Source organism: Solanum pennellii, chromosome 2, assembly GCF_001406875.1.
Source record: "Solanum pennellii chromosome 2, SPENNV200".
In the NCBI taxonomy this organism is placed as follows: domain Eukaryota; kingdom Viridiplantae; phylum Streptophyta; class Magnoliopsida; order Solanales; family Solanaceae; genus Solanum; species Solanum pennellii.
Window position 1 is genome coordinate 18,409,048 of NC_028638.1, and position 72,089 is coordinate 18,481,136.

Genomic DNA, 72,089 nt, shown 5'->3' on the forward strand with positions numbered 1-72,089 from the left:
CATTAAATGCCTGAGAAGTAAACTCACCAGCATTATCTAGACGGATTGTCTTTATTGTATAGTCTTGAAATTGTGCTTTCAATCTTATTATTTGAGCCAGCAATCTCGCAAAAGCCATGTTGCGAGTTGATAATAAACACACATGTGACCATCTTGTAGAAGCATCTATCAAGACCATATAATATTTAAAGGGTCCACATGCAGGTTGAATTGGTCCACATATATCACCCTGTATACGTTCCAGAAACGCAGGGGATTCAATTCCAACCTTAACTGTTGATGGTTTAATGATCAACTTTCCTTGAGAACAAGCAGCACAAGAGAATTCCTTTGATTGAAGGATATTTGGGCTCTTTAAGGTGTGCCCATGTGAATTCTCAATGATTTTGCGCATCATATTAAATCCGGGATGGCCCAACCGGTCATGCCAAATGATAAAATCATTAAAATTAGTAAACCTTTTGTTTACCACGGCATGTGATTCAACTGTACTTATACTTGTATAGTACAACCCATAAAGGAAAGTGCAGGTAATTTTTCATGCACAATTTTCTTCTCTACATTAAATGTAGTAATGTAAAGGTATTCAACCTTTCCTTCATTAGCCGTCTCAACATGATAGCCATTTTAGCGAATAACTTTGAAACTTAATAAGTTTCTTTGAGGCTTACTACAATATAATGCATTATCAATGCTTAATATTGTCCCTCCAGGTAGTAATAAGGTCGCTCTTCCAGAGCCCTCAATTAATTTTGTACTACCTGATATTGTGTTGACATATGCCATTTTCATAATCAAATTAGAAAAGTATTTCTTTTCTTTTAATATTGTATGCGTTGTAGCACTATCAAGAAGGCATACATCTCCATTACTCATCTTGAATCCAACTGACAACTGGGGATTTCTATTAATTTTTATTAAAATAAAATACATTAAAAGAAGGAAGAAACAAAATTAACAAGGGAAATTTAAATACTTCAACATGAATAACATAATAATTAAAAACACATAAGTAAAATATTAACAAACTTCATTCCCCAGCTAAAAGATCAAACATCAGTTTCGATCTCCAAAGAAGTCATCAACTTCCATATGAGTAATGTCACCAAGGCCATCAAAAACATCATCCTTTAAAGTCAAATTTGCTTCAACATCCTTATCATATTTCTGAGATGTTCCCAGCTTATTATCATCTTTAAGAGTCATATGTGACTCAGCTCGAGCATTGGAAGAGGAAGCACCACTTTTATTTCCTCTCTTTTTAAAGGAGTTTTGATAGAGCCTTACAAAATGCTCATGTGTGCGACATTCATTCTTCCAATGGTCTTTCATGACACAACGACGACTATTACTTTTTGAGGGGTTATTTTGAGAACTCATGTAGTTCTCCCTTTTATTATGACCACCACCTCGACGATTAGTGTATCGTATTTTATCTTTGTCACGTCCCCGTGCATTATTATAGCCCCGATGATCATCTCTTTTTACTTCAGATTGATCACGTGCTCCCACCACATTTGCCTCCGGTAATGGAGCAGCTCCAGTGGGACGAGCTTCATGATTTTTCATTAAAAGAGCATTATGTTGCTCAGCCACCAAAAGACATGAGATTAGTTCAGAATATTTCTGAAAACCCTTTTCACGATATTGTTGCTGCAATATCACATTTGAGGCATGGAAAGTAGTAAGTGTCTTTTCCAACATGTCCTCATCTTTTATAGTCTCCCCACAGAATTTCAACTGGGAGGTTATCCTGAATACAGCAGAGTTGTATTCAATTACGGTCTTAAAATCTTGAAACCGTAAATGCATCCACTCATAATGAGCTCTTGGCAACACTGTTGCCTTTAGATGGTCATATCTCCCCTTTAAATCAGTCCACAATTCAATTTAATCTTTTACCGTCAGATATTCAATCTTCAGGCCCTCATCAAGATGATGACGAAGGAAAATCATAGCCTTCGCCTTATCTTGACTCGATGCTTCATTTTCCTGAGTAATAGTGGCATCAAGACCTTTAGCAGCCAAGTGAATCTCAGCATCGAGTACCCATGAAAGATAATTCTTTCCAGAAATATCTAATGCCACAAACTCAAGTTTGGATAAATTCGACATAATGAAATTATGAGAGAATATGTGAATTAAATAAAAATATTTATATAAAACCTTTGCAAGTAGCAACTTCGTGCTGATAAGTTGTAAAGAAAGCTCAGAATGTAAGAAGAAAAGACAAGAAGTATAAGATAGAGGAGAGAATTTTCTTATTCAAGTGTATCATACAATGGTGAATGATATCTCTATTTATAGTGTTGAGATATCATAGTCAAAGGTCACCTTGGAATTATACATAGTTATCATCCAGGTTCATATCACCTTAAAATCTTATCACATTGGAAACACTACTACATGAATCCAATTAATTGTTGGATAACTCTAATAGATCATCCACATATACTATACAATGGATGTACAACATCATGGAAATATTAATAATTTTTTTGGAAGAACGTGAATTCTTTTTATACATAAATCATATTAAATAGCTTGACAGTTTTAAAATAACCTTTGACATTCCTAGAAAAGCTTTGTAATTAATTTATTGGTCATTGAAACATTTTGACTTTGTATTAATTTAATTTTATAAATATAAGTTATTAGATGTGTTGTAAAACTAAAGCAAAATAAGACAAGAAATATAAAAGATAATGCAATAGAAATAGGGAGACAAAAGATGAGAGTATTTCTTATTCTTCAAAGTATTCATCAAATCTTCAAGTGTATACAACATGAAGTCTATGCCTCTATTTATGGTGTAACATAGAGGCATACAAAAGATTAGTCATAAACATGACATTGACATGAATATAATGGGGAGGTTATGAAAGAGAAAGATTACAATAATAATGATTATAAGGGTGGAGGTTATAATAATCTTCATTATGGAGGAATGTAATGGAGTAACTTCTTGATGTAATAGACATCCATAATATATAATTTTATAACACTCCCCCTTGGATGTCCATAGATAATATGCATCATTAAAATCTTAGTAGGAAAAAAAATCGTGAAAAAAAAATTCTAGTGAAGAAAAACGAGTACACATAACTCTCAATACGCTTTGAATGTTGCCTCGTTAAAACCTTATCAGAAAATTCAATTGGATAAAATCATGCTTAAGAAAAATAGTACAACGTGTATTTATTTCCCCTGATAAAAACTTTACTTGATATCTTGGAAACTATGCATTCCAATCTTGTATCACAACTTCTAAAATATTGATGTTGATAATCTTTAGTGAATAAGTTTACAAGATTATCACTTGAATAGATCTTTGACGTCTATCTCATCATTTTATTAAAGATCGTGTGTGAAAAAGACTTTTGGTAAAATATGCTTTGTCCTATCTCCTTTGATTGTATCATTCCTTCAATATTATTTTCGTTTATGGTGTCTGGAATATACTTTGCAAAGAAAAATAACATATTTTCTGAATGTGATAGATTGTGATTCCAACCAAACACACTCCCGACTTATTTCATAGATCAATATTATTTCTGCATGAATTTGCAGAAGTGGTTACCAGTGTTTGATTCTTTGAACGCAAAGTATTGTTGTGCCTTCATATGTAAATAAATAGTCCATTTCTGATCAAGCTTTATGCGTTCAAATCTATATAATCAAGTCATTTTGTGACTCGGAGATTGATCTTTTCAATTTTATTGAAGCTCATCTTTTCTTCTCAAAAAAAATCACACATCTTTCACGTGTTAAGTCACTTGCTTTGTTAGTATCCTGTCATGACTTGAATGATAATATGACAATCCTTTCACAATACTTTCGTTATGTATATCAAATAATCTTCAACCATTTGTCTAACCAGCAATTTGTAAGTGCACCAATTGCACTAATACATGACATTTTTAATCATTTTCATGAGAATGAAAAGATTCTTTCTTTGTGTTAAGCAATCTCAGAACCATTGGGTACTTCATGGAATTTTTTTAAGACCTTTTAAATTCTTCAAAAAGTTTCATACAACATTCGTCTCGTTAGACATGATAATTAGTCATTATACATATTCAAGTATATCATTTATTGCCAGACTGAAATAAGTCTCATTGTATCCACAATTGGAGAACATATCTTCATTTAATAATGTCAAGACTTATTGAGAAAATCCTTTATACCCCAAGGCACGAATCGTACTTTATATCTTACAGTTATACTTTTGCACAATGATTAATTTGTATCCCCCCCTCCACTGACATATATTTTATCTATGAACTATATGTTCAAAAGCATCACTTTTCAAAGTGAAACAAAATATACTTGAATAGTGTCAATCATTTATCTATCCACACCACATGACATATTCGAATTTAAGATCCTCGTAATCATTTATAGCATTGAGTGCTAAATCATATCAAATACATTGTTGACGATCATTTTGATATCGATTCCAATACGACATAACTTATCGAGATCTCTTCATTTTTTAGGTACCAAAACCTTTGACAGGGTATTATGAAATGTTATGTCATAGTGCTCTTTCAAAGCACTTGTCTCATTAGCAATAACCATTTTGATAATTTGCTCCTCTCCTTTCTGAAGGATTTTTACATTTGAAATCGACTGGTTTATCACGCTTATCGCATACCATAGACTCTGTCCTTCAAGGACTATTTATTGGAGCATTTATAGCTTAATTAAAATATTGGATCAGCAAATAAATCTGGCAAATTACTTGCAACATTTTGGAAATGAATTATCTCTTAAACTTCAAGTTCACTTTTTTCTTTAATGAGGATCTAGATAATTCACCCCACACATAATTTTCAACTGCTACACATATCTCCCCCTAATATTAGAAAATCTAACATTCACCATCAACCTCATTTGGGGATCCATCTTGGTGCGTGGTGGAGCAATAAAATCATACGTGCGCACATCAAATTTTTAGATGGAAACTATTTGGTTCCTGACCCTGAACCAATTGTGTTGAGAGAACTTTGTTGGATTGATACATACATGTTAAATAAACTCATCTCATACCAAATTTTATTTGAGTGAACTATTCTCATAATCAATGGTCTAGCTATAATTAGAGGCATACAATTTCTGCTAAACCAACCAACATTATCAACATGACTTTAAAGTTTGGAACTGTGCTCTTAATTTAATAATTCGAGCAAATGACCTTACAAAAATCTATTTGTAAGTTGATACAAATGCACATATGACCATACCATAGATCCATCTATTAAATAATAATAGTAAACGGTCCACATGGCAGGTGAACGGGCCCATATTCAACTTTTTATATGTTTCAAATAATTTTAGGGGATACAATCCCAACCTTAACTGATACAATGATCATTTTATCATGATAACAAGCAACACGTGAGACTTCTTGAAGAATCTTTTCTTTCTTCAACATATAACCACATGAATTCTCAATTCTTTTGCATCAATTTAAATCGAAATGGTCAACCGATTATGCCAACTGATATTTTTCTAGTAAACTTCTAGTTTACTTTTGCATGTAATTTCATCGTCATGTACTTTTTTATATACAACAAACAAGAAAAAGGCGGGTAACCTTTTATGTAAATATTCATAACCCGTTTTGATTGTAGTAATCCAAAGATATTTAATCTTTCAATAATTTACAGTCTCAATACAATTTGTTTTTCGATTCCTCAAAAACTTACAAAATTTCTTTTGAGACTTACTACAACCTCAATATTATGAACTATTTTCATTTCTGTATAGTAACAACTTAGTTCTTCCAAACTCTTAATTAAGTTTGTGTACTATAACAAATTTCATAACACCATTCTTATGGTGGCCATCTACTTCGAGGAGAAAATTTTTATAATTATTACATTCAAGACTTATTTCTTGATAACTAATGACAAATTTGTGTTGCCACACAACAACATTTATTTTGGTCATGGCCACAAACTTTACATAAAAGACTTATTTCTTTCTTTTGTCCTCCAAAAGTTCATTATAAAACGTACCACAATATTTTTATAGTACTCAAAGTATATATATGACCAAAATGACAATTCATGTCAAAATATTTTCTTTCAATCTATCAAACCTTCCCTAGAGGTGAGATGTGACATTCATCCAACAATACATGAACACGTTCTTATCCATACGAACACAAGTCAGTTTTTTTATCAAGAAATGGACCATAACCATTTGAACACGCTCCATAAGTTTTTAGTAGAAATTGTCATGCTTTCACAATTATCAAATTTATGTGACTCGCCTCAACATCACTTTAAGATGTAAAATGTACCAAATGTACTACTACTTTGTATTCTTTTATTTGATGGAGGATTTATAAAACTTTTTAAATTTGGGTTGCACCAACAGCAATGCGTCCAATAACTTCTCATACCACTTTGATTGATAAAAATTACCTTCACATTTGAAGGACCATATTAAAAACTCATAATGTTCTTCCTTTTAATTGTCACAATGATGACCATATTCATATTCATACATTCAACCACTTGTTATTTTTCAGACATATTATGCACTGCTACACATTCACATATAAGAATGGAGCAAATTAATTGGGTAAACTTCGTGACTTTCAGTCAAAAATATAAATTTTATGTTAATCATCATCATATTATCACTATAGTGCATTGGGACTTAAACCCAATGTCTTACCCATATAAAGACAGCTTTGGTCATAAATCAATGGGACTTGAACCTGAAGGAATATTGATTGTATTAAAGTGTTAACCTAATAAGGGAATACATGGGAGATATATATAGGAGATATAGGAAGGAGTACTAATCCTAATAGGACTAGGATTAAGGAGTACTAATCCTAATAGGACTAGGATTAGTACACAGTAAATACTAATATTATTTAATACTATTTATTTAATACTATCTGTTATTATCCCCCCTCAAGCTGAGCTGAGCGGAAGCGAACGGAAGCTTGGAACTGAGGTAATCGTGCTGTCGGCTCGGGAGAGGCTTGGTGAGAATATCAGCCGGTTGTTCTTCAGTGGGTACATACTGCACAGTCATGGTGCCGGCCTGAACTTCATCGCGAACAAAGAGACAATCGGTATCAACATGCTTCATTCTGGTGTGTAGGACGGAATTCTTGGCCACACAGATGGTTGATTTGTTGTCACAATAGAGAGCAGGAACAGTGTGAGTGGCGCGGAGTTCGCGAAGAATATATGTGACCCACATGGTCTCAGCAGCAAGAAGAGCAAGGGCGCGGCATTCAGCTTCAGTCGAGGACCGAGAGACCTTGGGTTGTTTTTTTGTACACCAGGAGATCAGGTTCGGCCCCAAAAAAACGAGAAACCCCGATGTAGATTTTCTGTCATTTTTATCATTCGCCCAATCTGAATCTGAGAAACCCCGAAGCTCCAAGTCCCCGGGTCGAATGAGTAAACCACGACCAAGAGTGCCAAAAATGTACCTGAGAATGCGTTTTAGACAATGGTAATCATGTTCACTTGGTTGATGCATGCGCTGAGCAACTCGGTTGACAGCAAACTGGATGTCAGGACGGGTAATGGCCAGATACTGTAGAGCCCCAATGAGGCTGCGGAAGTGGGTGATATCGGCAAAGGGGGTGTCGGCTCCATTCGTAGACGAAGAGACTGCCATCGGTGTTGGTTGACTGGTGCATTTTTCCAGTCCAGCTTTCTGCAACAGATCTCGAGCATATTTTGACTGATGAAGAAACAAGCCGCTGCCTGTCCGAGAAACCTCCATTCCCAGAAAATAATGTAACGGGCCAAGGTCCTTCATTTTGAAGGTAGTATGCATAGCTCGAGTGACATCCTGAATGAGAGCTGCAGTAGAGCCTGTAATAATGATATCATCTACATAGACAAGAAGAATGACTGTACCGTGTGCTGAATGTCGAGTAAACAGACTCGTGTCGTGTACGCAACACGTGAAGCCGAGTCCCTGGAGGAACGTTTTCAGACGTGTGTACCAAGCACGGGGGGCTTGCTTGAGCCCATACAGAGACTTCTGGAGTTTGCAAACATGTTGAGGGAAGCGGGGATCAACATAGCCCGGTGGTTGCGTCATGTAGATAGTTTCATCAAGCATGCCATGAAGAAAAGCATTGGAAACATCCAACTGATTGATGAGCCAATTGTTGCGCACGGCGAGTGACAGTACCAGGCGAATGGTTTCCTGCCGAATAACAGGACTGAATGTCTCGGAGTAATCAAGCCCATACTCCTGATTGTAGCCTTTAGCAACCAAACGAGCCTTGTACCTGGAAATACTGCCATCCGCATTGTGTTTAATTTTGTACACCCATTTACAGCCCACTGGGTGCCGCCCATGGGGCTTAGGTACAAGAACCCAAGTTTTCTGATCAGTCAAAGCCTTAAACTCGTCATCCATAGCATGACGCCAATAAGCATTTTTTGAGGCAACAGAGTAGGTTGTTGGTTCACTATCGGGAAGGGGTGTATTTGGTAGTATGGTAGCCTGAAAGGTTTTGGGTTTAAAGATACCGGCTTTGCCACGGGTTAACATGGGATGAGTATTGGGGGGTGGCACGGGCGGTGGTGATTCGGGGGTGGCCGGGAAGGACCCAAAACGGATCGGGCTGGAGATGTTGTGGGTATGGGGTGGTTCGGGTTGGTTGTGAGTGTGGGTGGTGGTTGCGGGTGTATTGTGGGTGACGGTCGAAGGGGTGATGAGGGGTGGTTGGGTAGTGGGTGGAGGTGTGGGGGAAGGTGGTGAGGGACCCTGTGAGTATGTTGGAAAAAGGGGAAGGACGCCAATGAATGATGTATTTGTGGAGGAGGAAATAGACTCGTAGGGAAACTCATTTTCGACAAATTTGACATGACGAGATATGTAGACTTTATGAGTTTGTGGGTCAAGACAGCGATAACCCTTGGAGGTAGGATGATAGCCCAAAAAAATACAAGGACGGGATCGGGGTTGTAATTTGTGAGTAATATGAGGGCGTAGCCAAGGGTAGGCAAGACACCCAAAGACGCGGAGGTTGGTATAATTGGGAAGTTCTTGGTAAAGGAGTTGATAGGGTGATTTGTTGGAGAGAGTGTGACTGGGCATTCTGTTAATGAGGTAGTTTGCGGTGGCTAGAGCTTCTACCCAAAAGGAGACAGGGAGATGAGATTGATGTAGAAGAGTAACCACCGTTTCAATGAGATGGCGATGCTTACGCTCAGCCACCCCATTCTGTTCGGGAGTGTATGGACAGGAGGTTTGATGTATAATTCCCAGGGATTGCAGAAACTGGCCAAAGATGTTATTGACATATTCCTTTCCATTGTCACTTCGAAAAAGTTTAACATGAGAATTGAATTGTGTTTTGACCATTTTTTCAAAAGTGACAAAGGTGGTGTATGCCTGTGATTTGTGTTTTAGTGGGTACAACCAAGTGTATTTTGTAAAATCATCCACAAAACAAATATAATAGCGAAAACCAGCAAATGAAGGAACAGCAGTAGGACCCCATAGGTCAGAATGAATAAGTTGAAAAGGTGCAGTTGTACGCTTCTCAGATAAAGTAAAAGGTAATTTATGAGATTTAGCAATTGAACAGGAGTCACAATTGTTTACATGAATGGAAGAAAAACCTAATTGAGACATTAAAGAATTTATTATTTGAGTAGACGGGTGACCCAGACGACTGTGCCACAACAGACTGTGGCCATCAGCCGAAAGAGCCACCGGAGCCACAGGAACGCTTTCTGAAACTGGGTGGGCAGACGAACTTGTGCCAGGAAGAACGTACAGACCATGCTCACAGGGGCCCTGAAAAATCACCCTCTTGGTAGTATTGTCTAGGATCTGAAAATCATTAGAGGTGAACAAGAGTGAGCAATTATTGTCTTTTGTGAATTGGTGAACTGAAAGGAGATTGGATTTAATAGAAGGGACGTGGGTAAGGTTACCTAGGTGAAAGATAGCGGTGGGGGTTTTAATGGTACCCGTGCCAGTGTGAGAAATATTAAGGGACTCACCGTTGCCAACAGTAATACCATTGGAGCCATGATATGGATTTGGAGCGTTAAGCTTGGATAGATCAGAAGTAACGTGCATGTTGGCCCCAGTATCCAACAGCCATTCAGAGGAAGGGCCGGCTTGAGATGCATAATTGGCACGGTTATCACTATTTCGGCTCTCCTCATACCGAAACCAGCAACGAGCAGCGGTGTGTCCTGTTTTCTGACAGATTTGACAAGTTGGACGATCCCGCTCGTAAGTGCCCTGCCCGCCGCTGGAAGATGACTGCCCGCCGCTGCCGAAGGAGTGCAGGCTGTTGTTGCTGCCGTGCTGCTGACCGTCGTACGGCGGACGACTGCCCTGCCGACCGCCGCGCCCGCGGCCTCCGCTGTTTCTGCCGTAGCCGCCGCGGCTCCCCTGCCGGCCGCCACCACGCCCCCCGCGATAGTTCTGGCTTGCGGTGAGGGCGGTGGCCGGCTCCATAACAGCGGCTTCTCGGAGAAGAAGTTTGCTCTCCAGATCCACGTTGATTTCTTCACTTTTTAGCCACGAGGAGAGAGTAGCCAGGTCAACGGGCGTTGGACTGATGCGAACCGCCTGTTTAATGGAGGAGTAAGCTGATGGGAGCCCCCGAACGACGCACATGACGAGATCTTTTTCGGGAATGATTTCGTTCACGGTGTCGAGGGCTGTGATGATGGTGGAGACCTCGTCTAAATACTCCGCCATAGTTTTCGTGCCTTTGGTAATTGTGTGGAGACGATCACGCAATTGAAAAATATGAGAGTGGGAAATTGATGCATAGCGTGTTGCGAGGGCCGTCCACAGGGCTGAAGCAGTTGTGTAGGATCGGACGTGTTTCTGAACCGTGGGAGAGATGACCGCAATCAAACATGATCGGATCTGGCCATCCACGGCTTTCCAGGCGGCATGGGCCGGATTGGTTTTTTCTGATTTGTCCGTGGCGGTGATGACTGCCGGCGGCGGTTCTGTGCTTCCATCGACGTATTTGAGAAGGTAATTGGCCTCAAGGGCTGTAAGAACGGTGATTTTCCATGTAGGGTAATTTATGTCTGATAATTTTTCGGGAATCAGGGCATGAAGATGCCCGAGAAGGAGTTTAACGCCAGAAGGAAGTGAATCGAGAGGATCCACCTCGTTTGTCATGGCTGCCGCCGCCCAAGAGAAGAGAGGGAACGATCGGTGCCCTAAAGAGAGAAAAAAAACTAGAGAAAAGAAGATCTAGGTTTTCTGGCTCTTGATACCATGAAGGAATATTGATTGTATTAAAGTGTTAACCTAATAAGGGAATACATGGGAGATATATATAGGAGATATAGGAAGGAGTACTAATCCTAATAGGACTAGGATTAAGGAGTACTAATCCTAATAGGACTAGGATTAGTACACAGTAAATACTAATATTATTTTATACTATTTATTTAATACTATCTGTTATTAGAACCCAACTTCTTATTATCATGGAATATTTAGACTTTAACTCGATGTCTAACCCACTTGGTGCGGTGAAACCTGAATTCACCGTCTTACCCGCAATCATTGTCTTAATAAACCAAATGTGTTATCAAAATATAAATATCGAAAATCATAAATATAATCTGAATTTGACTTATAAAATAAGAAAAATGAACAAAATTCAATTTATTAGAACAACATGTTAGAATCATAAAAAAATCCCAAGTTAAAATAAATTCAAAACATTTTAATAGTCCTTCTCAACATTGTTATGAATATTGTCATAATTTACTAACCATTTTGGAATAACTACAAAACAAGTTTTGTTAGTACAAATAATATATAGGATATGAAGTATACCATGTAATCGAAAATTTACTAGGATAATTCACAAAAATCACCTACCATTGATTCTTGACGGAGAATGAGCAACTCGTGCTGATAACGTGTTATTAAACTAAGAACAAAATAACTATATTAAGATGAAGACAAGAAGAATATAAGACTAGAGGAACAATATAAGATCACTCTCTTTGGTAAGAAAAGTAATGATGCATAATCAAAAGTAAAATATAAAATAAATTATATTGTAATTTTCCTTGAGAGAAAATAAACACAAATAATTTTAACTTCTTTATATTTTCTTTGCTTCAATCCTTGAATTGTAGAACAATCGTACTGATAACATGTTGTAAAACTAAAGAAAAATAAGACAGGGAATATAAAAGATAAAGCAATAGAAATAGGGAGTCAAAAGATGAGAGCATTTCATATTCTTCAAAGTATTCATCAAATCTTCAAGTGTATACAACATGAAGTCTATGCCTCTATTTATGGTGTAACATAGAGGCATAAAAAAGGTTAGTCATAAACATGACATTGACATGAATATAATGGGGATGTTATGAAAGTGAAAGGTTACAAGAATAATGATTATAAGGGTGGAGGTTATGGAGGTTATAATTATCTTCATAATGAAGGAAAGCAATGGAGTAACTTCTTGATGTAGTGGGCATATATTAATTTATAACAAGATGAATATTATTAAATGTTAATCAAGTGAAGGATAAAGTGGTCATTTAACTTTTGAGGTACATTTAATTACTATCTAATATTAAACTAATTAAAAATTTAAAATATATTAATTTAGTATAAGGCAAAATGGTAATTCAACTTTGCAGTTAGGATCTTCCCACTTATAATAATATATGATTATTGCAGAAAAAAATTTATGTTGAAAAATCAAAAAGATTTAATGTAGTATGACATGAAGATATGATTTATCTATTAAAGAAAACATTATGCAGATTAAAACAAACTCTCAAAGTTAAGTACAATTGAATGAATAACTATCTGCTAGACTTGGAATTTCAAAAAAATTACATGATACTACTCTTTATGTCAAGAAAATTGGCTCTATCATTAATATTATTTCTCTGTATTTACTTGTGATAGAAAATAATGTTGCATTGATTGAAGAGTTCTAGGAAGAGATGATGAAAGTCTTTGAGATGACTGATCTTGATGAGACGCTTATTCTCTGAGAATGGAGATCAAGCAAATTTATAATGATGTCTTTGTTTGCCAAAAGAAGTATATAAAACAGATCCTAAAAAGATTAGAATACAAGAATGCAAGAGACGAGTACTCAAACGAATCAACAGAAGAGAAAGACATAAAATCACCATTGAAGTTGTTCCGAATTTTCAAAAAGACACCTTAACTTTGCGGGTCCTATTACCCCATTGAACAACTTCACAATAGTATGTACACCCCATTTTTCACCTAATACCACTTATACAAAAATGTTTGTAAGTCACGCACGAATAGTCACTTGACATGTGTTAAAAGTAATTTTACATTATTTTTATTTGATTTCTTTGCTTTTCTTTTAATTTTCTTTTTCCTTTGTTTTTCTTTTTAACTGTTTCTCTTTCTTCTTCACCCTCATTCTGTGTTCTTAACTTTTGTCATTCATTTCGTTGTGTAGAACAGCCGTCAAAGCCGCTGTGGCGGGACAAAATTTTCGACAACATTATTAATTATTTAAATAACTTCCTTCTTCAACTTCTTACTCCAAAATCGAGTTTTTCATAGTTTCGTTATTCCTAAATCTAATATTGGTAAATAATCAAAATCTAAATACTCATAATATTACCAAGTCAAATTATGACATTTAAATAACTTTCTTCTTCAACTTGTTACTCCCAAATCGATTTTTTCATAGTTTCGTTATTCCTAAATCTAAAACTTGATTTGTAGGAGGAATAAAATCACAAAACTAATTTGTTTTACAAAAAAAAAAGAATAAGAATGAACACAATAATATTTGTTTTTTAAAAAAAATGGAGGGAAGGCATTGATTTCCAAGAAATATGGATAAACTAATCATGGTAGGGAAGATGAGAAAAAAGATTACAAAATTAAAAACTATTCATAGTAAAGCTTTAAAAAAATCAATACATGGGTTTTTATATTTTTTTCAAAATAATTGGGAGTGCCACATGGCAATTTTACGTTGGTCTAAAGCTATATGAACAATCCTTCACGCACCCAAATTTCGTGACAACACGAGTGGTGTTAAAATTAGTCAAAAGGGTGTGTTTATTGTAGATTTAGATAGTTTCGTGGGGTTATTATGACACACGCAAAGTTAAGGTGTCTTTTTGAAAATTCGATACAACTTCAATGGTAACTTTATATCTTTTCTCTCAAAAGAAAAAACTGCAAAAGAATGATGGAGTTAACTAGTTGATGAAAGACTAAAAGAGTATATCTAAGCTTAATTGCATGCTTAATATATTTTCCACAACAACATGGCCTTACATCTTGTTTTCTGTAAGTGTTATATCCATATTTTTGAATTGTGCCTGTGAGTTGAGTATGATTAGGTATATTCAAGGAACTCTTAACATATTACATCAAATTTAGCAATAGTCAACACTTCAAACTCTGTGAATATACTTATTTTACAGGTCTTGATCCAGTAGGAATGTTGATGATGCCTCAGAACCAGAAGTAATCAAAGACTGGAATCTTTCAGCAAAAAGAATAAAGAAAAAAAGGGGTGGGGGTGTGAAAGTTGTATACATGATAAATATGCCCCAATTTACAACAAACAATGGTTAATAAAACTAGACCATTCACACACTAAACTTGCTATTCTACAACTCAAGGGAAGCCAATGAGCTATTTGATTCCCAAGCAAAAGCCAAAATGAGGAAAACTAAATAGATGAAAGGTCTTCATATACAGTCTTGATACCTGGTCTCTCAGATACCGAACGTATGCATCTTAGAGCTATTGCAAGAACCTCCTTCATTTGCTTCTCCATTGCTTGATTTCCCATATCAGATGACAATGCATTATCAAAACAGTCGAATCCTCCACCTTCTGCCACTTTCAACCTTACCCAATCAGTCAAGTCTACACCACCATCTTCACCAGAAACAACATCACCTGCACATTTCCCAGTTAAGACCTCCAACAGAATGACTCCGAAAGCATATACATCTGATTTGAAGGAAGGCACTGGTTTCTTCGATGCAGCCAACTCTGGTGCACGATAACCTAACACTCCAGCATCAAGAATTTGTTCAATTGTCCCCGCTTGAGTCATAAGACGGTGAAGGCAGTAATCACCAACTCGTGCATTAAGATCAGGACCATCTAACAAGATGTTGGTTGCTTTAAGGTTTCCATGAGGAACCTCACGGTCAAAATGGAGATAATTCAGGCCACGCGCAATATCAACTGATATTTTGATTCTTTGGGGCCAGGTTAGTGGTGGACCTTTTCTTCCAGGCCGATCTGCAAAGATGCCGCATGTTAAATGTATATACAGAACCTTTACTCTATACAAACTACACAAAAGCATACAAAATAGTAGAGAAGTTGAGCAGGTAGAATTATCAATCGAAAATAAGGTATTTGAGCATTGAATTATTTGCAGTTCATTGTGACCTTTTTATGAGCAAAGTACCACAACTGCTGAACCTTGCTGCCAGTACAGAGATATTAAGCAAGTAAAGGCCTGCTTACACGTCCGGTCGGACGTAGTGTATAGGGCCTTGGCCAAGTTTAAAGCTTTCCAGCAATAAATCAGAAGCTAGACTTCAGCAGTTTAAGTTGAATTCCATAGTGAAAGTGATACTGTATTTCATATTAATGCAAACTGTAACTTGATTGCAGGAATTCACAAGGAATTCGAGGATCAAGTGACTTTTTCAGGAGTTCTCTCAAGAAGAACAGCTAAAGAAAGAGAAATATCGAGAGAATAGAATCAGAAAAGAAAGAGTTTAGTTTCATATGTGATTGTGAATGAACTGATTACAAGCTATATAATGAATGAGTGAATTAAATGGACTCACTCTGCTAACTAAAAAGGACATGGCTTCTTATCCTTAATTTGTGTATCACAGAACGAGAAAATTCATGCACCACAACTGTCAAGATATCAAACTAACAAATTGATTGCCATGAAATACTAAAACATATCAATTAATGAAAGATTAAAAGTAGTTATGAGTTCAAAGCGTTATAGCAAACGATATGCAAAAGACGAACTGCAAGGTGGACGCAAGAAGATAAAGTTTACCATATAGAAAGCTTGACAGACTTCCGGGAGATATGTAATCTGAAAGAATAAGCTTCTCATGTTGTGTAGGACCCCAGTAGTAACCTCTTAATCCCACCACATTTGGATGCCTAATGTTGGCAAACTTTTTAGCCTCCTTTGTGAAATCTTTTCTCTGTTTGGCCACTCCTTCTCTCAACCATTTCACAGTCAAGAGCAACCCGTTATCTAGTGTTGCCCTGTAAGATGTTCCATGGCTGCTTCTGCCTAAGACTTCAGCTGGTGCCCTAGATAATTCCTCAGCTGTAAAAGTGATTGTATCATCAAGGAAGAACAGCTCTCCAGCCAAATTATCAGCAAGGCTTTCTGCACTATATGATTCCCCTGACTCTGGTGACCAAGTGAAATGACTCGTTTTCGAAGGGGAGAAACCTGTCGTTTTCTCATCAGCACTAATTACTTCTGATGATGATGCTTTCCCTGAAGCAGCTGCAACATCTTGTGCTGAAACAACTGCACCTTCTCTACTGCTAAAACCAGAAGGATTTGATTGGGTTTGACGGTGGATGTCTTTGTCAGTAACATGTGCCTGAGAGTTCCTCGATGCCCGTAAGTAGAATACAAAAATGGCTAGCAAGATTAAAACAACAAGAACAACCACACAAACAACAATGATCACCACTTTGATAATAGTTTTAAGTTGCCTGCTCTTATGCTTTTCTGCTGAAGCTTGACCCGATCCTGAGGGAGGATTTGGAAACTGAAGTTGAGAGTTTCCCGGGTAGAAAGATGATAAAGGGAACTTTCTCAAATTCTCAGGTACAACACCGGAGAAGTCATTGAGTGATGCATTAAAGCTTTGGATACTGTTAGGCAGGTTTTTTGGCAGTTCACCCGAGAAATGATTCTCTGAAACATCTAAAGAAGTAAGAGAGCTAACATTACCCATGGAAGTTGGCAAAGATCCAGAGAAATTATTTCCTGATATATCGAGTACTTGAAGTGCAATCAATGATCCAAATCCGTCAGGAAAGTAACCAGCGAGCTGATTATGACAAAGATCTAGAACACGAAGCTTAGGAGTACTAGCCGGAGGAGGGAAATCAATGCTTCCAACAAATGCATTGTTTTGTAGGTGAAGTTCTTCAATAGTGGGCAAAGTTAGTAGAGAAGTAAGAAGATCCCCATCCAACTGGTTGAAACTGAGATCAAGGACAGTGATCTTAGGAAACTGTGTGATAACTTTCGGGAGAGATCCTGTGAGCGTATTGCCTGAAAGGTTGAGGTGATATAAACGCAGAAACTGAGCCGTAACCTCAGGGATGTTTCCAGTCAAATGGTTTTGGCTAAGGTCAAGAAATTCAACATTCCCCCATTTCAGCATTCTAGTTAGATTACCTTTGAACTGATTTTTCGAGAGATCAAGCACCGCAGAAGTTCCAGTCACAAAGGGAAGTTCACCAGAAAGAGCATTGGAGGACAAGTTAAGTGTTCGCAATGTTGTGGATGTTATCATGCTTATCGAACCTGCAAAATGAAGAGATTGAGAAAAACAGCGAAAACAGTTGTTAAGTTTATTTACCAAAGGGTTTCATGTATTTACCAGTGAGATTGTTTCCACTTAAATCCAACTCAGTGAGAAGCAATGCATCTCCTTTCAACAGATCATTCGGAATAAATCCGGAAAATAAGTTGTTGGCAAGTTTAAGCACCTGTAGATCATAAACAAAATTGAAACTAGGCAATTCCCCTGAGAGCTGATTGTAGCTCAAATCCAAGACCTTCAAGTTGCCAAATATCTGAGCTTCATTTTCACTTACAAGTGAACCTTTTAGCTGATTATGGCTAAGATTTAAATACTTAACCGACTCCGATAAACCTGGCAAAAACTTCACCTGCTGAGAAGCAGTGTTCACTAGCAAATTTCCACTCAAGTCAACATGAGTTGCAGTGGTAAGCATCAACATTTCCACATCCAAATTGCCATCAAACATATTACCGTGCAAATCGAGCACTTCAAGATTTTCCATCAGTTCAAAACCTTTAGTAATTTCCTTTGTGAATCCATTAACAGATAGATTAAGGTATACCAAACCAGCCAACTTCATCAAAGATGAAGGTAGAGCCCCAGAAAAAGAATTGTGACTCAAGTCCAAAGATTGCATAGACACAAGCCCTGAAATTGTCTCCGGTATCATACCGGAGAAGTTATTACCAGCTAATGACAGATTCTTTAACCTCCCTAACTGTCCAACCTCTGGAGGTATAGAAGAGTTGAACAAATTACCAGAGAGATCTAGATACTGAAGACTCTTCAATCTACCTATATTATTAGGCATTTTCCCAACCATTGAATTGTTAGCCATTGAAAGCTTTACAAGCTTTGTAAGATTAGCAAATACAGTCAAATCAACATGAGCAACTAAACCCAAGTTATCAAGAACAACACCTGCAACATTACCACCATTACACATTATCCCATTCCAAGATGAAGGACACCCATTGAAATCAATAGATTCCTCATTCCAAGATTCAAGAAGAAACCCTGTTGGATCATGTTCAACACCTTTCTTAAACTCAAGCAAAGCCAATATATCAGGAGAGGGAAGTTGCCCAATGACAGAGCCAAAATAAAGAACAAAAATTATCAAGAACTTGAATAACTTCATTCTAACACCACAATGTAAGATGGGGTTCACTTACTTACAACAATAAATCAATGTCAATACACCACCATTAAAAACACCATCACAAATAGCATATCGAAAAGAAAGCAAGTCTCTTTCAAAGATTCATAGTTGACACCTCAAATTTGCTTGCTTGTAGTAATATTTTCAAGTTATGCATTTAATTAAGCTTGCATTAAATACTGGAAAATGGAATGGACCCAGAAAAGTTTTGGCCTTTAGATATGTTGAGAAGCTCAGGCAGGACCAAAACTTAGAATGGTATTGGTAGTGACTGACACTTGAACTTTTGTTATCATTTCTCTGTATGCTTTACCTAATAAAATAGGTCTTGTTTTATTATGTGGAATTCTAGCTATTTCAAACTTTTGTATCTTATTATCCTTTTTATTTACTATTATTACTCACATTACAAATTATTATGAGATTTAGGCATATTTCTAAAGTTCCCCATTCAATTTGTAAAAAAACATGTCTTGTTAATTTGATGGAATATAAGTAGCATGATACATGAATGTGAGTTTTAACTTGGCTTCAGTTTTATCTATGTACTTTATTTTTGGAAGTACACAAGTAGACACATTCGTTCTACGTGGCATAATACATTGTAGGACATCAAGTAGGATATAGGATTGTCACGTAGAACGAATGTGTATATTTCTTCAACTTTATACATGTTTGAATATCTAGTTATACACACTCAAAGTTAGAAGGCACAAAAGTGAACACAAAGACACTCCTTCACTGGAAAATTACAGTATATATATATAAGTCAAATTTTGGCCTAGTCTAGTGGCTGCTATTGAGAGTATATTATTACAATATAAATTTGGGGGTTTTATGCTCTATTTGCTTTCTTCTTTTCCTTCTTTTGATATTGGCATAAATCTTTTTAAAAACTAGCTAGAAAAGGAGGTTGTTAGGCAAAAGTTGGGTAGAAAGAGAAATAGCTGGAAATGAAATGTGATTTTTAGCATAAATTTGTCAGTAGATATCCAAACTTTTACTCCCCCTAAAAAGCATAGGCATCTTTTATATTATATATTTATAAATCTGTATCACTCTGTTGTATAAAATAATTAATATAATACTCGAATAGAATATTTTTTTCTCATTCAATTTTTACAACATATCTTTTCTTTGGTCCATCACTAAAAGAATACCATATTTTTTTATTTGATAATATTTAATAACACAATCCAGTATTTTATTTATATTTTGTCCCACTTATTTACAAAAATTCACAAAGTATATATTTTTTTGGAAATATTTTTAAATATTACAAAAAGAAATTATATTTCTTAAACTATGTCACATAACTTAATTAAGACAGAAGGACTACAAAATGAAACCTCATGCTGTAAAACTATGAAGTGTAAGGGGCTGTCACAGTGGGTTCCATATTTGCCAATTGACTAAGGTTTCTTTACAAGTATTATTGTATTTGATGTTTCATCTTTTGTTGAGTTGAGAATCTAAATAAGCCATAAAAAATAAAAGTGATCAAAATAAATTATTATTTTAGAAAGTATTAAAATAAGCTTATTGAAAGAAAAAATTTCATTTTATCTAATATTCTAAATATTTTTCATTAGTCTCATAATATTTATATTTTAATATATAATGAAACTATTTCTTACATTTTATAAAGTAGAAGTTTTTCTTACACTTTGTAAAGTGGAACTTTTTCTTACACTTTATAAAGTTGAAGAAAAACTTACACTTTACAAAAAAGAATATTTTGGTTTGCTTTCTTTATGAAGCTTTTGTCATATTTTTCATACAATTGAGATATTTTCTCTATATATGCAAAAAAATATAAATATTTATCACATGCAATTAACTTACTTAAATAAAAGATCAAGTGTATTGGACATACTGATAATCATTTGCATAAAAAATAGGCTAGACATGAAAATTTGAGAATGTCCCAACATTTTTCATCATTTCAAACTGTGAGGACTGATCAAAATAATTATCTAGTCCATAACTTGGAGAAATATTCCTATCTTGCTGAAGTAAACCGCTACAAAATATATAATAATAAGAAGAAGAAGAATAGTAAATCATATAATTAATAGATAATTGAAAAAATGAAAAAATAATAATCGAAATATAATTATTGAGCATTACCAGTCACTTTTATTGATAGTTTCGTTCAAATCAAAATCATATCAAACGGTAAGAATATTTTGATAATGAGTCGTGTTAGAAAAATCAGTAGATTGAGTTATCGAAAATCCATCAACGCTATTATGATTTTCTAATTGGGGATGAACATTGACCGATAAGAAGAACATTGTTGGCTAGTCTTAGGCTCCTTTCTAACATAGATTTTAAGTATTGTTAACTTAATTTGACCTATGTAATCATTTGAAACCCTTAGAAAGTCGGTCAACGATTCGTTATTATAGATAATCCACTCTCCAAAATTTACTTGTTCTTGTGATAAAAATTAAGTAGGTATTTTCCTACTATAATCATAATAATACTATTTATACCCCATTCTTTTATAAGTTGGTGAAAGAAATATGTGATATTGGATATTAATTGAATATTTAGCATTGTGTTTGGGAGGACAATTATAATAAACAGTATTTTCATCATATATAATTTTGTTATTCCAATAAATTGAAACTCTATGTTTTGGTTAAGAAGACATTATTTTGTGATTGAAATGAAGAATAATAGAACACTAAAGATGTTGAATGTGCTACGTTTGAATGTCCTTAAATAGAGCTTGGATGGACTTTCAGGAAAAAAAATCATACATAAGTGTAATAATTTTTTTATTTTATGATATGTCAAATCAATATAATTGTATGACAAACACTATAAAAATATCATACGGAGAGCAAACTTGAAAATACTCCTCTTTGTAAAATGTAAGTTTTTCTTCCACTTTATAAAGTGTAAGAAAAAGTTCCACATTACAAAGTGTAAGAAAAACTTACATTTTATAAAGTATAAGAAATAGTTCTGTTATATATTAAAATATACTCGTTATGAATTAACGAAAGACGTTTAGAATACTGAATACAGTGAAATTTTTTCTTCCACTAAGCCTATTTTAGTTACTTTCTAAAATAATAGCTTATTTTAATCACTTTTACTTTTTTATAGCTTATTTAGGTTTCCAACTCTCTTTTGTTTATGTGGTAAACACAAATGCTATCAAGTGTGGTTTGGTTCTAGGTTTCTAAAAATTTAAGTTCAACATTAAATTTTTTATTGCTTATATTGCATTCCCTTATATTAATAGCAAACATTCATCACTTAAAAGTTAAATTATAAAAATATTTTTTTATTTATTTAAAAACTCAAGTTTTTAATATTAAAAAAAAACACTACCATTGCAAATTCTAATAGTTAGAAACGGATTCAGCTTCCTTCCATTACCCCTTCCCTCCATTTCGTCAAGTGCACCGCTAGATAAGCGATACATGTCTTATTTAAAGTTAAAAGGTCAAGATTATATTATACGGAAAAGGACATAAGATACCCTCGAAGTACTGAAAATGGTACAAAATTACCCTCCATCCACTTACTGGCTCCAAAATGCCCTTCTCATCCACCTATTGGCTCCAAAATACCCTTGTCATCCACCTTTGGGTTCAAATTTATTTATTAATATAATTTATAAACCAAACAACTACCCAATCATTACTAACTAAACACCACCCAATTAATAAACCAATTATGTTATCAAAATCGCCATAAACAATACTAAAACACGACGAAATTATAGATTCCTGAAAATGATATCAAAAATTATTCGAGTCAGAATCAAAGCCCCAATTAAATTTAGGTTGAGCACTTATTTAGGAGGACACTTTTAATAGGATTCTCTTTCAAGCTTTAATTAGAAATTTATGATTAAAGGTAAGAAGTAGTACATCTCGAATTAATTCATGCACTTTTTTAAATATAATTTTGTAAATATTTATGATTTGCTTTAAAACCTTTAATATATTATTTTGAAAAAAAAAGTTAATCTATGAAGTAACATCACATAATTGAGACGAAAGAATAATTAAGATGAACATAGTCAGAGTTTTAAGTTTATCCGTAATTTTTATTTAGACACTTGAAGTTTTGAATGTATGATAATTTACTTCTATAGATATTTTCGCTTTAAATTTTTAAGTACACTCATTGGCAGTAGCTTTCCTGTTGTTGCATTAGTAATGTGACGGGTTTATTAATTTTGAGGGGTTTAATTAGTAACGGGTGTTTAGTGGATTGATTTATAAATTATACTAATAAGTTAAATTATAACAAATAGTTGAGCGCCACGTATTTAAAAAAATATTTAAATAATTTAAATTTAAAACCGTTATATAAGTGGTCAATTTTGAACACAAATGTGGATGACAAGTGTATTTTGGAGCCAATAGATGTGTGGGAAGGGTATTTTAGAGCCAATAGATGGATGGAGGGTAATTTTGTACCATTTCCGATACTTTAAGAGCATTTTAGGCCCTTTTCCGTTATTAAATTAAATTATAACCAATAGTTGAGTGCCAAGTATTTTAAAAAATATTTAAAATGATCAATTTTGAACCCAAAGGGGGATTAAAAGGGTATTTTTAAGCCAATAGGTGGATGAGAATGACATTTTGGAGCCAATAGATGGATGGAGGGTAATTTTATACCATTTTCAATACTTCGAGACTATTTTAGGCCCTTTTCCATATATTATATTAGCAATTATCATAACTATAGTTAAGTTGACTAATTTTAAAAAACTACTGTCTAAATTTGGTAAAAATTATAATATATATCAGACAAAATTTAATATTTGTTTAATAGCATTAATTTCATCTTATATTTTTCTATTTAAATATTTAGTTATTGAACATAACCGTTTATATTTAATGTGATAAATAGTAATCTTCAAAAACATTTGTATTTAAAATAATGTTATCTTTTATTTCACAAAAAAAATATAAAATAATATTTTAAGAAAACATGTATTTTTCCCCTTCAAACGTACAATAACCACATTAATTTTCTCCTTGGAATAATTTTGATATCGTTTAATGCTAAAAACCTTTTGTATTTTTATTATTATTTTTATTTTGTATCTTTTATTTTATAGTTTTTTTTCAACATTGATAATTCTTCTTTTTTTTTGTTTCTCAATGTAGTATAATATTTCAAAAATAAAGTTTACTAGTACATAAAATTATTGAGTTGATTATCACCTTAAATATCATAAAATTTAATATTTAAATATTAAAATATAAGATGAAATTAATGATATTAATAAATATTAAATTTTGTATTAAATATATTATAATTTTTATCAAATTTAGAGAGTAGTTCTAAAGTTAGTTGACTTAACTATGGTTATGATAGTTGTTAATATAATTTAATCTTGACATTTAAATTTTAAATAAGACATGTGTCGCTTATCTAGGGGTGCACTTGACGAAATGGAGGGGAGCCAAATCCATTAGAAACATACAACTAAAACCTAGATAGAAGTATTGAAAACACTTCGAACTTGACGTGATTTACTAAGTTTTATTCTTGAATTATTGACAGTTATAAAACATTCTTTTACTTGACTAATTGAACTTACATACATTTTTATCATGACATACATATAAACATGTTATTTATGTATGTACACATGGAATATTTTGTTGATGTGGCATATACGTCATAAATATTTGTACGACATGAGAGAAGTATTTTAAAATTCAAATAGTCTGGTAGATGAATGTTTTAAAGGCTGTCAATATTTTGGAGACAAAAGTAATAATTCTCATCAAGTTCGGAAATGCAACTAACAACCTCATATTTATTTAATTTTTAAAATTATTGTGAAAAAAATCTACAAACGTGTTTTTTTCACCCAATACAAAAATAACAAGTACTAGATTTTTCTTATAGTATAGTGTATCTCATAGTATTAAGAACTAAATTACATATTATCCCTAATCTTTTTCAAATAATAAAAAGTCTTACAAATTTAAGGATTTCGGATACATCAGTCAACGTCTAATACATTCCATCCTGATATATTATCTTTATTAATATATGACGCATGTCCCAATACATCACTTTATATTTCGATAGATTATCTTTGTTGATGCAAGACACACTTGTCCCGATGTATCACGTCTCGATAGTCATATAAGAGTGATGTATTTGGAAATATGAAAGAGAAGGGATTTTTTGTAATTTTTTTCAAATGTTAGGTGATTTTAAAGATACACCAACCCCATTTTTAGGGCCGAAAAAACAGGTGTAACGCTGAAGCTAGTAAAGCGAACCTCGAAAAACCACGAGTAAAAAGACAAACTAGAAATATACCAAAAGAAGCAAAGATTAAACATGATTTGGTCAATCGATCTACGTCCACAAAGGAGATGAGCAAGTAAAAAATATAGAGAGGAACAACCTCGACCAATTCACTCGGAATACGAGGTGGTACACAAAATTCTCTCTCGTAACCGCAACTCTCAAAACCCTAAAATTGCATTGTGAAAAATAATTAAGTAAGAAGGAACAAACCTATATTTATAGAGTTCTAAACCTTTTCTACAAGAAAAGGACTAGTAAAATATTAAAACTTTTCCTAAAGAAAAACTTATTATGGTACGAAATCAGGAAAAATAAAATTCAACACCATGACCCTTTTTTATAAAAAAAAAAAAAAGAAGAAGAAGAAAATAACAAATGAAAAAGTCAAAAGACGTCAAAGACCTTCTTAATAAATATAACTTATTTGTTAAATTGTTTATTTTGATATAAATACACAAAGATTAACAATTGGTTCAATTGTAGTCTTCCATCCCAAAGGGTCAAGAATTAGTTAAATTATTTTTCTTACATTTTTTAATTTAACAAAATTCATACTATGAGTCAATTGCCGGACTTTAAATATCACTCAATGTTTAAGAGGCTGCAACTCACGCATCTGATATTTGTTGATGACCTTATGATTTTTTGTAAAGGTAATTTGAACTCAGTGAATAGACTGATGGAAACATTAACTCATTTTAGTGTTGTTATTGGTCTAGAAGTCAATTTGAAGAAATCAATTGTTTACCTAGCTGGAGTTGATGAGGATACAAGAAGCAAAATTATTGGAAGAACTGGATTTTCAGAGGGTGTCTTTCTCATGAAGTATCTAGGACTTCCATTATGCCCAAAGAAATGGAGGAAGATAGAATGACATTCGTTGATAGATAGGAGGTCTGTTCTTTGTTATCAGAGAAAGGTGAACTATAGTTATATTCATACTTTTTGTTGGTAATGGTAATATTTTTACAGTTATTACCGAAAAAAATAAGTCTTTCTTAAGCATGCTTCAACTATTTCTATTTATCATTATAAATATTTGACTTAAGTCATCGACGAACTTCACTTGGACACCTCAATTAAGTCCTGTGCCTATTAAACACTTCCATTGCTCAAAATGGATATCTATTATACACTTCACTTATTTGGAAAGAAAGGTGCAATACACATACATTAAGCGTGTAAAAGGAGTGTTTTTATTTCTTTCTTCTTTTTTTCCTTAATCATAACTTCTTCCAACACCAACAGCAGTTTGTCGTGGTTGCCACCCCACCACCATCCATCCTTCTAGTCTATATCCCTTCTTCAACCACCTCTCCATCTCCCTTACAATTATCACTTTCATTTGAAAAATACTATTATCATCTCTTCCTCAATTTTTCTTTAATGTTTCAGCCACTATCATCTTATTCACCGAGAAAATGGAAACCCACACTATCCATTTCCCCATCTCTTTCTATTTTCTTTCTGAAAAATACCTATCTAAATCCAAAATAAATTAAATTTAAAATACATATCTAAATAAATAAATTATTGAATTAAGAGGAACAGTGGTGACGATGACGGTGGGTGGAGGACACAGTATTTTGAATACATGAGTTGCACCATTTACACTCCTTAACCTTCATGAAGCTATAAATATACTAAGAGATTAGTTATAAATTTATGTGTACTCCATCAATACACACTTAAATTTATAGACATGTCGAGTCCTCTAACTTATCAAAGTTGAAGATGAAATACAGTGGTCAAATTGAGGGGCTACAACGGCTTAAAGATTTTTTCCCCTTAGAATTCTATAGATATGTTTTTATATTCGTCAATTTATCACGTCATCACGAGTGTACTACACATTTCATATTTTTAACTAGTTGTACAAAAAATGTTCAAATAGTTCAAACTTGAATTGGTAGAGATGTTAAATAGATATTAGTTCTAGCTACTGTGATTAAGGCCTCATTTTTTTCCATTAAGATTAATATGTCTGAATGTGAATATATAACACTCATTTTTTTCTCTATTTTTTTGCACCTTTTGTGCTAATGTGGTACATTCAACCTAGTAAGTTGATTTTGTGTTTGTATAAGACATGCTCGCCACATGAGTAAATAGTTTTTAAATCTTCTCATTTTCTGTATCTTGTATTTAAATTAAGTTAATACAAGTAATTTTTTTAAAAAAAAATATAGTCCCTTGTATTTAAACTTTTTTTACCTCCATTCATTGTTTTTCACCTTTTTCCATTGATTTTATTTGTTCTTTTTATTTTATTTGCCTTTCCTTTTGATTTAATTTCAAATTTAACTCCAAATGTCTTGTACTTAAAATAAGTTACTTTCACATGAATACAAAAATAAGTGAAGAAAATCAAATAAAACATAAAAAAATTAAAAACTAAAATTAAAGAACATTTTAAATTTTTATATTTTAAAAAAAATCACCTAATTTCTTTAAAAAATAATTGTAAGTGAAAAGATGAGAATTGATGAAAAAGAAAAAAAATAAGAAGTTTTAAGTGAGGAAGAAATTAAAATAAATTTTTACAAAGAATAAAATGAAAATAATCGTATATATAAATAAAAGAGAACCTAGGCCCGCCTACGTGGCACCACCATAAACAAGGATTCTCCTTTAAATTAATCTTTACCAAAATTAACCTTCCCCTTTCATGAAAAGTTGCGACTTTTATGAAAAGTTGTGACTTTGTGAAAAGTTGCGACTTTTACGAAAAAGTTGCGACCTTTAGCAAGAGTTGCGACTTTCATAAATAGTTGTGATTTTTATGAAAAGTTGTGACTTTTATGAAAGTTGTGACTTATATGTAAGGTTCTGAAAGGTTGTAACTTTTCCAAATAGTTGTAACCTACACTTTGTTTAATATAAATAGAGGGATTTTCTGCCACTATTATTTGTAGGTTGTTTTTCGTCATAGGGTAGTCAAAGTCAAATACATTAATTAAGTTATTTATGAAGTTTGTTTCATTCCTTAAAGTCTTCTTCCTCTTACTTCAAAGAGATTAATCTTTACCATAAGTCATAGTTATTCATGTAACTATGACAATTTCTTTTTACTATTTTGGTGACCTTTTTTAAACTCTGCAAAAAATTTCAGCAAGGATGATTGAAAATGGATCTTTTCTATCTTCCCTTCCTACATGTTTATTCATATAAACAAAGAAAAATAATTTTAATCGCAATGTGACATTACTACTCTTGCACCTCTCAGTCCACAACTCATAAAAACTGTTGAAATGATTCAATTCATTATATTTGGTTCTTTAATAACAAAACTTTTATTTCTGCCACTTTTATTTAAGGTTTATTTCGCTTTAGAGGAGTTGAGTTCAAATAAATTAATTAAGCTTCTTATGGTGTTTCATTCCTCAAAGTTTTCTTCCTCCTATCTAATAAAGTTTAAGCTTTTACTGTAAGTCATAGTAATTCATGTATCTATTTCAATTTCTTTTTTCTATTTTGTGTATTTTTTTAACTCAATTAAAAATTTCAATGAGGGTGATTAAAAATTTATCTTCTATTTTGTCTCTTTCTATAGTTTTATTCGTATACTTTTTGAAAAATTTTCTTGTGACTTGTGCTATATTTGATAGCACAGAATAACGAATATGTGATAACTAATATGTATACAATGCTGATGTTTGTTAAAAGAACCAAACAGATTGCTCTCTACTTTGTTACAGTTAGTATATTATTCTGTTTGTTCATTCTTAGGTACAAACATTTTATATCATTGCACCCTTCCTAGAATATTAGTATAGAGACAATTAGTTCACTTCTTTTATCGCAAGTTAACTAATTTGTCATATTTCTTCGTCTCTTCTTTTTAGGCATAGTAAATGATCAAGTTTTTTTGAAACTAACAAATGTCCAAAATACACTAAATACAATATTTTTTATCGATAATGAATATGCACAATAACGAAGAGTACTAGAGCCTTTACCTATACATTTATTAATTGTCATTAGATTTAATGTGACTATGGACTTTTTCAGGGACATTTATAATTGTCGTTTAAGATCATTTTTTCCGTAAGGATAACTCTTTATTTTGATAAAGTTTTTTTTCGTCTTTTTTTATAAAGAAGTAATAACATTTTCTTTTGGCTTCTTTCAATTAAATTTGTGAGCCGTAAACTTGGATACAGATTGACAAACTATCTTTTTGAAAAATATGTTAAGCAACATGCGTTTTTATTCTTGATTGTTAGAAAAGTAAGATTGCCTTTATTATTATTTGTGGATATTTGTGAGTTGAAGCACTCAGAAAATTATGCTTTGAGATTTTAATAGTTATGTGTAACAATTTTGGTTAAGAATATCCAGTTATGAATGATGTTGCCTACTGTTTGGTTGATAATTGCATTAATTTTTTGTAACCGCATAATATAATCATAATAATAACTATGGTTCAATTCGAAATAAGTTGGGATGGTAATGTGAAACCTAAGCAATAGTATTGACTATTCTGAGAAAATTAGGAAAATAATTTATGATACTAACAATTTTAGGGTCATAAGAAAGGAGCCGAAGGTCCTCCATTTGCATTAGTTAATTATGTTCTAGTATGGACATGATGTTCCACTTTACTTGGGAGTGTTGTTGTCGAGGCTTTTTGGTCTCTTCTTTCACGTCTGATGTTTTTCTTTATAAGTTCATGGATTTTAGAAAATTTCACTACTTCTTACCAACTATTTCTATGGAGATTTCTTAAACTTCTTTCTTATACTTAAAATATCTCTATAACTCATAATTTTTCTATAAAAAATAAAAAATAAAATATATAAAGGACTATTAAGATTTTGAATTGCCTTAAGATAAATGATCTTAAACCCACCTATGTGGCACCACCACAAACCAGAATTCCTTTTTAAATTTATTTATTTCCAAAAGTAGTCTTCCCCTTTCATGAAAAGTTGTTACTCTAATGAAGAGTTGTGACTTTTATGAAAAATTGTGACTTTTGTGAAGAGTTACGACTTTTATTAAGAGTTGCGACTTTCATGAAAAGTTGCGACTTTTATGAAGAGTTGCAACTTTTGTGAAAAGATGTGATTTTTGTGAAAGGTTGTTACCTTTCCAAAGGGTTGCAACATTTTCCAAATAGGTGTAACCTTCTGATACGGCACAATAAACATATGTGCATGCTATCCTTTGTTGTCTATAAATAGAGGAATTTCCTCTCATTTTAAAATAACGAAAATTCTAAACCTCTTCTTCTTCTTCAAAACTAAATATTTATGTACTTTGTACCTGTTGAGTGACTCACGTACGATTGCATATGATACAGATCTTGGTATTATTTATTTAGTCATTTAATTGTGCTTATGTTAGTAAGGATAAATGATAACATGCAATAAATTTCATTTTTCTTTCCATTGTTAATGTTTGATACCACGTAATCGTGCATGTGAGATTATGTAGTGTTTTAATTTTAATAACTGGTAAATTTTAAATATTAATTTATGAATTCTCTTACATAAATTGCCGCGCGAAGCGCTGGTAATTTTACTAGTTAAATATATATGAGAATATCAATAATTATGTATACTAACTAATTATAAAATAACCAATTAAAAATGACATATGTCCAATCTTTTCGCTCACCACTTGCCTTTAAGATAGTGGACACTCTCTATGTCACATAGCCCTTAGGGTATATTTATTCCTTCAAGAGAGTGTGCATACTCTCTCTCTCTATATATATATATATATACGTACGTATTGCGATATGTGAGTTCTAGCTATGAAGCAACCGCCGCAAAGAATTGATAGGGCAATTCGATTGATACAAGAAAATTATGAATTACATGGGGATTAATATGAAAATTTCCATGAAACATATTTTTCTGCAAATTTTCATACTAATTTCCAGAAAAATTCCTATGCAATTCACAGTTTTCTTGTAGTGGCAATGAAAAGTCTAATTTATTTTCTGTACGTAAATATTTTCTAGTTTCTACCTTTCTAATGGCCCCCAAGAGAAAGGGTTTCGAATGAGCAAATATTAGGCTTTCATTAGCTGTTATCTTCTCAATATATTGAAGTTGAGACAAATGGAAACCCTTCTTCGCAAAAGTTTCCACAAAGATTCAAGGAACCATCATTTCCTTCTCCAAAGCAAAACAAGTGTACTCTAAAAAAATGTATATATAAAAGAAAAAAAAAAGGCAAAAGTGAAAAGTAAAGGAAAGAGGCTAAAAGTGATATCTTGTAAAGATACATGATAATCAAAAACTAATTGACATTAGTGATGTCAAAAGAAAGCATCATCATCATGATCTAGTTCTTAATTAATTAGGATGGATTAAGTGCCTTTATGACAATTAGATGAGTAGTATATATCATATATGCAATCAATGGGGGAACCAATTAGTAAAGAAAGGGGGACCTATAGTTATTTTTCATGTGCCAATTGTCAAGGAGCAAAGAGCCGGAGACACAACGAAATCAATACCCTCTACGCCATGCAATTGCAACTAATATGAGTAGGTATGGTAGAGATCGCATTAATCAGATATGAGTTCATTTGAATTTAATAATTTTATCAGTTATGTATATGTACTAAAACTTTATACGAATAATAAGTTTTGCATTCATTATACATTTGTGATATTCAAATCCTGAATTCCGATACGTTCAATTATTCACAATTTTTTCAAAGTACTAAAGCATAGAGTCTTCTTCTGCAAGAGTTACTTTATGCATTTGCCTTTTCAATTGGTTGGGTAGAAAAAGGCTGTTTGTGGAGTGAAAGGCAAGAATATTTACTAGCTTATAGACATAAATATTGTCTAACTAGAAAAAAAGAAGAAATTATGATACTAATTTTGTTGGTCTATTTTATCAACAATCGATTTTTTACTTAAAGTAGTTAGTACCATTTTATACAAATATCATCACATTCAAAGTAATAAGCAATGACCAAATGTTATTTATTTGTATGGTAATAAGTCATTTTATTTATTTTTCTATGTTTTTTTTTTTAAAATATACTTTTGTTGAAGTAAGCAGGTCGATGGACGGTTGTCTACTTCAAGTTTTCTTTCTCTTATATACACTTTTATTGTATATTAAGTGAATTTGTGAGGCAGTGCACACCCATTAAGAAAAAAAGTGTATATATAAATTGAACACCACTTTTCACTTTTGTCCTTTTAGTTATTTTCAAACTATTCTTAAAAATATAAATAATTCAAAGTAAAATCATAAATATGAACATTTAACTCTCTTGAAATTATCACCTAAAAAACGTAAATGAGGGACAAAAATGAAAGAAATATTCAAGACTTCATTTGTCTCTAATTACTTGTCCATTTTTTCCTTTTATAGTTGTCTCTAATTACTTGTCTATTTTGACAAATCAAAAAATGAAAAAAATCCTATTATGCTCTCAATTTATTACTTTTAAAAAGGATAAATTTTTTTGAAAATATTAAAATTTTAATTTATCTACTTCATAGGGATAAAATGGTAAACTCATTATGTCAATAATTGAATTCTTAATAGATGTGTCAATTAAAAAATGGATAAGTAATTAGTGATAGAGGAAGTATCCTTCTTGAACATTGAAAAATTCACTTATTTTGAATTAAAAAAAAATTCTAACAAATTAGTTAATATGAAACTGAGGAAAATGAAGGAAGTGTGATAATATAATATGAAAGAAAATTTTGAGGCCCCAAAATTAACTGTCTAATTCTCTATCTATATTCATTAAATTACTTAAAAAGTCTTGAAAAAAATGGTTAAAATAAATAAGAAAAGGAAGTATGACAACTAACTTTTTTCCTTCAAAACAATCCCAGAAACTTTCAAGACAAATGGAGATGTGTCCATTTGTCTCTGTGGGACCCACTTTCTTATGTGTCAACTAATGGTTGGCTATTGTGAACAATAAATATTCATTGGGTCCCACAACTCCCATTCCTCTCATAAATATTCCTTCACCTCTGATTAGTTTGGTCTTATGAATGCACCTATGTGCTCTTTGCATATACACATCATTGCAATTTCTATCTTTTTTCCCACTTTAATGCCTTTTTCTTCCATCAAGTACATCAGATCTCAAAATTGATTTATATAAAATTAAATTAATTATACAACATTAATGAGATCCATTATTTATTTATTTTTCTTATCTACTCTTGCAACTCTAATCATTTGAAATTAGGGGTGAGCATGTTGTGATAAGGTATTTAAAATATTGGTATGATAATATTTGGTTTTTAAAATTATTATATTATCACCATATTAATTTAATTCAGTATGGCTCGATAGTTTAAAGTTTGATTTCGATATATTGCGGTATGATAAATCAGTAATCATGGTTTGTGTAACTTCGACTAATATATATTTATATAATACAATATTATGACTTGACAATTCAAAAAATGTCTCAATCAAAAAATGTCTTAATTGTATCATATTAATACATTGCAGTGTAATTTCAAAAGAAAGTACAAACAACTCCTTTTGTTAATCAATCACATTTAAAATACATTTCAATCAAAATAGAGACTATGTTTCAACTACTAAAGATTTAGTTTATATTAACACTAGGTTGCATATTTGTTAATATTTGAATAATATATATACACATATATGTTGTTTATGTAATTATATACTCCAGTATGATATTCTGTATTTTGATTTGTCATTTTTAAATACCAAATACCATACCCAAGACCAAAAAGATTTAAAATGTAGATCATATACCATATCAAATATTATAACACTAGAATTTCGATATCAAAAATTTTAATATAGTATAATAATTCAGTATATAACATATCAAGTCCATCCCTAATTGAAATTTTAATTAAGAAAGACTTCTAAAAAGAGAAATAATTTTCTTGACAAATACTTCCCAAATTGTTGCACACTTTCTACATGTTGAAGTTTGTTTGAATAATTTTTCATAGTATAACTGGATATGAATATATTATTGGCTGCTTAAATTATATCAAGAGATTTGGAGATGGAGATTACATAGAAATTGTATAAATTAATTTTATTTAATATATTTGACTAGCAGAATACAGAATAACATATGGATAATCGAGTAGTAACTAGTAGTACCCAAAATACAATTACAAACCTAATTAAAATAGGAAAGAAATATTTTAGGGAAAAAGAACATTAATACTCTAAAAAATAAAATACTTATCCTTAAATGCCTCATTACTTTCATAACCCCTTTTTATTTTAAAATGACATAAACATATACATATACATATACATATACATATACATATACATATACATATTTTAGGGGAAAAGAACATTAATACTCTAAAAAAGTAAAATACTTATCCTTAAATCCCTCATTACTTTCATAACCCCTTTTTATTTTAAAATGACATAAACATATACATATACATATATGTATATATATATGTATATGTATATGTATATGTATGTATATATATATATATGTATATGTATATGTATGTATATATATGTGTGTGTATGTATATGTATATGTATATGTGTGTGTATATATATATATATACATATATGCATGTATATATTATATATATATATACATATACATATACATGCATATATATATATATATATATATATATATATATATATATATATATTTGATACTGTCATAGTATATCATCGTATATAAATATACTCTATTGATATCAAACAGTTTCTGAGCAACGTAGTCATTGAAGGATTCCTTCTTTCTCCTTGTTACCATCAAAGTATAATATACTATAGTTATATCAATGAGTTAATTGTGCTTTCATGAGGTTTGCTTTAGTCCTTTGATGAGATTATTCAATCATTCATGATATGATGATGGTACTATTGATGTTAATATTATTTTTGGTTAGGTTCTGCGGTGGTATGTTGGTGATTATTCATTAGAGAAGATGTGAAGATTTAAAAAAGTTGTATTTTATTAAATATAAATTATATCTGCTTGTAGTATAATTTCAATTTTAATATTGTACATAGTTATGAAGAGTGGTGGATTCAGGATTCTCATTCAAAGGATTTGAAATATAAATAAAAGCCTAAACATGTGGAAAAGACAATAAAACACAATTCTAAGAAAATAACAATATATAGTTATTTTTCCAACCCCAAGGGAGTTTATTCGACCAATTCCTCAGTCTCCCGCTCAAGTAAGACAAAAAGTTGTTTATGTTATAAGAGACTTTTGGTTTAAACTAAATGCAAAGAAGCTTAAAAATAATGCTCACAATGGAATTCAAACCCTAAATGTGAGGGTCAACTTTAAAGGAGTTTACCACTATGCTACACCTTGCTTTGTGTTTATGAGAAGATCAAAATTAATATATTTATATAGATACAAAACCCCCTAGAATCCACGTAAATCCGTCCCTAATTATGAATTCGATAGTTGATATTATAGATTAAATATAGTATATCTCTATCATGTAATTTAATTTANCATATACATGTATATATATATATATATATATATATATATATATATATATATATATTTGATACTGTCATAGTATATCATCGTATATAAATATACTCTATTGATATCAAACAGTTTCTGAGCAACGTAGTCATTGAAGGATTCCTTCTTTCTCCTTGTTACCATCAAAGTATAATATACTATAGTTATATCAATGAGTTAATTGTGCTTTCATGAGGTTTGCTTTAGTCCTTTGATGAGATTATTCAATCATTCATGATATGATGATGGTACTATTGATGTTAATATTATTTTTGGTTAGGTTCTGCGGTGGTATGTTGGTGATTATTCATTAGAGAAGATGTGAAGATTTAAAAAAGTTGTATTTTATTAAATATAAATTATATCTGCTTGTAGTATAATTTCAATTTTAATATTGTACATAGTTATGAAGAGTGGTGGATTCAGGATTCTCATTCAAAGGATTTGAAATATAAATAAAAGCCTAAACATGTGGAAAAGACAATAAAACACAATTCTAAGAAAATAACAATATATAGTTATTTTTCCAACCCCAAGGGAGTTTATTCGACCAATTCCTCAGTCTCCCGCTCAAGTAAGACAAAAAGTTGTTTATGTTATAAGAGACTTTTGGTTTAAACTAAATGCAAAGAAGCTTAAAAATAATGCTCACAATGGAATTCAAACCCTAAATGTGAGGGTCAACTTTAAAGGAGTTTACCACTATGCTACACCTTGCTTTGTGTTTATGAGAAGATCAAAATTAATATATTTATATAGATACAAAACCCCCTAGAATCCACGTAAATCCGTCCCTAATTATGAATTCGATAGTTGATATTATAGATTAAATATAGTATATCTCTATCATGTAATTTAATTTAAATAATACTTGAATGGTTGAATTTCACATATACCTGAAGATTACATGGACCAACTGGACAATGTCCAAATCAAAACTAACAACCTTCTCATGTATAGCTTATATTATGTGCTACTCCCTCTATACCTAAATGTTTTTATCCTTGTTGAAGCTGATAGTCCATAATACTTGTCATTTTACAAAATCAACACATAATTGAATATATTCTATATTGTAAAACTTAAAAATAAAAGAACAATATAAAAATGAAGACGTTAAAAATATAAGACAAGAGGAACAATATGAGATAATTTTTTTTCTTTCAAGTATTCACCAAATCTTCAAATGTATACAATATGAACCCTTATGCCTCTATTTATAGTGTAACATAGAGGCATACAAAAGGTTAGTCATAAACATGACATTACCATGAATATAATTGGGAGGTTATGAAAGTGAAAGGTTACAAGAATAATGGTTATAAAGGTGGAGGTTATGGTCATCTTCATAATGAAGAAAGTGGTGAAAATGAGTAAGTAACTTCTTGATGTAATGGACATCTACACTATAATATTTTATAAAATTCTACTCATTTTAGTAATTATTCTTGGAAGTAAACATTATCTTATTGAGCATAGGAAATCTCAAGATTCTTTCATATCCATTAGTAAATTGCTTCAACACGTACCATAACTCCCACCATTGCATCTGTTATAAAATCTGATCTTTAGAGAAAGTTCAATGAACAAACTTACAATACAAATGGAGAAAGAACAAAAAGCTCTTCTGGAATTTGAAAATTTAATAAAAATTAGGAACATTGAAGATTTCAGCAAGGAGAATGATGCTTCAATAGATTCAAAGAACATAAAAATAGAAGACTCAAAAATTCCAAATACTCTCATTTGGAACAAAAAATGACAAAAAGGTTGTGTATTAATGTTGATTTACTCTTCAAATCTCTTTATTTATCTGTCTTCTTTTATCAGCACACTTTCAATTTATTGACGAGAGATTAATGAAATCAAGTGAGGATTGATGGTAAAATACATAGTTTCTTAATCATATGCAGGTTGAGATCCCTGCATAACTTGACACTATAGGTGACATTGATTTTTTGATAATAGAAACTCAGAAATTTCAACACGTATATCTTGTGCGATTTAAATCTATCAGCAATTCTCCAGATTGTTTCTTCAAATACTACATAACATTAAATGCTAATGCCAGCCAATAACTTATAAATTGAATTTGGCATCAGCCTCACTGAAAGGAAGTACAGAGTACAAAAACGGAAGACAAAAATGACTCGAATATCCATCAAGCTACAAATGCAGATAAAGACTATGAAACATGTCATAAATTTTGCAGAAACCTCTCATACAAGATGAACTTTATCTGCAAATGACCTAATAATGAGGCAAAACTATATCATCTTTTAACTCGCCAACGAATTGATGCAGCTTCATAAGTTCCGTGCAGATCCACCACCACCTCACTTCTTCCCACCCCCAGAGACATTGAACTTGAAGAATATAATATCACCATCTTGGACCACATAGGTCTTACCCTCCTGCTTATACTTCCCAGCAGCCTGTGGAAGAGCACATTCACCTTAGACAACTTTCAAAGGTCATCTATAAAGAAAACTCCAGCTTTGTGCTCAAGTCAGGTCACGTATAGGAACAATTATGTTAACATTGCAAACTATTAATTTTGTCTTAAAGACTTATTAGAGAATTTAACATATGAACTGCCAATAGTAATTACAGAATTGAATTGTCATGGTAATTTAATTCGTAACTTTTGCAGTTTGGTTGGATAGCAGAAAGCATTTTCCATCACGAGATATCTTCTTATTTTATAAAGTCCATCACAAAGTATCTCTTGATCAGAAGCAACATTAGCATTTCATTTTTCTTTCTCTTTTTAATTACATTAGTGTCTAAGGCCAACCTGCATGCATCCTGACACTTCTACCAGGTAGTTTCTACCTTCCACCAGCCAATGTACCGGATAACGCTGCCCGTCGAAGCTTAGGCAAATGGGAAGAAATCACCTTAGATTATTCGTCTCCGCTAAATGTTTAAAACCTAGTCTCCCTTGGTTTCCACACACTCCGTTAACCACAAAGCCACAACCTTGGGTGATTCTTCTTGTTCTTTTTTTCTTCTTTGATTTTGAGATAAGTAACTTGAGTATCAGTCCCTCCGTTTCAATTTGGTTGTCCTATTTTGACTTGGCACGGAGTTTAAGAAAGTAAATAAAACTTTTAAATTGTGTGGTCTTTTAAATAAAAGACATGTCAAATGTACCACAATGTTCTTTAATCATGTGGTCTTAGACATGCCATAGCCCATATGGAAGTTGGAATTAAACCGTTGCTAAAAATGGAAAGACGCAGTCTTTCACACGGACTACGGACTAAAAAGGAAGTAGGGCAAACAAAATGAAATGGAGGGAGTACATATTTAGTGTAAGCGTATATAAGAATTTGCACTAGGACAAAGATACAGATGGTAGGGTGCTCTATCCTATTTTCTAACAATACGAAAAGCTGCCTTGGTGCAAAAAGGCAAATAGTGGAAACACATGTTAGTCTGATATAATATACTTGAAGGCACAGCCATATCTGAAGAAAACAGAATAAATATAGGTATAACCACAGCTATATTTGTTTATGAGTTGAATTTCACTATTGTCTTTCACTTTATTTTTGTTCTTGTGGAGAAAATTTAGTAGAATTTTGCTCTAGCTTGTCTTTGTTTTTTTGATAACAAGTTGTGCTGAATACAGCACAAATATATATATATATATATATATATATATATATATATAATAAAATAGTTGTACTTGTGTGGGGGGTTGAGTGTTAACTCCTGAGTCTTTCACATTATTCTTGTTCTTGTGAAGAACTTCTCAAAGTTTGCTTCAACCCATATTTTGTTTCCAAGAACAAGTTGTGCAGAAATAAAGCACATATTATCATTTCCAGTACTCGTGAAGCAGAAGACATATCATTAAATTGCCAATGATAACTTAAAAGAGTACCTTAACAGCCGATTCACTACCAAGTTCCTTTAGATCTTCAAATTTCATCACCTGAAGACACCAATACCCAAACCAGTGGTGTCAAGAGAAAAGACAAACGGTAGCTTAAAATGAAAGCAGTCATAAATGAAAAGGATTCCACTTTTTGAATTTTGAAATGAGAATTATCAGGTCAAGCATAATAAGATATTTTCAGCTATAGCTTCCAATTCATAAATTTCCACCTTCTGGGGCAAACTCCAATTCCCAAAAATCTACATCTGATGTTATTAAAATTTTCAAAGGTTCAGGCGAAGACGTATATCATCTCCTTTTGCAATTGCAAAGTTGCTAATCAGTTTTTTTTTTTTTGGGGGGGGGGGTGCTCAATTTGTTTGGGATGCAATGAGTGAAGCTGGGACATTGAAGGAGGGGTTTTGCGAAGATGACTCACAGAAGGGGAAGAGAAGTCTAAGAGCATGGAGTGTTGCCCCTTAAGCAATCATGTGGGTTATTTGGAACGAGAGAAATAGGAGGGGCTTTGAAGGGGTAGAACAAGATTATGTAAAACTGAAATTTAGCTTTTGTTTCTAGTGTCCTTTAGGTGTACTCATGAGGCCCCTATTCACATAGAGGATTGGATCTCTTTGTTGAGAACCATATTTTGGTGTAGCTTCTCTTTCTTTTGGTATACGGCTCATACGGGGTTTTCCCCAATTGGTGATAAAATAACTTTTACCTAATCAGCAAAGAAATTTTAAAATTTCAATAATCGAACTCCTTTGGATAAATAAATGGCTTCCTGGAAAAGTAGTTAGGAAATTGCTAGGAGTTTCTGAACAAGTAAACAATTTATGGGTGTGAAACCACCACCTGTACTGTGCGCATTCAACTAAAATAATAAACTGAAAGCTTTTGGAACTGATTATAAGAATCCTGAACAAGGGTAGGTAAAAGGAAAAAGAAGGGACATAATGACCTCAGCACAGATGAACCCTCTCTCAAAATCTGTATGAATTGTTCCAGCAGCTTGAGGAGCCTTCATCAGCCTGCGGATTTGCCAGCATTTAACCTGTATTTTAAAGAGAAAAAAGATTATGAGGCCTTATAATCATCAACAATGGTGACTTAAATTTACTTTTTTAGGGATGGGCTGACACTCTTTCCGTTTTGAAACATCTCAAAATGTTGGGCATCATGCCATTACTATAAAATTTACACAACTTTCCACATTGAAGTCATTAAGCATTTCAACCCTTAAACTTTCAAGCTATGCTTTTTTTTCTCGAATTTCAGCCATGACTTTAATATTTGCCCCACTATCAGTAATATAATATACAAGTCAAATTAAGTTCTTAAATTTCATGTCCAGTCACATGACATCATATAAACTAGAACGGGGGAATAAATTATTTATGTAGCATTAAACTCAACACCAAGTAAGAGAAGGAATGGGACAGAATGAAAGAGGAAGACTTTGAAATACCTCATCTGGCCCTGCTGTGAAGAAATAAATAAGATTAATGGCTGCAAATCCAGTCTTAATGATCTTTGGGAGGCAACTGTAGCATGATAAATCAAGATCAGCTGGATGAAGTGACAGAAATGATGCTTTCCATATTTATCATAGGCCTAAATTTCACAGCAAAGTATAATTTAAATATATTTAAAGATTACTGATATGCTTAAACAAATGAAATGGTGTCAATTTCCCAAATCTATAAAAATAGAAAACTAATTGGCCCAGGAAGAATGCCACTGTAAAAGTAGCTTAAATTGCAGAACCAAGAAAACTCTTCTCTTTCAAGAAAGTATATATTTTGAGGTTTTAACCCATCAATGTAGTCCCCACTGCCATAATAATCTATACATTGCAGCATTCATCAAACATGCTTCCAATCCAAGAAATTAAAGTACTACTGATCACTACAACTGCAGATTAGATTATTTAAGACCAACATTTGGAACGCTAAATCTAACCATGTTTATGTGTTATATTAATTTCAAAATTGTCTCCTTCAAACACAAAAGCAGTAAGGCTTTAAACGCAACATCAAGTTCCTTGATGAAACACAGCTTAAGATAGATCATGTTGGACCATACATAGAGATAAAACATGGATACATTCCCACTTTCAGGATTGAAATTTTCTCCTATGGTAGTATAAAGGAAGACAAATTTCAACAACATCAAAACCTAAGGCGTCATAGAAAAGTCAAATACATGAAATGATGGCTGAGAGGATAAACTTATTCTACCCTATCATATGTTATATAATCGAAGGTGGACTTTGACAAGTGTCTTGTAATGCCTTAACCAATCTAAATTAGCAAGGCCTGTTGTTATCTTTAACTGTTTAAATTACCTAAAAGCACAATAAGGACCAACAACCCATGTATATAAAATATAAGGCAGTTATAGGCCTTGACAACAAAGAAGGTTTTACACAAAATATACTTTAATAAGTAACATATAATACTTCGTCTTTCAAAAGACACCAAGTCCATTACATAGTAATATAATGTTACATGCCAAGGCCTAACACAAACACAGCAACCCCCCGCCCCCCCCCCAAAGCTACAAGGGCCATGATGAGCCCAAGGGACGCATTTGGCATAGAGGCATGGCCAGAACGCGTGCACATGTCCAGAACTGAGTGCCCCAGTAGCACAATGCATGAATGGTGGTTTTGCATATAAGCACAAGGGTCTTGGCAGAATAAGAGAATCAACCAGCACGATCGTACATGTGAAAGAATGGCCAAAGAGGTGTCGGAGCTTCAGTGGTTGAGCACACAAGGTCATGCTACGCCATCGCCATGGCCAAAGAGGTGTCGGAGCTTCAGCGGTTGAGCTCACAAGGTCATGCTACGCCATCGCCATGCGGGCACAAGGGAGTAAGATCTCATTGAAAACTAGAGGATCCTAGAGGCACCCAGATGCCTCAAGTCATGTTGGGAGCACCCAAGGGAAGCAAAGACGTTCTAGAGAACAGACCAATGTCATGTTCCATCAGACATGGCACCCTCCTTGATGAACTCTAAGGCCTCAAGAATAGTCTTGGGGGAGGGGGGGGGGGGNAAGCAGGAGAAGAAGATCGCAGCATTTGCATACAATGAAGAAGTATATCTGACAAGTGACAGCATCCTATAACCAAGTTTGACTGTAACAGTGTGTAGTGAATCTTTTTCTTATACTAAACACTATTTCACCAATACATAGTTTTTTCCAACTCTCCAGAGTCTTACTTTCTGTTACCTTCATGTAGACAATCAAGCAAATGGTCACACACTGAAGTAAAGCTCAGGGAAATATTGATGTTGTATGTGGTGCTAGAATGAGTCCAGGCTTGTGACAAAGACTGCCAAAGTTCGGGTGATACCAAATCTGGTTTTAGAAAATGGTTACAAGGAGGTATTACGGCTGAGATTGATGTTTGGTTGTGAAGAGAACTACTATAGAGAGTACAGAGCACTTGCAGCGAGATGTCATGGCAAACAGGGAGAAACTTGTCGCAATGACACGGGAACGTGAAGAGAGAAACAAGCCAAGGTATAAAGCACAAGGAAACATCACAACCAGAAAGAAGACCGCCATAAGTTGGAGACAGACGTAAACCAAGGTGAGGAAAGAAGCGCCATCCACATCAACTCACTCAGCAGAAGTGTCGGCCTGTTGGCACTATAAAGCTACAAAATATTGCAACTCCAAAGAGCACAAAAAGTTTTATGTGCAAATCATAGGATACACAATGGATTTATCTTTAGATTTTCTTTTTTCAAAGTCAAAACTACCATAACAAATAAATTTCCACAGGAAGGAATAAAAAGATGATCTCAAGAATATACTACTAGATCCTGGAAATTACGAAACACCTCCTTGCACTGGGAACTCCACAAAGACACAAATCTGGAACAAGAAAGCAAGACTCGAGTTTAGGCAACGCATGCTTCCTAATAGCTTCAACTTCATGTAAACACTATAACCAAGTTTGACTGTAACAGTGAAGAAGCAGGAGAAGAAGATCGTAGTTACCTTCATGTAGACAATCAAGCAAATGGTCACACTCTGAAGTAAGGCTCAGGGAAATCTTGATGTTGTATGTGGTGCTAGAATGAGTCCAGGCTTGTGACAAAGACTGCCAAAGTTCGGGGTGATACCAAACCTGGCTTTAGAAAATGGTTACAAGGAACTACTACGGCTAAGATTGATGTTTGGTTGTGAAGACAACTATTGAAGAGAGTACAGAGCACTTGCAGCAAGTTCTCATGGCAAACGGGGAGAATTTCTTGTCGCAAGGACACGGGAACGTGAAGAGAGGAACAAGCCAAGTGTATAAAGCACAGGGAAACATCACAACCAGAAAGAAGACCGCCATAAGTTGGAGACAGACGTAAACCAAGGTGAGGAAAGAAACGTCATCCACATCAACTCATTCAGCAGAAGTGTCGGCTTGTTGGCACTATAAAGCTATAAAATATTGCAACTCCAAAGAGCACAAAAGTTTTATGTGCAAATCATAGGATACACAATGGATTTATCTTTAGATTTTCTTTTTTCAAAGTCAAAACTACCATAACCAATAAATTTCCACAGGAAGGAATAAAGAGATGATCTCAAGAATATACTACTAGATCCTGGAAATTACGAAACACCTCCTTGCACTGGGAACTCCACAAAGACACAAATCTGGAACAAGAAAGCAAGACTCCAGTTTAGGCAACGCATGCTTCCTAATAGCTTCAACTTCATGTAAACACTACCTCCGGAATTTGACAAAGAACATGGTTACTCTGCATCCCGAAATGCTCCCACAAAATTAGGATACTTTCATCATATCTTAAGATAGTATTTGCAGGAAATATCCCTCCAATGGACTATGGTTTCCAGTTTATTGATATTATACCAAAAGAAACTTGTCTACATCAGAGGCTACTGGCAGAATACTATGACCCAGCCCAATAACAGGGTAAGCTTTTAGATTTTGGCAGATGGACAATGAAGGGAGAATTTCAGATTGCCAGTTCCCATCCTAATTCTCACAGTAAGGAAATCCACAGTTAAGTAAAATCCCCACACATATTTGCTAGACTATCACCCAAGCACTCTGCTTCAGGAACAATATTCAAAAAGAGTTCATGAGGCATGATATATTGCATTGAAGTATTCCAACACAGAATGTCCCCTGCAAGGTATATGTCTGTAGGCCTGACGAGTGCTTGTGTTGAGAAAGGCAACACCCCAGTGCTTGAAGCACCCAGTTTTTAATTCACTCTTTGGATGTGATAAAATAATAGAGAACTGATTCACCACAGACTAGCATATCATTAATTAGCTGACAGAAGAGCCAACAGAACTGTCCCAAAATATTCCTACCCATATCCAACAACTGAAATGAGAAATGGAAAAAAAACCTAAATAGCATCCCCAGATGACATGAGGCTGGTGAAAAGCTGTACAGAATCAGTGAAACCTCACCAAGATGAGATACTTTGTAGAATTGATGCAGGACTTTGAATAGGAACAACAACTATGCTGGTCAAGGTTTTAACCGAGTTCCAGAACATGGGCAAAATAGAGAGGAAGTAGGAAGAATCATGAGAGAAGGCAGTTAATGTGCTTGTCCTAGGAGACAACTTTGACCTGTTTTTCTACTAGATCTCAACAAATTTCTATGCTACACTTTTTTAATTTGAGACAACTCATTTTCTTGTTCTGGCTAAATAAGTACAAAGGGATTTTACTAATCTCTTACTTTTCTGAAGTATTATTAAGGATTTTATTTATCATAGAGGAGCATAAAGCAAAGTGCATTCATGTATAGAGATGTTTCCAGAAAAGTTACAAATGGAATCTCCTAAAGTTCCTTGAGAGAGTTCAGGGACTCAAAAAAGTTAATTCTATATTATATAAAAAAATCATTTTAGTCCAAAAGGCTAATCGATAAAAATCATACAGAAGTATGAGCACTGCAATCATTTTCCTTATCAAAAAAACAAAAATAATGTGTTCATGGGAGGTTATTTGCATCTAAAACATCTGTCACTCCTTTCTACACTACCCAGAGAAAGCATGCTGAGATAGTATTCCAACTAACTCTTTTTTTTTTAGAATTAGTACTGTTAGTATTCCAACTACCTCTTTGTGTATGAAAATTCAATTTTTTTACGGTAGTAGAGAACAAAAGAAAAAGATGAAACCCGAATGGCACCGGCTTCAGCCTTGAGGAACGCACCTTATGATGACGCATGCCCACAAAAGATAGGTCACGTAAAAGATTGAAATCTCAGACTATGCCCTCAAAAAGGAAGGTCATATTACGATTGACATCTCATGCATTGAGGAAGGAAAAAATGAAGATGAGTCAGATATATAAACAATAAGGAAATGCCTCTACTCTTCTAGTTTCCCCGCTCTCGCATGGGAGTGAGAGGGGAACAGCAATTGTTAAATAATCATCAGTAGAGAAATCTTAAAGAACTCCAAGATTTCTTTAGTTCAATGCATAGAATAGAAGTATCTAATTATTGGAGACCTTTTCACTTATAACTAACCTTTGTAACTTGTTCTCTTCACAGTATTTTGCTGCTTCATCTGGTGGCATATCAGCAAGGTTTCTCTCCACAGCAGCACTGAAAGGAATAATTATTTCACCACCGTGCTCCTGCACCCTGAAAATTTGTGATAGAATATCTTTTTATAAATCAGGGTATAATCTAAGTGAAAGATAAAAGAGATCATAACATAGCACCATAATAACTCCACGAAAAATCATTTAGGTGGTGCCATGAAGTCCAACATCAGGACAAAAACTCATTTGAACAACAGTGAAGTTCTGAATTGAATACTGATTTACGTTCATGATCACAATATGCCATAAACAGTGAATGTAACCTAGATGACTGAATCTAGTCCAAAAAAGACGGAAAAGATTCATGCAAACATGAAGAATAAAAAAGGATAGGGTAATCATATAACCAAAGTAATATAGTTTACCAGAACCTCATCAAGATCGTGAGTTACAATGGCCACAAGTGGACTACAATCCAGGTTATAAAATCTAGCTTACTCTATTTAGTTTCAGTCTTTCAGAACAATGAATTTTTAATTAAAAGGCAAAGCAATTTAATCTTTAACTATGAGGAGTGACAAAATAAGAGACCAAAAACGAGGTACTCCACAGGCACTTAAATTTCCTGATGGAGTAGCGAGAAGAGGGATTTCTCTCCAATATCTTGCCAGCTTCAGAGCAACAATTTCAAGAATAGGGGATAGCTGAAGTATGACATCATATATTTTGTTCATGAGGGAGCACATTTTTGTATGCATCTGATCCATTTTGTAGCCCACACGTACCATTGCTTTGCAGACGACAATGTAGAGAACAAGAGCACAGGAAGAATGATGTAGTGTAACCCAAATTCTTTTTATGATCAATATCGCAACTAACTTTATACTGGCAGGGGAGTACTATATATTTTGCAGTATATTTATTTTTTTGTTAGAATTAAAAATAATCTGATTATCATAAACAAAAAACAGTTCTGATCAAATATCAAATAACACAGTTCCCTCCAAATTTAGCTTTTCTAAGTGTGAGAAGGGCAAAATAATTGTGATAACTGTTAAGAGGGATTAATCATACCATGCATGAATCTTCGGCAGAAACTTGTTCTTTTTCCTTTGATAGTCTTTCTCATTCATATTAACCTGTCAATGTTTCGTTACATAATCAGTAGGCACAATGCAATATTCAGATTATTCTGCTGATCCTAATCATGTACTGCCTGGCTGGCAATGGAAGAAACATCAACGCATCATGAGAAACTACCCAAAAACTATGTGAACAATGTGACAAGATACAGATATAACCCTAGTACAGCATATATTTTACCTGATTTGTTCCATGAGTAATCCCCAACTAGTGATACATCCCCCCACCCCCTCTCACACACACACACAGACACAGTCAAAAAGGAGTTCGGAGACAACATTTCCAAGCCACATATGAATAACTCTCTTTTGATTGGTTAAACAAAATTGGATCATTCTGATTATTACCTATAACTGAACTCGGAAACTAAAAAATTCTGCCTTTTGTAATATCAGTTTGTGCAGTAGGATATACATTGAAAACACATATTGCTATTTACAGAATGTAAATTCTGCCAGATTTCGTACATAGCCAAGATAAAGAGGAGTTAAATACGTTAAACTCACCAAGTAAACAATTGGTTTTGCAGTAAGGAGCTGGAAGGTATTCAAGAATTCAACATCTGCAGCTTTCCAGTCCCCCAGACGAACATCTTTGCCTTCCTGGAGTGATGCTTTGACCTGTGTAAACAGGCAGCGGCATAGTTCCATTATCTAGTCCTTTTCAATCATTCAATTATCTGAAAAATTACCCTCTCAAAAAAAAAATGAGCTATAAAATGTGCTCAAATTTTTGCACTCAATTACCTGGAGAACTATAGTGAAGTAAAATATGTGAAGATTTAACAGGAAAAAAACAAGAGAAAGCAGTTCATCCTTTTCTTTTCAAATCAATGTAGACTCTGGCTACAAAACAGCTGAAAAGTAGTGGAAGACAAGTCTAACACCACCATCCCTTTAAAAAACTATGATTCTGCCAGACTTCTCCACCACAAATGAGCATACACAAATAAAGAGAAGTAACCTACTAGTTAATCTAACCTGAGATGGATATTCAATCATCTGTACCGATATCAGTCTCCATTCTCATCTAGAAAAGGATCTTACAAGGAGGAGACACCATTTTTAAGGAAATATATTTCTACTATTGGAGGACAATAAATACATGATGGTACCAAAACATCTAGTTAGTTTATAAATGGAGAATGTCAATGGACTATACAGAAACAGAAAAATTTCATACTGCTAACATTCAAAGACTTGGCTACCCAGAGACCAAGAAAGTCTTAACAGATAGAGAGATAAGTTAAAAATCTAAGCAAGTAACAAGGTCAAAAAAAGAAGAGCAATAGCCACAAACCCTTAGACATAATTCATGCTCTATTTTCAATTGTTTGTCATTGCTTCTCTTCATACTCTTATCAAGATCTTCTATCCTTCTCTCCATGAACTCGATGTCCTGGTTCACACAAAAGGATGACATATTTCATCAATCATGAAATTATTACAGTGAAAGGCACATTCAGTTGAAAATGCCTAAATTTACAATTAAGTTACAAATTCCTCATAAATAATCAGATTAACAGGAAATCCAGCATATTAGTCCAAAAAGAACTTCCAGCAATATACAATGCCTCAGTAATGGACACGGGAACTTAGTGATAACACAGTATCGATCCATGCAGGAGTCTCAATCATCTAAATTTATGATGAATGCTCCTTGTACATACATCCATTACACAAAGCACCACTGTGCATTTAAAATGCTTTTTATTAATTATTTGCAAAGTGTTACAGTAGAAACCTTTTTTTACCTGACACAAATTACTAACCATCTTCATGTGTCCAGAAATAAAAAGAGCATGCTGATGAAATGGCATGGGAGATTGCAGATGAAGATTCTAGCCTATGGAAGAAGGTGGTTGCTGCAAACATGGGCAGCAGAGTCGCTGGTAAATTGAATGTGACCGATCACCACATGGGGGTAGGTCCCTGGAAACACACTAGCAGCTTATGGGAGGAATTCTCACAGAACATCACCTTTGAGATAAGAAATGGGCTACATGTCAAGTTCTGGAAGGACAAATGATTGAACAAAATCACCCTGATGGATAGCTACCCATCCCTCTATGGCTCTACCAGCTAGCCAAGGAACCTGACTCAACCATAGCTTAAAACAGATCAAGGAATATTTGAGACCTCCAGTTTAGAACACACATGAATGACTAGGAGCCACACAACATTTTCAAAATGCTAGGAGGACTGGAGAACTCCCCCGTGGATGAAGAAGTCACAGATAGAATCAGGTGGGGAAGCTGTGGACCATGCTCTTATACTGTTAAGGCAGGCTACAACCACCTCTGTGAGCAAAATGAAATCTAGACTCTTGGCCCTGGAAATTCATTAGGAAGACGAAGCTGCCATAAAAGATGTCTGCTTTTCATGGACAGCTCTCAGAAAAGCCTGCCTGCAGTCAGCTGGTAAACAGATGTTACACATGCAATTAGAATTTAGAATCTGTTAATCACCTCTTCCTGCACTGCCCAGTAGCTACAGATATGTGGTCTATGTTTCTATCCATGCTGGGTATAAACTGGACCGTACCTCGAGGCATTAAGGTAGCAGTTGGGTAGGAACAGTTGGAAAGTTGACAAAGCCATCAAGAAAGACTGGAAGATGATCCTCTCTTGTATCATTAGGGTGCTGTGGCAAGAAAGGAATCGCAAATTTTTTATCATCTTTAAGTAGTGTTGGCTCATATCTAGATTTTATCAGTTCATTTCCTTCAACTTGGGCCATCTTTTTGCTTCTTTTGGTGAGCTCCCTGGTTAGATTGGAGCATATTGTAATGGAGCTAACATTAATATTGGTTACTTTTGTATCTTCGCATCTTTTTTATGCCATCTATGGAAGATCTTATATCACAAAACAATGTGTCAAGAAATATAAGAGAATTGTTCAAGTGCCAAACAACCTCTTTCATCAGAGTGCTCCCGCACCCAGTATGAGACCGCTTTCTTGCTGCATTTGTATGCAACTGATCTTGTACTTACTCATAGGGATACTTTCCTTTTCTTTTCTTCCTTTCGTGTTTTCGATAAATACGTAAACTCATAGGTATTGACAATTGGGAACATGTAGATGTTTTATTGACCCGAAGATATGAGTAGGAAAAATTCCAACAGTAGAAGCTACTCATTAATGCAGTAGTCAAGTGCAATCAACAAAATCCCCCTGGCAATGCTTATTATAGAGTACATTCTATTACGGTATTACAAAATAATAAGTTACTGCCTTCAAGGAACTGAATACATGCCCCAACAAAATCCAAGAACTCAAAGTGCATGAACCAACTTACCTTAAGCCTTAGTTCCTCACTTATAACCTCTAAGTCTCTCACAGGATCAACAGTGTCATCGACATGGATAATATCTGGATCTTCAAATGCGCCTGCCAAACCGCAAAATATGTACGATAGCATTCAAAGTCTGACTATATAAGATACATCTAGAAATAATTACTCAGATCTTACGGACCACCATATTTGCAAAAGTATACTTAAAAAACAGAAGAGAGTAGCTCAATAGATGGAAAGACAAAATGGAGAGTGAATATATTACGTAGAACATGGAAAATGCCGTCAACTGCGCGGATGTGGGATAAGAAACTGTTCCCCAATCCTTGTCCTGCATGAGCACCTCGAACAAGTCCAGCTATGTCATGAATTTCCAAAAAGGCAGCCACCTAGATGTCGTCAAACATTCATTAAAAAGAAATTACAAAAAATATTGTCCTAGAGACAAATGAAGAATAAAAAAAAGAACCTATCCAAGAGGCAAATCAACTTAATTATATAGAATAATTTAATAAACAATTGAGTCACAAATAGATCATCATAGCCACATAAGGGAGGGAAAAAGAGGCACATCAACTTCTTCTTTTCTGGCCAGTATTAGTTGTTGAATTTGGATGACAAACCTCACTCTTGGGCTTGTAAAGTTGACAGAGCCATTCAAAACGCTCATCAGGAACGTGCACTCGAGCTTCATTAGGCTCAATAGTACAAAAAGGAAAGTTTTCTGCCGGAATGGATAACTTTGTCAGTGTGTTGAAGAGAGTAGACTTCCCCACATTGGGTAATCCTACCTGAAAGAGAATAAACAAGCTCAACATCAAACTTCTACAGATATATCCATATTGAATTAGTGTAAATGATTCTAAAGATAAAGGTGAAATTTTGGTTAAGCTGAACCAACTGTCACATGCAAAGTTAACAGCCTTGAGTTTTTTCTTTAGGTTTTAACTCCCAGAACCTAACTGTTTTTTGTTGTCAAGGAGTTATCACCATCTTCTTGATGCTTTTTATTACAGCCTCTTAATTCATCAAAAAAATAACAATCTTTAGTCCCATTTCCTCATCAAAAGTTGTACATCTACCTAATGCTAATAGTATAAAGTAAATAAGCTACTGAAAAATCAAAATACGGGTTTATAGATGTAATAGCTCAGTGGATAATCGAAATTTGTATTCCATTTTCTAGATATTCCAGTTATTTCAGCTACGAGGAATACAAACGGAGATCAGACGCATATGTATGAAAAAATAAGAAAATAGAGAGAAACTTACGATTCCAATTTTCAAGTGGGATGAGAAACGGCCAAGAATCGGCCTTTCGGCAGGAAGTTCTTTACCTTTAGCTGCTTTTGGTGGCATAACTGAGAAATTGGGAAATGGACAGAAACTTGATGTAGTGAAGAGAAACTTTAGGGTTTTGGATTTTGTGTTCGTTACAGTATATCAGTGGAGAAGAGGAAAAATAAGGTTTATACATAGTGGTCGGCTCCAGCCAAAAGAAGATGCTGACCCGAAAGTCGCTTGATTGGGCTCAAATTTTGATACCTTTAGATACGTTTTAATACATGTATCGCGATATGTATAATGTCAAACTTAAATGTAATTTGTTCAACATTTGATTCACATGTTTGGATATATAACATATCACTCTAGCCGTTATCCCATTTTGCTTATCACATTCTTGTGTATCTAATATTTCATATACATAGATATATATATGTATTTAGTGTACATATAGGGCCTGTTTGGATGGGCTTAATAAAAGCAGCTTTAAAAAAGTACTTTTGAAAGTGCTGAAACTTATTTTTAAAATAAGCAGTTATGCGTTTGGATAAAAGTGCTGAAGTTGCTATGCCAAACGTGAAAAGGGAAAAATGGAAGAAAGAGATGTTAGGGTTGTGGGTAATTTGAAGATTGTATAAAAATATTAAGGGCAAAAAGATAAAAATATGGTCAACTTAAAACAGCTTATAAGTTAAAAAAAAAAAGCACCCCTCCCCCAGCTTTTAACTTTTGGCTTAAAATAAGTTTTTTTTAACTTAAAATAAGTTATTTTGAGTATTACCAAACAGCTAAATAAGTCAAAAATCAGCTTTTAAGTCAGTTTGACCAGCTTTTAAGCTGAGCCAAACAGGCTCATAGTGTGATTCGCATGTATCTGAGAAATATATGAATATTGTTTGGTCTTTCTCTCTATTTTTGTGTATTTGATAGCAAATGCACATGTATCTAAGCATATCTTTTTTTAATATATGATATGAAGCTTTTAATTATAGTGGTAAGACACGTAATATTTGCAAGTATAGATAACAATTGTATATGTGATTGTGAAGTATGTCTAATTATGTAGTTTTTTCTTACTACAATGACCTAAAAGGTGAATGGTCTTTGAGCTTTTGACTGTTTATTTTCCTAGGGAATATCAAATCTAATTAGTTTTGACTTTTGATTTCGAAGGCTAATTCATGTAATTACTGAAGTTAAAGTTCAAGATCACATTTTCAAGATTATTTAGGTGTATTTTTTTTGTTTTTACGAAGCTAAGTGCACACGTATTTACTTTTGAGCTTGCTATTTAATTAATACCCATTTTAAATTTTTTAAAATATAAGTTTACCGCAAGAAAATATTTTAAATAAATGAGATTGAAGTTGAAAATTTACATCTCGCTTTATAGATCTTTGTTCAAAGTTTGGTGTAGCCCAGGCTAACTATGGACATTTCTTTATTGAAGTTGTAAAGTTGATAAGATCGAAAATTGGATATTCTTTTACTGGGGTATATGTGAAAAAATTTGAATTATGTGTGTCTGAATTTTTGTTAGAAAAAAGTTGCTCTTCAAATTTATATTTCACCATACGATTCAATATCCAAATCTATTATAAATAAGCTCAAATTTAGAAATACAAATTTCATATAACAAAAACAGTAAACCACAATCATTAATTTATCCATATAACAACAAATTTAACACACAGTATAACATTATTTTAAACTTTTGCATGTATATTTGCACTTTAGTCATATATAACTAAAGCTCATGCAAAAATAAACCAAATTTTCAATCATATTTAAAAAATTCAACAAAAAAAATTGATCTTCAAACTTTAACAATCAACACCGAGATATACTCCAAGTAGAATAAAATTTGAAACATAAATTTCATATATCATACGGGCCAAAAACTCAATAATCAATTTATCAAAAGAACAATAACTCTTAAAATAATTTTTGCAAGAATGATGACTTGCGATTATTTTCAAAAATTCATTTGATTTGAATTTACTTTTTATATTTAAAAATTTTTCAAGCATTAGATTTCAATTGGTATAAACTCAACAAATTTTTATATGACAATTAAAAAGAAAGAGAATGAGAAAAAGAAAAAGAAGAAGATGGTTTTGTTGAAAATTGCTTGATAGTGGAATTAATAAAATATTTTTAAAAAATAGGTATAGATTAAATGTGGAAAATTCTTTTAAATATCTCAAATTGCTAAATTTTTATTTGTAATATTTTTATACATAAATTTTTAAATATATAACATAGTGAAGAAAAAAAAGGCAAATAATCAAAGCAAAGAATATACAAAACTTTTAATCATTTTTTTTAAATGACCATATCAACTATGTCTAGCAAGCAGGCATATTAATGACCATGTGCCTATTCCTAGACAATCATTAATGATAATACTACTAAAAGATAACTCTTGTTATACACGGGTCCAATAATATATGTGAAATATTTAAGATATATTTTAATTGTGAAAATTTTCATAAATTAGTTGATCTAAACTTTATAATCGTATTATTTAAAAAAAGTTTAAATGTAGTATTTAAAAATAAAATTTATATCATCTGTGTTTATAAATTATTCTCTCTAACATGTACTAAAGTTGTACTATAAATATAATATAGGTGCATTAAAGTATATGATAAACGTATTTTCTATAAAGAAAATCTATCTCTAACTTGTATAAAAATTGTATTATAAATATTCCTTGAAAAAAGAAAATGCTATTGCTATCAATGATAAATATTTTCTTAATAGAGGATATCTATGTAAGTTTCTTTTATAATACGTGGATAATATTTATATTTGAATATAATGTTATTTTAAAAGTGAGCTAAAAAACAAACTATAAGTTATTTTTTTAATTCGAAATATAACGTAAAATTAGTTTTGAATTTTCAAGTAAAATTAATTACTCCCTCTGTCTTAATTTATGTGCAAAATTACGCTTTTCGAGAGTCAAACAATTAAGTTTCATCAAGATTTGCGCATGACATCTTCAATTTTTTAAAATGAAATTTACATTTTTATAAATTTAGAAAGTACTATTACAATAATCAGTAATCAAAAAACTTTTAAAATGTATGAAAATTTTTGGGAAAAAGGTCTGAAAACATATATACCTTTAAAATGCACTATTAAATAGTTCAGCGGGTAACATGTCTTCCATAAAGTTTGGTATCGTAACAACAATTTCAGTTAAAGTTGAAATATTTTTCAAATTATTTTAAAAAAAATTCATGATCAAAAATAGACTATTTAAATTTTAAATTTTAAAATAATCATATAAATTAGATCGGAGGAAATAACATTTTTTACCAAAAAAATGTCATGCGGAGAGAAATGAAGAGAAAGTATTGGATGGGACCCATTGTAAGTATTAGTAGACCCAATAGATGATAAAATCAAAGATTAATTATGTCAAGAATTTCAAAAAGTTAAAATTCTTTAATTCACATATATAAGACTAATTGTTACTAGTTATGACATTATTCTTTATGTTTCAAGTTTTAACATTAAATAATCACGGGCTACAACATTTGTTAAATGAAACAAAAGTTTTTTTAAAAAAAGGAAAAATCATCCATATACATATTTAAGAGATAATATTACGGGTTTTAAACCTATTTTTTAAAAAATCTTGTTTATAATAGTTTAACAACGGGTTATAACATATCACTATTAATTTATAAATCAATTAAATTTTACTTTATTAAATAATTAGTCTTTTTATAATTTTATACTATTATTAAATTATTTAAATAAAGAATACATCATAATTATCACTTACACAATCATAGAGATTTACATTGATTATTGTTCCTTTTTGGCATTAATTAAATATGTAATCCTTTTAAATTATTTAAATAAAAATACACCATAATTATCTCTTACACATTTATAGGGATTTTCATTGATCATTTTTCTTTTTTCTACAGTTACCCACGTTACCTATTCATCTTTCCTCTCTTTCAACTATATTCCATTGAAATCGTTTTCAACATCTAAATACTGATTAGGAGAAATTTTTCATCATACAATCAAAAGAAAATGACGGATTCACGATTCTAAGAATCAAGATTTTAAGATTTTCGACAAAAAGAGTCAAATTTTTTTAGCATACTCCTTGAAAGATCCCTTGATTAGTAGAAGTGACTTCTACTGTTGAAATACATGCTCCAATTGAAGTCAAGCATATGGCAAATGTACCGCAACAAAAGTCATGTATTTTTATCTTTTAGTGATTTCATCAGAAAATTAACTCACTTTATTTCTTAAGTTATTTTTCTTTCAATTTTATTTTAGTAATGGTGGTATATACACATGTTTATTAGTTGAATATATCAAAAATGGAGTTTTTAATATGAGCTCCATTGATAACAAATTAGTATTTTTTTTTGTTAAAATATCATATTATGCATGTTGTTGGAATGAAACTTGTATTGGTGTGAAACTTGTACGAAATGTAAATAACATCGGTATGAAACTGACTCAAACTCTGTAAGCGAGAAAAAGAAAATCAACAAATGTGGATGTAGGTCAGTCATCAAAATCCTCCAAAAGAAGAGCAACAATGGACAATAATTCGAAAATTCAAAGTAAAAAATGGGCCAAAAAAATTGCGTTGGGTAAAAATTTTATTTAAATTATTTTCTCAATTATTCCATTTTTTGTCATTTATTTATTATTTTTCGAACGAAGTGCAACAATGTGTATACAATTTATATGAAATTTATATTATATATTTCATTTTATGTTTTAAATTGATATCCAATCATCTGAATGAGTATATGTTTGACATGAAATTGACATGATTTCTTGCATCAATATTTATATCCATTGGTATAAAGTTGATATAAATTTGATGTGTATTTTCTAACATTTGTATAAATTTTGAAGTCTTAATGAAGTTGATAAAATGCTACACTGGTTAGTAGGAATTAATTTTTTTCAAATTATTTCTTTATGTATATTATTTTGGCATGAAATTGCTGTAATTTATGCATCTATATGTATATGTCTTGTCATTAAATTGATATACTATTTTAGCAATACGAAAGAAGCAAGAACGATGATGACACAATTAGTGAGAGCGAAGTCACTAGAATTGTAAGCTAGCAAATTTGGTGGACCTCACATAGCAAAAGAACATGCTCTGTATACGAGCAATTATCCAACACCAAGAGCACGCTGATCAAATGTGAGATAGTTGTCTGCACATTAAACTTTTTAGAATTATAAGTTTTTTTAAATTTTTGGACGATATTTTTGTGTTTGATGCAGTTTTAAGTATTTGATGATAATATCCACTATTTTCTTCCTGTCACATACCAACTATATATAAATTACAGATTGACTATTATATATCAATGAGGTACACCATTCTAAAGATAAATTACATATTGAGTATAATAAGTTTTGGGATAACAGTTATATACACATTGCATATCAATTGGATTCAACATTTAGAGTTCATGATCTTACAATGTCTTATTAACTGAAACAAAATGAATACCAATTTAGAGTTCGTGAACTAACTCCGTCTAATAATTGGTATCCAAACTGTACACTTTTGGCATCCAAATTTATACATGATTGATTTTTTTACTTCATATTCTAACACAAAAAATAAAAATTAAAAACTGAATGAAGTTGGTATTCAACCTATAAATATCTTGAAGAGATGATTATGTCAATGTAAAATAGTGATCAATGTATTTTGTAACAACCTCAATTATGTTTTGTTTTATTATTCAACTTGGACACCTTATGGATACCAACTTAATACTAATTATAAATTATGTTGTCTTAACAAGCGTGAACTGAGTATTTTAAAGATGTATGAAGTTGATGTACAATATATATAAATAATATAAAAAACAAATCTGATAATTTAAAATAAAAATCATTAAATTTTGCACCAACATCAATTACATCTTGTTTTATTTTGGTTTAGAATAGGACATGGATACCAAATTAATACTCGTGTTAACTTACATCAAATAATATCAGTCGCTATTAGGTGACATACGAAATGGATACCAAATGCTTACCATAATTCTTATATAATGTTCGCTAATATGAACAATACTTTATATATTAAATTGCATGAATTTTATTTCCAGCAGTATGCAATTGGTATGATTACTGAATAAATTTTGTACAAAACATGAAGAATGTATTAAACACTTGGTTTAAATGCATTTGATATCAGTTATGTATATATTTGATATGCATCGTCAATATATATTATTGAAAAATAATTAATACGTTGTACCAATCAAAATAAAACATGAGTCTAAAAGACAAAATAAAATATAAATTTTATATCGTTTAAAGAAATAAACTATCATTTTTTGGAGCTTAAGATCATATTTTTTTGTTAGCTCTGATCTAATTTTTGCAGCCTCCTTGTTATACTTATGAATCCATGTTTGAATTGTTATCCTCATTAATTCAAGACGTGAAATCACTGACAACATCCTTGCTAACGTGTTAACATTATACAAAGGAATAATAAATATATTATATTTATTTTCACTTTTCATATCAAGATACTACAAATTTCATCCATAACTTTATTCTTCTAACACAAATTTATACACAATCATCATTACTTATTCATGCCAATATTATTCTAAACGGTCTACTAGAATTCATACCATAAACACATTTCCTGAAAAAAAAAATATGTTGTACATAATATAAAGGAATAATAAATATGTTGTATTTTGTACGATTCAAAAATGGGTGAGATGACACTCGTCTTACCCCACCAAGACAAGTCAGCCTAAAACCCAATCACCTAATTGAGTCCGGAAATAAAACAAAAGTCCAATGACAATTAAACTTAATTCAATTCCAAAAACCTCATTGTCACGTGCGCAAGCCTCTAATGTAAAAACTAGAAAATTGAAATAGAACACACAAGTCTAAAATGACGTTGTCTTTCAAGTAAAAACAAAATCATAAAACAGGAGTAGAAAGGGTCGCTGAGATGACAAACAACTACCTCACAATTCTCTACAAAAAACCTCGAAAATGAAGAGAATGGAAGATATCACGAAGATCTGGACTCGTAACCTATAAAAAAATTTGTAGAAGCAAAGGGTTAGTACCAAACCACACGGTAATCAACGAGCAAACCTCTAAACACGAGATAAGAGAACAAAATTCGGATACTCCTTACACCCTATTCGAACCTCCACACTACAACCTGCATAAAACCAGCCTAACCTAATAATTCACAGTTCACAAGGTACACAACTCAATAACAACACTTTAACAAACTACAATTCTCAATAACAACTCAATATTCGTCAGTCACCAGTTTCACAGAAAAACACTAACAAGATCAGCAAAACACAAGTTCAAATCATCAGCGATCAAAATTTTGCAATGCTATGAAATGCAATGTCAAATACAGTGATGTATGTCTAACTTAATGATACACACCCACTGCCTCTCAGTCTGGGACCCATGGGGGATATCTCTGTCCATGCATCCATCACATCGTGCGATACGATCCTCGATAATAGTAACCATCGCAACGCAAAATACATCCCTCGAAATATAATATCCATTGCGGCGCGCGATACAACCCTCGAAATGGTTCATCCTCTTATCACATAGCACTTATCACAACCATGTCTCATATGCAATGCAAATGACATATTCAAACAAATAATAAGGAAATAACCATTTTGATAAACAAGGCATAAATTCCAACAATGCAACCGTAATACAACATCAACAAATAAGCAATGAGCCTCCAAATCATTCTCAAACATCAGACAAGGAAATACACAAATTTCATACGCTTTACAAGGGTTTAGAAATACACTTGCCTTAACCAATCGAATAATCACTCTGGGACTTGAGCCTTCCCTTTCCGTTAAGCTTCTGAATCGATGCAATCTATTCAAGTATATATTCACAATAAGGTTTTGGAACTAAGAACACTCACATTATTATGTTTTTAATATTGACCTAAAAATTCACCCAAATTTATAATCAAGTTCATAATTCTTGATGACAACTAACATTTCAACTATCATATTTTTCAAGTTTCAAGTCTGGAATTGCATCTCAATTTTCCAATATCATAATTCAAATGGTACTCACAAAATACCATTCATCTAATATTTAAATATACATACCAATATATCAAAACTTGGACCATAATATAATAACCCAAATTATGAAAATTACACTAGAATGAATTCACAGTAACGTTGCAGAATTATGTTTTGTTTTCTTCTTTTCAACTTTCCTCCCAATCAATGATTGGCTTATTTTGGCCAGTCATTAGTCATCATTTTGTATTCAATTTTTTCAATACTTGCCTTAATTTTCGGAATGGAGTCACTGGTCACATTAACAAACATATAGAAATATACCTTAATTTCCATTCCAAAAATTCTAGCACCTAATTAATTTTATTCTTATATATATATATATATATATATATATATACACACACACACCATTGCCGTCTAGCGCAAACCAACGATTTGTCTTCACCTGACCTCAATTTATGCTAATTATGAATGCCTACATTGCATCAGAAGGAACATTAATTGCACCATCAAACCAATTTCTTGAATTCATAGAATATTGTCTTTAGCCCATAATCAATTAACCAAAAACAATTATGACAAAGTACTAGTGATTGTTACTTGCAGATCGAGTTCTCTTTTCCTCTCGTGTGCGTCTGATGTACCGTGATTTTACGGTACTTTCGATGCTTTCTTCCTTAAGTTTAGAGTGTGTCTAAGGCCTTTTGTAGTAGTTTTAATGTATTTTTCTTTGTGTTCGTAGAAAAACTGTCCAGAATGAAAACGCTGAAAATGTGCTGAAAATTGCAGAAAAGATGACCTACGGAGCCATCGACAGTCCGTAGGTGGCAACCGTCGCCATGAAGATGTTATGCTGCAAAGCAAAGATCATGGAATTCTGACTAAGTGTGGAGCTACGGAAGGGATGACGGTCCGTCGTCTCATTGATAGACCGTCCTGGTGTTCCGTTGGTGTTAACAGAATGTAGCCCCAGTACCCGATTTGAAAAGATTCTAAGTGTGGAGCAAAGAAGGCCATCGACAGACCATCGACAGACCGTCGTCCTGCCAATGGACCGTCGTCTTGGTCCGTCGATGGTAACAGAGAGTTGGAGAAGAAAGTAGCTGAAAATAGAGTTGAAGTATAGACCGACGGAGGTGTCGATGATCCGTCATTGCCTCGACGGTCCGTCGGTCAGGTCGTCGACGCAAGGTGCATTTTTGGAAATTTTTTCCTTATTTATGTCTCCCTTTATGTTTAGGATTCTTTTATTATAAATAGGACCAAAAAATCTCGTTTTTGGGGTTAGACTCTTGGTTATTTTTCTGATTTGTAATATTGGTTGTTGAATATCGGGTTTTGGAAAATACTTCATTTTTTCGGAATCGTTTATTGCATTATTTTCTCGAATTCAAGTGATTTTCTGCATTTTCTTCAATCTCATCAAAGTAAGTACATGAATTCTTGTCTAATTAATATGAATTGTGTAATCATGAACATGGTAACTAAATTCACAACTGGAGTTGTGGAAACCATGAGTAATTAACTAAGTAAAACTAGATAAAATAACAATTCTCGAATAGTTTCTTGTATGTATTGATAATTCTTTTGTTTAGAAGTCTTTTTAACGAGTGCACGCATTAGAACTCGCCTTGTTGCTACTTGCCGGACCAATGAGGTAGATAATAAGAAAAGAATTATCATCGTAGATTTAGTATATACTATCTAATAGGCTAAAGTCGATTGGTGCGAAGTAATAACTAAGTCATACATCGATTATGATGCTTAATATGAGTTAAAAGGTAAAGTTTAGTAAAGTGCACACACGTAGCCGGACCAAGGTGCGGAGTGAAATTCACTAGTTGCCGGACCAAGGAATTAGGGATACATAACTTACCACTTTGCTTGCAAGATACTAGGAAAGAGTTGTTATAGCTATGGTTACTGCGTTATGAACCTACATGGAACACTTACACCCTAGTTTCTCTCATCATTTGATAAACATCAAATATTTGAACTAGCTACTTGTTTACTTAGACTTAACTAATTACTTTTGTTACACAAAATCCCCCCTTTAATTGTTTGTTTCCTGACAAGACTTGACTGAATAGAAGTAATTGTAGATTAAAGTTAAGTCTAAACCATTTTCCTCGTGGGATCGACCCCAACCTAACATTTGGGTTCTTTACTTGATACGACCGCTTATACTTCTTTAGGGAAGTATAATTTGAGCATATCAGCGTCGGCTCATGTAAAGTTTTTGCCTCTCCTTCTTTCTAAATTAATTGTTTATTAAACTGTCCAAATCTACTAACTTATTTTTTAAAAAATACATGACCATAATAGTATAGGATATTAAATAAATGGTCAATTTAGCACGCTAACTATCTATTAATTCAATTATCTACAATTACCCATATATAAATTAACTCAAGTTATATGAATAATTCAAATTTTCAAAAAATGACCTCCCGAGCATTACATATTTATATTCAAATGTCATATCAAACCTAATACAGATTTCATCCACAACTTCATTCTTACCACTCAAATTTATAGACACTCGTCATTACTTATTCATACCAATACATTCCAAACGGTCTACCACAATTCATACCATAAAACACATTTCATGTATTTATTTTTTTATACACATTTCATAAATCACAACGATATCATCATTACTATATCATACACTATCACAAAAAAATAAGATCAAATTATTCAAATATAAATACAAAACTGTCACATTCATTGTGTTTACGGTATGCAAATATAAAAATCAATTTACAAAAAAACTCATAACATCAACTATACAATTTTCACAGAAATTATTAAATAATATGAAACAAACGAAGGTTCATAAAAAAATTCACACTTTAAATCTATTATACACAATCCAATTTAAAAAATTTCATTTTCAGTTTCATTGTTCTTAAACTTTTTTTTTTACTGAAGTTGAAATAAAAATATAAATAATATATCGCAATAAATAATAACCAGAAGGATCCCATCTATCACCATGTTTTATTAAATATCGATAAGAATCCGTGCATTACCACAAAATAAAGATTTTTGAACCAAAAATATTTTGAAATTTGCCATGAATGAAGACAATCACAAAAAAAGGATTTAAGGGAGTGAGAAATGTTTGAATAAAAAATCTGATTTTTAAGTTAATTTTAACTGACCGAGTAAAAAAAGAAAAACAAATTCACAAAAAAAATTAGAGGGAGAGAGGAAACGTTTGAAATAAAAATAAAACCTGATCTTTTATTCAATTATAATTGATTGAGTAAAAAAACCATATATTCCTATTTTGTTTTGAATTCCCTAAATTTATGACATTATTAATTATCCTAAATTATTATTTTTTTTAATTTTATTTTTGAAAAAGAGCTCAAAATACCCCTGAATTATTTAAAAATATTTAAAAATACCCCTCATCCATCTATTGAACTAAAAACATCCCTTCATCCACCCTTTTGGTGCATCCCTACCCTTAAAACTAACAACCATTTTTTTTAAAAAAAATATTATTATTATTATTTGTTTCATGTCATTTTCTTATTGGATAAATTTAATTTTAACCCATTTAGTTTTCTCCTACCCACCCATTGTATTGAACATGACCCAAACCCAATTAAAAGACCCATTAAAATTAAATTGATTGAATTTTTCTCCCCCTAACCCCAATTATCTTTCTTCTTCCCTCTTTTCTTATTCAAAATTTCAAGATAATATTAGGCCAAAATTAAGTGAAGGACAAAGTTGCTCAATTTCAGATAATACAGGAAAAATTTGAATTTTTTCTCTTTAAAGAATGAATCCATAATTAAGGACTGACAGAACCAATGACTCATTGTATTTGCATATGCATTCATACAATTATTCATCAACAGTTATTTGAATGAACGCAAATTAGCATTCCACTAATCATGTGTTTTAAATGGTCTCACTAGCATACATATACATCTAACACAAAAATTCAAAAATATTTTTAGTAAAGCTAATAATAGCAATCTGAATTTGTGAAAATTAATTTATCGAATTCTTGATACTTCAAAGTAGTGTTAAGCTTAGGAAGCTATTAATAGCAATATTTGTGAAAAGATGATTTTCAAAATTGAAAAAAGTATCACACTATTTTGTGAATGTTTATTTTAAAAACAAAAAGAAGATTATTATGGCCACTAACTTTCCTCTAATTTGATATATGTGTTTTTATTAGTCATTATATTAAAGGGAAAATGGGAAGGAAATTACAAGGTAGGAACTAAAATCCTCGTCGATTACATATGCATTCATACAATTATTAATCAGGAAAAGAAGCATTCTATAGTAAAAGTTAGACATAGGAAGGAGACAAAGAGATAACTAAAAAATGGCACACAAATAGAGAAGCGCAGTCAATTTTTTTTTTATATTAACACTTATCTAGATTGCACTGGACATTGTATTATTTGATTGAATATTACCTTGAAAATTTTGAATAAGAAAAGAAGGAAAAAGAAAGATGCTCGGAGTTAGGGCAGAAAGACTCAAACAATTTTTTTAATAGGTCTTCTAATTGGGTTTGAGTCATGTTCACTACAATGGATGGGTAGGAGAAAATAAAATGGGTTGAGATTAATTTATCTAATAAGAAAATGACATGTAACAATAATAATAATATTAATAATATTAATAATATTAATAATAATATTTTAAAAAAATTGGTTGTTAGTTTTAAGGGTAGAGATGGACCAAAAAGGTGGATGGAGGGATATTTTTAGCATAATTGATGGATGAGTGGTATTTTTAGCCTATTCAAATAGTTTGATTGTATTTTTGACCCTTTTTCATTTTATTTTTGAATTTCCTTAATTCGTGCTACTTAATAATCATCTATAATCAATTCAAATTTAATTAACAATTATATTTTTTTTATTTTTTTCCCTTTTTCCATCAGAAAATATTTTTTAAAAATCTTTTTTATCTTTTTAAAAACAAATATTTTCAATTAATAAAAAACAACCTTTTTTAATAATATGTTATAATCTGAAATTTTTAATTTTATAGCTTAAAAGTCTAATTTTACTACTATAACTTGAAAATATTACTAAAATATATGTTATAAATAAAATTTTCAGAAAAATCACCCCACTTATCTATTTTAAGGCATAGTATTGCACCCTTTAGATGTATTTTTATATTACTACTTATAAAATTATAATTACAAGTATTAACATATTAGTATTAATTTATAAATTAATTACTTATATTTTATTAATTAATTTATATAATATTAATTGGTGAGAGAAAGAGAAAATTATTGTCACGACCCAAAACGAGCCGCGAGTGGCACCCACACTTATCCTACTATGTGAGCGTATTACTTTTGTTACACAAAATCCCCCCTTTAATTGTTTGTTTCCGGAAAAGACTTGACTAAATGAAGTAATTGTAGATTAAAGTTAAGTCTAAACCATTTTTCTCGTGGGATCGACCCCAACCTAATATTTGGGTTCTTTACTTGATACGACTGCTTATCTTCTTTAGGGAAGTATAATTTGAGCGTATCAAATTTTGGCGCCGCTGCCGGGGAAAGTGGCTTTTAGATTAACTTTAAGCACATTATCAAATTTTAACAATTTCTTGATTTTACTTTTTTTTATCTCTCGCAGGTCTAGCTTTAGTGTATGCCAAGTACACAGAGTCGAGGAGAATGAATACTTCCACTTGATCCAGAACTAAACCGCACACTTCGCAGAATGATTATTCAAAACAATCCTGCCTATATCGATGATGTGATCAACCCTCAACTTCCCCCGCTGGTTGATGCTCATAATCGAGTGGTTGTTGATAACCCTGGTGAAGGTAATCCGAGGAGGCAACCTCCCGCCCCACGTCCTCAAGAGTACTACAGGGAAAATGTTAATATTACTGACCCTGATGGGCCACTTGTCCTACATCCTCTACCACATGGTCATACTTTTGTGGTAACTAGTAGCTTGATTCAGATGCTCACCTGCTAGAGGTTTGTTTTCGGGGCTACCATCTGAGGATCCACATGCTCACATCGAAACTAAGGTCGGTGTGTAAGAGTTGTGTAGGGAGGCCAGACTTAGACATGGATGTAACTGGATTAAAGTTGTTCCCTCTCTCACTGACGGGGGAGGCCGCAATTTGGTTTACTGAGTTTCCCTACAATTCAATCTATACTTGGGAGCAATTGAGTGATGTGTTCCTAGCAAGGTATTACCCGGTTTCTGAAAAGCTAAACCACAAAGATAGGCTGAACAACTTTATAGCATTACTAGGGGAGTCAGTAAGTAGTTCGTGGGATAGGTTCACCTCATTCTTGAGAAGTGTCCCAAACCACCGCATTGATGATGAGTCATTGAAAAAGTACTTCTATCGGGGGCAAGTTGATAATAATAAAGCAGTGCTTGATACGATTGTGGGTGATTCTTATGGGGAGTGTACTTATGTAGAGATCGCTGAGAAGTTCAAGAAAATCTCCCGAAATAATAAAGCTTGGAGCACTAGGAAGTCGGATACTAGGAGATGGCTTAAATGAGAACTAAGCTTCGGTTTGTGTTAAAACATGTCACCGGTGGTGCAGAAAAGGTAAATGCGGTGAACTATTTGGCTAAACCACCACCACCGGTTGATGAATACTACTATGAAGAAGATTCTTATGCAGTGAATGAGCAGACGGGGGGTTTTCGGCCGAACGCCCAAGGCTCCAATCAGGAAAATTGGCACCAAGGTCAAGGAAATCAAGGTCGGAACTATGGGAATTACGACTGAGAGGGTCACTAAGTTCGAGATGGCAACTATAACCACAACAATAACTTCAATCGGGGTAGCTATGGTAACAGAAATGATCAGAGTGGGCCCTATGTTCCACCTCAAAATCGGGAAGTTGCTCCTAGGGATGGTGGAGGTAGTATATGTTGCAGAAGATGATGAGGAGGTTTGATGCTAGTGATGAGAACGCCAAAGAGTTGAGAGGTGATTTAGCAAATATTGGGCAAAAGCTGGATGCACATGCAATCTCAATCAGGCATCTTGAGTTGCAAATGACCCAATTGTCTTCTACTGTGAACCCACGCCAACTGGGTACTCTTCCTAGCAATACTGTCCCAAATTCAAAAAATGATGGACATTGTATGGCAGTCACTACTCGAGGAGGTAAGCAGACCATGGATCCACCTATGCCGTCTGGCTTCAAAGATGAGAAGAGAGGAGATAATCGGGGAAAGAAGCTGAGACGCCCCAAAAAGTGACCCCCATTCCTAGACCACCAGCATTTTATTACTATGTTAAAAGAACTTTCCATCAATTTCCCTTTGATGGAAGCTCTTGAACAAATGCCCGGTTACGCCAAGTTCATGAAAGATATGGTCTCGGTTAGTTTTGAGGATGATGATCGGATGCAATACTGAAGTACTATTGCTACAAGGTCTCTTGTGCAAAAGAAATAAGATCCGGGTGCTTTCACTATCCATGTACAATCGGGTTGTTACACTTTGATAAAGCATTATGTGATCTTTGGGCAAGCATAAATCTCATGCCTCTCTCTATTTACAAGAAGTTGGGTTTGGGTGACCCAAAGCCCACTGCGATGTAGCTACTGATGGCCGGTCGAACGGTGAAAAAGTCTATTGGGATACTCCATAATGTGCTAGTAAAAGTGGAGTCATTTATTTTTCTGGCCAATTTTGTGATTCTTGATTGTGAGGTGGACTTTGAGGTGCCTATTATTCTTGGGAGGCCGTTCCTTGCTACCGGTCGTGCCTTAGTCGATATGGAGAAAGGGCAAATGAAGTTTCGGCTGAACAATGAAGAAGCGACTTTTAACATTTGTAGGTCCATGATAGTTCGTCCGAGGTAAAAATTGAATAGCGTCTTGGTGTTGAGACACTAGCGGCAATGATCATGAATTTTGAGAGTGAATGTATTGAAGAGTATGGGTCATTGGTTGCGGCACTTGATCAAGGTGATGTTTGGTTCAAACCAAAGAAATTGGATTTAGATATGAAGCATCGCAAGTCTCAAGCCGCGAAACCATCTATTGAGGAGGCTCTAAAATTGGAGCTTAAGGCTCTACCACCTCATCTGAGGTACGTATTCTTGGGGAAAGGTGACACTTTGCCGGTAATTATTGCATCAGGTTTGAATATTCAACAAGTAGAATGTTTGGTTGAAGTGTTGAAGAGGTTCAAGACAGCTATTGGGTGAACTATTGCGGTTATTATTGTGATCCTTCCCGATATTTATTCACATAAAATCCAACCATGCCCGATCATAAGCTCAGTATTGAGCACAGAGACTTTTAAATCCACCTATGCAAGAGGTAGTGAAAAAGGAAATTATTAAGTGGTTGGATGCCGAAATCATATATCTGATCGGTGATAGTAGTTGGGTATGCCCTGTTCAGTGTGTGCCCAAGAATGGGGGAATGATTGTGGTCCCTAATGAAAAAAATGAGCTTGTTCCAATGTGGTCGATGACCGGATGGAGAGTGTGTATGGATTACAGGAAATTGAGTGCATGGACTGAGAAGGACCATTTTCCTATGACCTTTATGGATCATATGTTAGATAGGATTGCAATAAAGGGGTGGTGTTGTTTTCTTGATGGTTATTCGGGTACAACCAAATCTCTATTGCACCAGAAGATCAAGAGAAAACCACTTTTACTTGTCCTTATGGAACTTTCGCGTTCAAGAGGATGCCCTTCGGGTTGTGTAATGCACCGGCTACTTTCCAGAGATGTATGATGTCCATATTATCCGATATGGTGGAGGACTCCATTGAGGTATTTATGGAGGATTTTTCTGTTGTTGGTGACTCGTTTGATCATTGTTTGAATCACTTGTCCGAAGTTCTCAAAAGATGTGAAGATTTAAACCTTGTGCTAAATTGGAAAAAATGCCACTTTATGGTGAAAGAGGGTATTGTATTGGGTCATCGCGTCTCAGAGAAGGGTATAGAGGTTGATCGAGCTAAAGTCGAGGTGATAGAGAGACTTCCTCTACCTATCTTTGTAAAAGGTGTGAGGAGTTTCCTTGGGCATGCGGGTTTCTACCAGAGGTTCATCAAGGATTTTTCAAAAATTTCACATCCTCTGCACAAGTTACTTGAGAAAGAGTGTAAATTTTATTTTGATGAATCCAAAAATAAGGCATTTGGTGAGTTGAAGGAGAAATTGGTGTCTGCGCCCATTATTATTTCCCCGGATTGGAATAAGCCATTTGAGGTAATGTGTGATGCTAGTGGGGTTGCGCTTGGTGTAGTTTTGGGTCAAAGAAGGGATAAAATCCTTCACCCCATTTACTATGCCAGTAAATCCCTTAATGAAGCCCAAAAGAACTACACTGTGACTGAACAAGAGCTCCTTGCGGTGGTCTTTGCTTTCGAGAAATTTCGCTCCTATTTGCTTGGCACAAGAGTTATAGTGCATACTGATCATTCTGCCTTGAGATATTTGATGGCAAAGAAGGACGCGAAACCGAGGTTGATTCGTTGGGTATTAATGTTGCAAGAATTTGACTTTGAAGTGAAAGATAGAAAAGGGACCAATGTTCAAGTTGCCGATCACTTGTCCCGACTAGAGGATGGAGCTATGCAAGAATTGGGTGAAAAGGCTGAAATTGATGATACTTTCCCTGATGAGCATGTATTAGCTGCTTCTCAAGACTTGATTCCATGGTTTGCTGATTTTGCGAATTACTTGGCTAGTGATATCGTCCCATCGAACTTGTCTTTTCATCAAAGGAAAAAAACTCATGCATGATGTGTAATAGTTATTTTGTGATGAGCCATATTTATTTAGGATTTGTGTTGATGGGCTTATTCGGCGTTGTGTGCCGGAAGTAGAGATGTTGAGTGTTTTGGAGAAATGTCACTCCTCGCCTGTGGGTGGGCATCATAGTGGTATCCGGACATCCCATAAAATCTTGCAATGTGGCTACTATTGGCCAACCATCCACCAAGATGCTCATGAGTTCGCCAAGGCATGTGATAGGTGCTAAAGAGATAAAGGTGTTTCTAGACGGCAAGAACTCCCTTTGAATCCCATTCTTGTAATTGAGTTGTTTGACGTGTGGGTATGACTTTATGGGGCCCCTTTGTGAGTTCTCATGAGATGAAGTTTATTCTTGTGGCGGTTGATTATATGTCAAAATGGGTGAAAGCCATAGCACTTGCAAATAATGAAGGGAAGAGTGTCACCACGTTCTTGAAAAAGAACATATTTTCCAGATTTGTCACCCCAAGGGCCATTATTAGTGATGGGGGATCCCACTTTTGCAATAAGTTGTTCAAAGGATTGTTGGAGAAATATGGGGTTCTCCACAATGTGGACATGCCATACCATCCTCAAACTAGTGGGCAAGTTGAGGTGTCAAACAGAGAAATCAAGCAGATTCTTGCAAAAATGGTGAATGCGAATAGAACGGATTGGTCAAGGAGGCTTGATGATGCTCTTTGGGCCTACCGGACAGCATACAAGACTCCCATAGGTATGTCTCCATACCAACTTGTATATGGGAAAGCTTGTCACTTGCTGGTTGAGTTAGAGCATAAGGCCATGTGGGCAATGAAGAAACTGAAAATGGATTGGAATGAGGTTGTGGAACAGAGGTTAAATGGGTTGAATGAGCTTGATGAATTTTGCTAAAAGACATATGAAAGTTCAGCCCTTTACAAAGAAAAGATGAAAAAGTACCATGACTAAAAGATTGAGAAGCGCGATTTTGTGGTTGGGGATTTGGTGCTTTTATTCAACTCTAGGTTGCGCTTGTTTCCGGGCAAACTCAAATCCAAATGGACTAGTCCATTCTTTATCACCCAAGTTTTCCTTCATGGAGCGGTTGAGTTGGAGAATAAGGAGAGTGTAAGGTTCAAGGTGAACGGGCAACGAATCAAAATCTATCTTGGGCATGCTGAAAAGGCGAATGAAATGATTGAGGTATACCATCTTGATGAAGTCTGAGTAATCAAGAGTCCCGCGTCGTGCCGCGACGTTAAATCAAGCGCTGATTGGGAGGCAACCCAATATGTATCCTCTAGCCAATAATAGTTTTTTTCGTGATTTTATAGGCGTAGTTGCATTATTTCTGTTTTTCTCACTTAATGTCACGTATTAATTTATTTTTAGAAGTGTTGGCTATAGAGTAAACTAGGGTCCGTGTCTAAAAATTGTCCAGAAAATATAAAAAGATTAGCTTATTGGGTGTTCAATGTGCAGGGACCAAATCCCTAGAAATCTGTAGAAAATTGGTCTGGTGCACTGATCGACGGATCAATCGACGGACCGTCATCTTGTCGACGGACCGTCGGTAGGGTCCGTAGATCCCAAGTTTGTTTCTTTAATTGTTTTCTAAGTTAGGGAACATTCGACGGAGCAGTTGATAGACCGTCGATTGACTTATGGTCTATTGACGGGGAATCGTCGACTCCTCCGACCCAATAACCTACCTGATACGACCGGCTATATATTAAAATTTTGAACTTTTCAGTTACTCACCCTTTCAAAACCTTCCCCAAAAACCGTTTCCCTCCTCATTTCCCTTCAAATTTCCCACTTCCTCACCCATTAACTTCCGTTTCTATCAGTTTGATTCTCTTCTTCCCCAAATCTCCATCAGTTTCTGAAATCCCTTCTCTTCCGTAATTTTCCATCTTCATCTGTCTTCTGCCCGATCGGTGTTCGAGGTCGCTCTTTGGTGTTTCATACTTGCAAGAATTTATCCCCTTATTCCCTACACTACAGTATACATGTTTGTCTTTCTGATCTGCTCTATTTACTCTTTAACTTTACATGCTAAATTGTTGGAATACGATAGTGGGTCTTGAATTTGGGACACCGTTGCATGCTTAAAATCTTCAAATTCTAAGTCCCTTAGAACAATGAAAGTGAATGGTATGGGGGTGTATTGTCTAATAATTGCTGTGTTTTGAGTGTTGTTGTTTCCGAATTAGGGTTTGATAGTCTGTGAGACTCTATGTTTTAAGCTACAATAATTCATGCCCTAGGAATGATGAAATACTTTGTTAAACGCTAGAGGAACTTAATGTTTCTTAGATTGCATAGATATTGTTGTTTAGGGGTAACAATGACTGCCAAAATTTTGTCCCTGAAAGACAGAACGAGACCCCGTCGACGGACCGTCGTTGGTGTTCGTCAACAACACCTTCCCTGATTTATATAAGTGTCTACCCACGGGGGTAGACGACGGTCCGTCGATGACCGTAGACTCTATCAGAATCCTTATTTTTGAAGTTACTCAAAACTTTTCTAAAGGTCCATCGATGGACCCCCACTGATGGATCATCGTTCAGTCGACGGTCCG

At 33.3% G+C, this 72,089-nt stretch overlaps 3 protein-coding genes across 3 annotated transcripts; all 3 read right to left on the minus strand.

Moving 5' to 3' along the window:
* Positions 1-1,056: 1,056 nt before the first annotated feature.
* LOC107009797 lies at positions 1,057-2,115 on the minus strand. Its single transcript, XM_015209128.1, has 2 exons — positions 1,903-2,115; positions 1,057-1,845 (listed from the first exon to the last, which is right to left on the minus strand). The coding sequence occupies exons 1-2, from the start codon at positions 2,113-2,115 to the stop codon at positions 1,057-1,059; spliced, it is 1,002 nt and encodes a 333-aa protein (XP_015064614.1).
* A 12,305-nt stretch (positions 2,116-14,420) lies between these two features.
* Positions 14,421-19,041, minus strand: LOC107011652 (probable LRR receptor-like serine/threonine-protein kinase At4g20940). The gene is made up of 3 exons (XM_015211236.2): positions 17,649-19,041; positions 16,067-17,572; positions 14,421-15,279 (listed from the first exon to the last, which is right to left on the minus strand). Exons 1-3 carry the CDS (start codon positions 18,712-18,714, stop codon positions 14,696-14,698), a joined length of 3,156 nt encoding a protein of 1,051 aa, XP_015066722.1. The 5' UTR covers positions 18,715-19,041; the 3' UTR covers positions 14,421-14,695.
* An 18,453-nt stretch (positions 19,042-37,494) lies between these two features.
* LOC107011324 (obg-like ATPase 1) lies at positions 37,495-51,941 on the minus strand. The gene is made up of 12 exons (XM_015210768.1): positions 51,666-51,941; positions 51,017-51,184; positions 50,659-50,782; positions 50,397-50,488; positions 48,399-48,497; positions 47,606-47,719; positions 47,031-47,095; positions 45,940-46,056; positions 40,873-40,948; positions 40,366-40,458; positions 39,408-39,458; positions 37,495-37,950 (listed from the first exon to the last, which is right to left on the minus strand). Exons 1-12 carry the CDS (start codon positions 51,750-51,752, stop codon positions 37,852-37,854), a joined length of 1,185 nt encoding a protein of 394 aa, XP_015066254.1. The 5' UTR covers positions 51,753-51,941; the 3' UTR covers positions 37,495-37,851.
* Between the last annotated feature and the right edge of the window lie 20,148 nt (positions 51,942-72,089).

Excerpts from the sequence above, each read along its gene's own strand:
- LOC107009797 (XM_015209128.1), bottom strand. The coding sequence starts at position 2,115 with ATGTCGAATTTATCCAAACTTGAGTTTGTGGCATTAGATATTTCTGGA. Across the intron at positions 1,846-1,902 it reads TGAAGATTGAATATCTGACG|GCAACAGTGTTGCCAAGAGC; the intron begins GTAAAAGATTAA and ends GACCATCTAAAG.
- LOC107011652 (XM_015211236.2), bottom strand. The coding sequence starts at position 18,714 with ATGAAGTTATTCAAGTTCTTGATAATTTTTGTTCTTTATTTTGGCTCT. Across the intron at positions 17,573-17,648 it reads AAGTGGAAACAATCTCACTG|GTTCGATAAGCATGATAACA; the intron begins GTAAATACATGA and ends TTCATTTTGCAG. Across the intron at positions 15,280-16,066 it reads TCTGTCAAGCTTTCTATATG|ATCGGCCTGGAAGAAAAGGT; the intron begins GTAAACTTTATC and ends GCATCTTTGCAG.
- LOC107011324 (XM_015210768.1), bottom strand. The coding sequence starts at position 51,752 with ATGCCACCAAAAGCAGCTAAAGGTAAAGAACTTCCTGCCGAAAGGCCG. Across the intron at positions 50,489-50,658 it reads CGGCATTTTCCATGTTCTAC|GCGCATTTGAAGATCCAGAT; the intron begins GTAATATATTCA and ends GCGGTTTGGCAG. Across the intron at positions 47,720-48,398 it reads AGCATGAATTATGTCTAAGG|GTCAAAGCATCACTCCAGGA; the intron begins GTTTGTGGCTAT and ends CTGTTTACACAG.